Raw genomic sequence first — 72,089 nt, forward strand, 5'->3', positions numbered from 1 at the left:
ATGCAAGCCTTAGCTAAACATTTTCCCCATGGAATAAGACTGTTTGAATAATAGGCATTAACCAATCTGGAGGGATTGATAACATTTCAGAAAAAACTGTTATAAATCTAGGGATAGTTTGCTAGAACCTGAAAATCAATGCGTTGAATGTCCAGCTGTTTTGAATGAGGAGGTAGTGCAGGCAACAGACACTTACAACCCATCCCCATTCCTGTTTCAGTCCTGAGCTCAGGCTTGGGCTTAATGTGAGAGATAGAAATAGGGCAATTGATAACTGAGATTCAGAAATGAGGTAGAGCCAGAAATGTCTGTTGTACATTAATTAATTTTAAAAAGCCAATAGGTAAGATGTATTTTTACCTTTTGAAACCACTACTTCTTGACTTGTCTGGAAAGCCTGAGATTAAGAATTACACTTTGGAAGTAAGGGGCTACATTAGTCTGTTCTTATACTCCTACAAAGAACTTCCTGAGACAGGGTAATTTATAAAGAAAAGAGGTTAATCGGCTCATGATTCTGCAGGCTCTATAGGAAGCATCATTGCAGAGGCTTCAGGAAACTTGCAAGCATGGTGGAAAAGGAAGCGGGCACACATTGCATGGCTAGAATAGGGGGAAGAGAGAGAAGGGGGTGGTGTTACACACTTTTAAACAACCAGACCTTGTGAGAACTCACTATTATGAGAACAGCAAGGGGGCAGTTCACCCCGAAGATCCAATCACCTCCCACCAGACCCCTCTTCCAACATTGGGGATTACAATTTGACATGAAATTTGAGTAGGGTCACAAATCCAAACCATATCAGGGGACAAGTGATTGAAGACTCATCATTCTATCCTGAATAAATTTTATGACCAATTTGCTGTGTAGAGGGAGACATTTGCCAAAGTTCATTCATGATGGGTTCTGCATACAGAACAGCTCGGGTTCCAGTTAGCCATTGTTATTGTATGAGCTTGAGATGAGTCACTTAAATAATTTGCGGCTCGATGTACTCATCTGTGAAATGGAGATATTAATAGTGGCATGTTTGTATCCTTTTGTGAGGATTAAATGAGATTACTTTGTAAAGTGCTTAGACTGGTGTTTGGCATTGAGCATGCTCAGGGAATATTAGTCACTTTTTAAAATATATATTTTATTGCATTTTAGGTTTTGGGGTACATGTGAAGAACATGCAAGAGTGTTGCATAGGCACGTACATGGCAATGTGGTTTGCTGCCTTCCTCCCTATCACCTATATTGACATTTCTCCCCATGTTATCCCTCCCCAACTCCCTACCCCTTGCTGTCCCTCCCCTAGATCCCCCCCACAGACCCCAGTGTGTGATGCTCCCCTCCCTGTGTCCATGTGTTCTTATTGTTCAACACCCGCCTATGAGTGAGAACATGTGGTGTTTGATTTTCTGTTCTTGTGTCAGTTTGCTGAGAATGATGGTTTCCAGGATCATTCATGCCCGTACAAAGGACACGAACTCATTGCTTTTTGTGGCTGCATAATATTCCATGGTGTATATGTGCCTCATTTTCACTGTCCAGTTTATCATCGATGGGCATTTGGGCTGGTTCCAGGTCTTTGCTATTATAAACAGTGCCACAGTGAACAATCATGTGCATGTGTCCTTATAATAGAATGCTTTATAATCCTTTGGATATATACCCAGTAATGGGATTGCTGGGTCAAATGGAATTTCTGTTTCTAGGTCCTTGAGGAATCACTGCATTGTCTTCCACAATGGTTGAACTAATTTACACTCCCACCAACAGTGTAAAAGTGTTCCTATTTCTCCACATCCTCTCCAGCATCTGTTGTCTCCAGAGTTTTTAATGATTGCCATTCTAACTGGCGTGAGATGGTATCTCAATGTAGTTTTGATTTGCATTCCTCTGATGACCAGTGATGATGAGCATTTTTTCATATGTTTGTTGGCCTCATGTGTGTCTTCTTTTGTAAAGTGTCTGTTCATATCCTTTGCCCACTTTTGAATGGGCTTGTTTATTTCTTGTAAATCTGTTTTAGTTCTTCGTAGATTCTGGATATTAGCCCTTTGTCAGATGGGTAGATTGCAAAAATTTTTTCCCATTCTCTTGGTTGCCAATTCACTCTAATGACTGTTTCTTTTGCTGTGCAGAAGCTGTGGAGTTTGATTAGGTCCCATTTGTCTATTTTGGCTTTTGTTGCCAATGCTTTTGGTCATGAAGTCCTTGCCTATGCCTATGCCCTGAATAGTTTTGCCTAGGTTTTCTTCTAGAGTTTTTATAGTGTTAGGTCTTATGTTTAAGTCTTTAATCCGTCTGGAGTTAATTTTAGTGTCACTTTTAAGAGTTACCATCTCAGAAAGAGAAATGAGATTTAGCTTAAGTCTTCTAAAATTCCCTGTTGATAGTTGTACTTATCTGCTTTCTGCTTCCCTGAAAGAGTTTTAAAATGAAAAGGTGTGAATTGTGAAGACATCTTGTTTTTAAGTCAGCAACGAGGTGGGTGGAAGCTGAACACAGACTTTAGAGGCTGAGACCTCATAGCAGGAGGAATGGGATGGCAACCACATTGAGAAAGTAGACCTGGGCCAAGGAGATGGGCCTGGGGGCCCTTCAAGGTAAAAAGTGACCTCATACAATTTAGAGTGGAATCTCAGAGAATGCGTCAAGTCTAATATCTTCCCCTTCTAATGTGTGAAGAACCACTTGAAACATTCCCGGCAAGTGGAATTTCAGCCTCTTATTTACTTATTTAAATAAACTTTTATTTTAGAATAGTGTTAGATTTGCAGAAAAGTTACAAAGACAGTACAGAAATTCCTGTACACCTTGCACTCTGTTTCCTTCTATTAACATTTTACTTCAGGATATAGCTCTATTGCAACTAATGGGCCAATACTGAGATGTTATCATTAGCTAAACTTCGTAATTCATTTCGATTTCATTAGTCTTTCTTTAATGTCCTGTTTCTGTTCTGAGATCTCATTCAGGATACTGCATAACACCAAGTCAATACATATCCTAACGTTCCTCTGAGCTGTGACTGCTTTCTCAGGCTTCCCTTGTTTTCTTTCTTTCTTTCTTTTTTTTTTATTATACTTTAAGTTCTGGGGTACATGTGCAGAACATGCAGGATTGTTACATAGGTATACACATGCCATGGTAGTTTGCTGCATCCATCCCCCATCATCTACATTAGGTATTTCTCCTAATGTTATCCCTCCCCTTGACAGTTTTGAGAAATACTGGCCAGGTATTTTGTAGAATGTCCTTCTTCTGGGATTCGCCTGATGGTTTGCTCATGGTTAGACTAGAGTTAGGGATTTGGGAGAGGACGACCACTGAGATAAAGTGCTCTTCGCATCATACCACAGTGAGGGTACAGACTGTTGGGATGACTTATCCCTGCTGTGGACCTTGATCACCTAGCTGAAGTGACGTTAGGCTTCTTCATTGTAAAGTTACTCATTTTCCTGCTTCTCCACACTGTACTCTTTGGAAAGAGTCACTCACTAAGTGCAGCCCATGCTTAAGGGATTGGGGAAACACCTTTGGCAATAGATAGCAAGAAGATCAACAATATTGATAAACATGTGTTATGGGCTTATTCTATGCCAAAGTCTACATGACTCTTCTTACACACTAAGCATTTCGTCCTCAGCAAAGCCCTAAGGAGAAACCCAGGCTCAGAGAAGTGACCTTCCCCATGGCACCCCACTGGTGCCAGCAAGGGCTGAATTTTAAATGCAGGGCTCTTTGCTTGTGTACCTCCCTCATCAGTGGGGTTTCTAAATGCTCTGCTTTGAGCTGTACAGTCTGGTGTTTGTTTTCTACTTGATAAATTGGAGTCTCTGATTATCTCAAAACTGGATATTCTTGCTAGGTTCCTGTGTGAGTTCAGTGTGAATGTCATCATCTGCTCCCCCGCCGGGCCTGTGGCGCCGGCAACGTGGCCTCTTGGACGTGCCAGGGTGAACTTTGCTCCTGACACATACTGGGCCCCTGGATATGTCTCAGAGTTCAGCATGGTCTTGCCCCCAAGCCAGGCTGTTCCTCTCCTAAATACACAATTTGTAACAGTGTCAACTTTTATCTTAAATCTCTGGTGTTCATTTGCAGTAAGAAATACTTGGTAGCTTTATTCTTTTTTAAAAAAAGGCTGCTTGACTTTCATCAAGAATGCTTTATTCTATTTTGTTCTGAAATCCCTTGAGGAAAAGGAAGTTTTTTTCTCTATGAAAATGCTGCCATGAACATTCCTTGGAGACAAATCTTTATATGCTATTAATGACTCTCTGGTTATCTTGTGTTTTTAGTCTGTTCCCCTGTATTTAAATGGGTAACTGAGAAACAGCAACATCTTCAACAGAGGTAAAGATAATCCCTCATTGAAGAATAATAATTCGGGCTGTGGCAGGGACCTACGGCAGGTTCATAATCTTTCAGAACCTCACGTGACACATAAGGCCAAAAATCCTTGATGTGTTTGTATTACAGAATATGAATTTGTGATGATAATAGAGACTACCTGGTACAAAGTGAATAAAGAAAATGGCCCGGTCTTGGAACTGGATACCTATTCTTGGTGCAGCCCTTGGCTCAGTTTATGACTTTGCGAAGTCACCTGTCTGTCCCTGCACCCGTCAGGTGTGACACCTTGTCCCTTCCTGAACAGAGACGACTGCTGTGAATAAAACCACATTTCTAAGCCATTATGTGGCCTTCTTGAGTGTAAACACTACAGACATGAGAGTATCAGACTCTGCTGCACTCCACACTTTTGATTATGGTACAGAGAGGCGAAAAACAAAAAGCACACTCCTGGAGATAAGAAGATGCTTTGTTTGAGGGCAAAAAGGTGGGCTTAATCAATAACTATAGCTTCCTCTTGACAATTAGTTTGTTTCTTACTAGAATTAGGTTTACAGGTCTGACCTGGGTTATTGCATTCAGGCAGGGTTTATCTTGTATTTCCCAGAAAAATGACAAGCCTTGTAAATGAGCAAAGCTCTCTGTGCCACAGTTGAGGAAACGCCACAGAGCTCTTAGTCTTTCTGGGAAGTCAGAGCTGCCCAGCCAAAACTGTCCTTAATTGCTACAGCTACAAGAAGTGAAAGCTCCAGTTTCTAGGGAAATTAATGTTTAATGATAAGCTGAGTACTTGAAAGAGTAGTTCAGGATGCAATGAATACTCCACTGAAGCAAGATTTTTACTCACCTGGCTTTTGCTTCTATTTCAGAAGGATCCGTTGAAGCCAGATGAAATGTGTGTTTTGTGTGTGTGTTTCTCCCCAGAGGCTTCTTTCATTTCTAAACTTTGTAATCATTGGTGGAACAGAGAGGGTTCTGACTTAGGTATCCTTGGTTGGTTATTCTGCTATGATTTCAGTTTGGGCCAGATTATGTATTTGCGTGTGAATGTGCTGCTGTTGACTGCTCATATATAATAACAGCTGCTCCATATACTGGTGGCTTCACACTTGAACAGTGCACATGCTTCACGTGACTCAATGTTGACTGCATAAGCATCCCAATAGTCTCGAAAGAAAATATACAGAGTAAAGAGCAGAGCTGTAGAGTTAGGAGGGAAAAGGAAAGGAGGAGGAGAAATTGCTTTGAAATACAGGGACTCCATGTTCAATCACAGTCCCCTGAATACCTTAAATCATATCTTGTAATTTCGTTGTTTTACACAGGCTGTTTAACCAGGTAGCAGTCTCATATGCTTGTGCAAAGTCCACTTGTTATAAATGGAAACTTCAGAGAAGAAATGACATGCCCAAGGTCTGATAACAGGTCATCAGATCCTGAAACAGAAAACCATGGTTTCCAGAATGAACTGTGCTGAGTGAGCCACCTCTCCCCTGCAGCTGTGTTGCAAGCCCAGTAAATTAAACTATATCCTTGTCCTGTGACAGGAATGCTCCCAGAGATGCATGTCCAATGCAAGGATCACAGGTGTAAGAATGAAAAAGATTTGCATTCAGATCCTAGCTGTGCTACCTCCTAGCAGGAACCCTGACGTGTTGCCTCAGTTCTCTGAATCTTTGGTGGATAATAAGGCCAACTTTGCAGGGACACTCTATATGGGCCACAATCAATTGTGATTTACAGAGAAAATTACATAGATGAACTATTGGATTTCTGCTTTGGTGAATGGAGTATGTGATCTGTAGGGGATTACCTGGATTGCTTGGGCAAGCACAATGGACATTTTAGAGGTTATAGGGAGAAAAACCTGAGAGGAGAGACCCAGCAACAGGGCAACCACATGGAGAAAATTTTGAGAGAGGACTGAAATGTTTAATGATGGGATGACTTTAAGTTTTATTGTTTGGAATAGCACTCTCCTCTGTGCTTTAGTAAAAATCCATTAATTGCTAATGCTCTTGAAATTGTGTGTGATGAGTGTAACTGAGTGTAATGTAAGGGAAGCAATGATGTTCTGAGACAGGACAGGGCTCCAAGCAAGCATGGGGGAAGACGATCAGGACACAAAGTCTGTTCACGGCGTATGTAATATGTGCAAAGTCCCTGCATATAGCAAGCATTCAGTAGATGTTAGCTAATATTACTGTTAAACTCAAAACCCCTTGAAATACTTGGTACTACTCAGAAAGAACAATATATATTCCTGAACTAAAAACTATTCAGTGACAGCAACCATTTCATGGTTATCTTTTTAACCGATTTATGCAACAATTAAGTAACTATTTATTCAAGTTGACTATATGCTTGATACTGTTGGGTACAATCGTAGAGATAAGTAAACATCGACTTCTGCATCTCTGTAGCCACATGCTCACACACATACCAGAATTGCCCCCAAAGTATTGATGGTCAAGATGTCTTATCTAGTTTTGGGGTAGTGTCAAAGAATACTTACAATTCTCTAAAAAGGTTAAGACATTTCTCCCTATTTCAGCTGTATAGAGCACGAAGCTGTGTTTTCTCCATATACTTCAACTAAAACAATAAATTGCAATGGAACAAATGCAGAAGTAGATATGAGAATCCGGCTGTCTTCTCTTAAGAAAGACATTCAAAAGATTTGCTAAAATATAAAGCAATAATGCTCTTCTCATTTTTTTGTTTTGTAAAGTATAGTTGTAGTTGGGTGGCATTCTTTCTGAGGCCTCTGTTCTGTTCCATTGGTCTATATCTCTGTTTTGGTACCAGTATCATGTTGTTTTGATTACAGGAGCCTTGTAATATACTTTGAAGTCAGGTAGCGTGATGCCTCCAGCTTTTTTTCTTTTTTTGCTTAGGATTGTCTTGTCTATGCAGGCTGTTTTCTGGTTCCATATGAAGTTTAAGTGGCTTGTTCCCAATACTGTGAAGAAGGTCAATGATAGCCTTATGGGGATAGCATTGAACCTACAAATTACTTTGGGCAGTGTGGCCATTTTCACAATATTGATTCTTCCTAATGAAAGGATTGTATTAACATGGAATGTTTTTCTATCTGTTTTTGTCCTCTCTTATTTTCCTGAGCAATGGTTTGTAGTTCTCCTTGAAGAGGCCCTTCACATCCCTTGTTAGTTGTATTCCTAGGTATTTTATTCTCTTTGTAGCAATTGTGAATGAGAGTACACTCACGATTTGGCTCTCTGTTTGTCTATTATTTGTGTATAGGAATGCTTGTGATTTTTGCACATTGATTTTGTATCCTGAGACTTTGCTGAAGTTGCTTATCAGCTTAAGGTGATTTTGGGCTGAGACGATGGGGTCTTCTAAATATACAGTGAAGTCATCTGCAAAGAGAGACAATTTGATGTCCTCTCTTCCTATTTGAATATGCTTTATTTCTTTCCTTTGCCTGATAGTGCTAGCCAGAACTTCCAACACCATGTTGAATGGAAGTGGTGAGAGAGGGCATCCTTGTCTTGTGCCAGTTTTCAGGGGGAATGCTTCCAGTTTTTGCCCATTCAGTATGATAATGGCTGTGGGTTTGTCATCAATAGCTCTTATTATTTTGAGATACGATCCATCGATACCTAGCTTATTGAGAGTTTTTAGCATAAAGGGCTGTTGAATTTTGTTGAAGGACTTCTCTGCATCTATTGAGATAATCATGTGGTTTTTGTCTTTGGTTCTGTTTATGTGATGGATTACATTTATAGATTTGCAGATGTAGAACCAGCCTTGGTATCCCTAGGATGAAGCCAACTTAATAGTAATGGATAAGCTTTTTGATGTGCTACTGGATTCGGTTTGCCAATATTTTATTGAAGATTTTTGCATCAATGTTCATCATGGATATTGGCCTGAAATTTCCTATTTTCATTGCATCTCTGCCAGGTTTTGGTATCAAGATGATGTTGGTCTCATAAAATGAGTTAGGGACGATTCCCTCTTTTTGTATTTTTTGGAATAGTTTCAGAAGGAACGGTACCAGTTCCTCTTGTACCTCTGATAGAATTCGGCTATGAACCTGTCTGGTCCTGGACTTTTTTTGGTAGATAGGCTATTAATTGCTGCCTCAACTTCAGACCTTGTTATTGGTCTATTCAGGAATTCAACATCTTCCTGGTTTAGTCTTTGGAGGGTGTAAGTGTCCAGGAATTTGTCCATTTCTTCTAGATTTACTGGTTTATTTGCATAGAGGTATTTGTAGTAATCTCTGATGGTAGTTTGTATTTCTGTGGGATTGGTGGTGATATCCCCTTTTTTTTTTTTGAGACAGAGTTTCACTATGTTACCCAGGCTGGAGTGCAATGGCGCGATCTCGGCTCACCACAACCTCCGCCTCCTGGGTTCAGGCAATTCTCCTGCCTCAGCCTCCTGAGTACCTGGGATTACAGGCACGCACCACCATGCCCAGCTAATTTTTTGTATTTTTGGTGGAGACGGGGTTTCACCATGTTGACCAGGGTGGTCTCGATCTCTTGACCTCGTGATCCACCCGCCTTGGCCTCCCAAAGTGCTGGGATTACAGGCGTGAGCCACCGCGCCCGGCCTATCATTTTTATTGCGTCTTTTTGAATCTTCTCTCTTTTCTTTTTTATTAGTCTGGCTAGTGGTCTATCTATTTTGTTGATCTTTTCAAAAGAAAATCTCCCGGATTTATTGATTTTTTTTGAAGGTTATTTTTTGTCTCTATCTCCTTCAGTTCTGCTTTGATCTTAGTTATTTCTTGCCTTCTGCTAGCTTTTGAATTTGTTTGACCTTGGTCCTCTAGTTCTTTTAATTGTTATTGATTTTATATCTTTTCTCGCTTCTCTGATGGGCGTTTAGTGCTATAAGTTTCCCTTTAGACACTGCTTTAAATGTGTCCCAGAGATTCTGGTACATTGTGTCTTTGTTTTCATTGGTTTTGAAGAACCTATTTATTTCTACCTTCATTTCATTGTTTATCCAGTAGTCATTCAGGAGCAGGTTGTGTAGTTTCCATGTAGTTGTGTGGTTTTGAGTGAGTTTCTTAAAAAAGAATATTCTTTATAGGAAAAAAGAGTATAGTTATTTTCATGAAAATGTTATTTATATTTAAGGGGAAGTTTCATGAAATAATACTCTTACTATCTGTGATATACTGTGATATTTTCTATTCTGTTTTATTTATGTCTTTTTTAAAAGTGTTGCCTATGACCCACTAATGGGTTACAAACCACAGACTTAGAACCATTGTTGGACGGTATTAGGCACTCAGTACTAGATGCTGCAGTTCCGTAAAATTGGTTATACACTATGAATTCTGAGTAAAGAAACCATTCTTCAATGAAAAGAAGTATGGCTGATGGATGACAAGGGGTGAGGACAGTAGGTACCCCAAATCTGATTAGTGCAAAGGAGTCTTTTAGAGAGGAAGTCCCCAACCCTCAGACCATGGACTAAAGCCAGTGTGTGGCCTGTTAGGAACCAGGCCACATGACAGGAAGTGGGTGAGTGACACTTCATTTGTATTAACAGCCACTCCCTATTGCTCCCGTTATCACCTGAGCTCCACCTCCTGCCAGACCAGCAATATTAGATTCTCATAGGAGCAAGAACTCTATTGTGAACTGTGCATGTGAGGATCTAGGTTTCGCATACCTCATGATAATCTAATGCCTGATGATCTGTCACTGTCTCCCATTACCTCCCATGGCACTGCCTAGTTGCAGGGAAACAAGCTCAGGGCTCCCACTGATTCTACATTATGTTGAGTTGTATAATTATTTAATTATATATTACAATATAATGACAGAAATAAAGTACGCAATAAATATAATACACTCGAATCATCCTGAAGCCACCCTTTCCCCAGTCCGTGGAAAAATTCTTTCACAAAACCAGTCTCTGGTGCCAAAAATGCTGGGGACTGCCGTTTTAGAGGAAGTCCCAGATTTTTTTAAAAAGTAACTTGAAAGGAGATTGTTGAATGCCACACATTAAGATAACTCATTTATTAATTGCCAAATTGGTATAGCTGGTTTCTGCATAAATGACTTAAATTCAAAAATCTTTTGAGGATTTGCAAAAAAAATTTGAGGATCTTTATTTCTTATGCCTTTATTACTTGTTCCAAAATCATGGTAGAAATCTTCATAAAATAGCCCTTTACTAAAATAATGCTGTTTTTGTTCCAAATACTAAAGAACAAACAAAGAGAAAAGAAAATTTTTGGAGGAAGGCACTTATTATAAGCTTAATTTACTAAAGTGATTAATGTGGATGCAGTGCTTGCTAATTCTATAACTTAATCATGGTACCATATCAAATCAATTTTTAACTATTCTCTATTATAAGAAAAACTAATATCCTCATGAGAAAAAGGAAAGAAACAATAGCACATTAATTATTTATATTATAAGATTTATTCTACTTTCAGATATATTTAAGTACCCTAATATGAAGGAGATATGATAATTAACATTTATTGAGCAGGTGGCAGGTAATATGAGAAATGCTTTATATGCATTAATCCCTTTCTAATATGAGACAAATAACTGATTAGGAATGCTCTAGCTACAAACATTAGGTTTTGTCACATTAAACTACTATTTTTGTAAGTTTAAAATATTAATTATTGACAAATTCATATGGTTCTGATCTAATCATAAAAGAACACTTGACCTTGGTATTCTAAAATAGTTAATTTTTCTCACAAAAAGAAATTAAGAGATAAATGGCCATTGATAGTGTCAATAATTAAGCATTTTTAACTTTACAAAGCCACATAAAGCCAGTTCTATAGGCAAAAATTCTTAATTATTGACAGCTTAATGTGATTCCACCTAATAAAAGAACACCTGACCTTAGTATTCTAAATAGAGTTTATTTTTCTCACAAAAGAAGACATTGGTAGTTCACTATCAGGATTAGCATCTCAGTGAGTATCTTGGTCTTAGTCTTATGCTAATCTCCTAAAGACAGCTGTAGCTCCTGGCATCACATCTTCATTTAATTCAAGAAGAAAGAAGGAAGAGGGTAGTCATTTTTGAGGGGGTTGAGGAAAGGGAAAGTTTACCCAGAATCCCCCAACAGATTTCTACTTTTACCCCACTGTCCAGAAATGTAACTTCATTTCCCATAGCTAATCCTAGCTGCAAGAAAAACTAAGAAAGAAACTAACCTTTTTCTTTTTTTTGTCTCAAATATGAGCAAGGAGCAAAGAGTTTTGAAATGTAAGTTATATTGGACCACCAACTTGCCCATCACGGTAAATACTATTTTCATAACCTCCATTTTGCAGATGAAGGAAGCGAACCCTTGGAATGTATTACTTGTCGGCAGTCTCATGTGCAGTATGGCAGGGCAGGCATTTGAACTGGGTGCATTTTGCCTCCAGGGTTGGAGCTGTCAATTACTGTGTTATGCTATACAATTTTATCAATTATTAACATTTATATACAATTTTAAGTCATAAAACCTTAATATAAGTTGTGTAGTCATTTCTACCTTAAATATAGATTGTTAAGGAAAAATGTACCTCTTTGCTGATTGTGTCTTCACCTCTCCTGTCATTCATTAATGAGCTTGAAAGTTGTGACTTATTCAAAGGTATACAGAGAAACCAAACCATAATCATATTTGGAGGGAGGGAAGAAGAATGTGTCAGAAGAAGGAAAAAAGAAAAGGACGGAGAAAGGAAGGAAGAGAAGAAAGGGAAAGGAAAGGCAGGAAGGCAAGCCTTTATGGGCAGTTACTAGTTGAATGAGATCTCTGCTTGTCAGGGATAATTTGCAAGCAGAAAGCCAAGAACTTTAGATTCTCCTTTAAAAAAAAAATAGTGAGTACCAACCCTGCTGCATGGTCTTTTTTTTTTCCCTCCACAGAGACTGCCATGAGGCAGTGGCTAAGCGGGCAGGGCATCTCACCTTAAAGCTCAGTTATGTCTGTGACAAGAACAGCACTAAGTTGCTGATATTTGCTACAAACCTGGGGACTGCTTCAGAAGAATTTTTTCCAATGTCCATAGATTGTCTGAAAGTTAGCACCTTACCCAGGATTAGAAATCATAATGAAGAATGAAAAGAACACTGGAGTAAGATCCAATGCTGCTTCAGTCCCAGCTCCGTCACTGTGACTAAAAACACAGAAAAAACCTCTTTCTCTCTCTGGGCCCCAGTTTTCTCCTCTGTAAAGTAGTGGAATTAGATGATACTGAAGATGATTCTAGTACTCATTTTCTATCAGTTGGGATTTGTTTTCAGGCAACAGAAACCAATAGAAAGCTCAAAGAATTGAAGAGAAAGCTGAAGAAACCAGTCCTTAGAAAGGACAAGAGTCACAGAGCTTTGGGGATCTGGGGGCAGTAATGAATGTGCATTTAATTCAACAGGCTTGCTTTCAGGCTTTTGGTTACCATCTAGAAAGGAAGCATCCAATTGACCTTGCCTGGGACTTCAAGCCCTCTCTGCAGGGGAATAACAAGTACCTCACTGGCATCCCTCCAAAATCATACAACTGGGAAGGAGTCATTCTCCAAAATAAAACTAGCAAGTAATTAGCAGCAATAGAAGGAATAAGCCCTGGGCAGATAAACGCAATGGACAATTGGCCATATGGTCTGAGTCTGGTCCTGGTTGGTCATCTTTGATTCATTAAGGAAAACAAAAGTTTTCATTTATTGAGCACCTACTATATGCCAGAAATGTTGCAGAATACACTAAATCTATTTTTCTTTAATCTTCACAAGTTAGGTATATGCCATCTACATTTTTGGAGGTGCTAATGAGGTTAATTTATATGCAGATGTCTATGAAGAATCAATCAGCAAGTCATTTATTGGCAGCTCTGAACACTCCACTGCCTCCCATGTCCCCAGCCTTCTTCCAATAAAGCCCTCCCTTTAACTGTGTAAGTGCTTTCCTTTGGTGTTGTACAATTAGAATGTCAGGATGGCATTTCTTGGGAAAACTGATGACATTATTTTCTCAAAAGAATAGAGTCACTGACACAAATTCTAATCTCTCTTTGTTCTTCCACCTTTTCCTAAAAAATAAAAAAACCCTCAGTGTCTGTATTTGTACAGACATATTGCCATTCCAATTTCCATACCATGTAATTCAATAAAGGCAACAATAATAGCAGCTCTGCCAGGGAGAGAATAACTAGAAATTTTATTTTGTCCTGAAGTAAAGATCTATTAACACTGATATCCAGTCAATTGACATTCAAATGCAATAAGTTAGCACAGCATTTTAACAATTCACACAAAGTCCTTAGGTGCTTTGTCCATGAGAATAATTAACATCCCCTGCATCTGTGCACTTGGCAATCTTCTCCCCAAGCCTTCTGATTTGAATTGTGAAAATACATTTCCATGTGCTTCTTGCCAACACAGGGCTGTAAAATGCATCAGTAGGATTCCAAGCCTTGGGCTAATATTAGCATCAGCCTCTGTGGATCATCCTTACGCCTTTCACAGATCACAATGGTAGTGTTCTGAGTTATTTCCATGGGTCTCAGGAAAGAACGTATGGCTTTATCCCAAGACTGTCCTGTCTCCATTACTTTCCATTTCCTGTAGAATATTGAGAAAATAAAAAAGAATGTAATTGAATTTTGAACTCATCAGTGATATGGACTCAATGATCTGTCCCAGCTAAACAAAAGCTCTTGCCAAACTGAATGACTTACTATTCCCATGTACCTCTTTCCAGCCTTGGTCTTTTCTCAAAATTTTCCTATGCCTGTGACAAGATATGCCTTCCCCTTTGTTTTTGAAGAGCTGATTAAAACACTGATTCCTGGGCCCCGGCCCAAGAAATTCTGATTCAGTGGGTTTAAGGAAGGGCTCAAGAATTTGCATTTCTAATAAGCTGCCAGGTGATGCTAATGCTGCTGGTCCAAGATCATAATTTGAGTATGGCTCTTGCATATATTATGACAAGAGTTGAAGTGCTTGTAGCAATCAATTCTGGGTTATGGCTTTATGATTAGGATTTTTAAATGAGATGTAATTTCTGAAGGTATGAATGAAAATGTATGCACACATGCAAACATGCAATATATTGCTTTATATGCTGGAGTAATTTAAAATAAACTACAAGTCATATGATAGTAGGAAACTGCAGAGAGGAAAAATGAAGGTAAACAGGAATAATGCCAGCAGGGATCGCCAGAAAAATCGTGATGCTGAGCTTCCATTTTTAAGCTTGCACAAGGGACAGGTGATAAAGTCTACAACCCTTAAAAGGTTGGGAATCAAATAGGAGATCTCCACTCTTGGGATCCCCAAAGGGATATACCTTCAAACTAAGGGGAAGTAATAAATCCACTCAGTGTTCCCAGATGAAACAGTGCTGAATGAAGAGGAAAAATAGAATGTATAAACATTTTCTTGAGATTTCCATAACTTAAAATTAGTTTTTATGTGGGTTTGTGGCCAAATTTATATTGCTTGTAGGGTATAAAACATCTCTGAAGAAGAATTTGTTAAAAAGAGGTCTCCTAAAATGGTACTATACTATAGTATTATACAGGTAATATACTCAGAGAGGAAATGCATTTTTTCTCTAAAGGAATGCAACCTCAAGTCAAACCCTTCTGAAATTTCTACAGATAAATTTGGAAAGAACGTGAACTCACAAACACATGAACATGCATATGCACACATACCTCTACATACACGAAATGCACATGGGAATAGGGCAGCATGGAAAACAACAGGCAGTCACATGATTTTGGAATTATTAGTAAGGCAAGTAAAACAAAAATTGTAACATGTTTAAAGGAAAGGTCATTTAATGTATCATCTTTGTATTTCCCAAATACTTGCATATAGTGATTACTCAAGCCATATTAGTTTGCTGAATAAAATATCCAAATAACTGCTTCTTTAATAGAGAGCATCAAAATAGTTAATTACCTTCTCCCAGCAGCAATCAGTTGGCATCAAGGAGCATATTACTCCTGAAAGTTATTCAGTTAGTAATCTTATACCCTCTTCGAGCCTGGTAGAGCAGGTCTTCCCACTAAAAGGATTATTCCTTCACAAAGTTAAACATTGAAGGGAAGTTCTGGAGGAGCTGGTCTCTTTGTTATTCCGCGCCATGCATCTATTAATCTGAAAGACTTCCTCTAGAACTTTGACATAAGCTGCTAAGTCACTTGGTAGCAGAAGAGCAAGAATGGATGGCTGCCCAGGCATACAAGAAATCCAAAAGTTCATTATTGTTAGAAATAATACATCTTTTTCCCTAAAATTGAATTTAGAAATAGACCAAACTTGGGATCCATAGACATGTAGGGGAGCCATTACTGGGCTTCAGGGGCCTGTGTACTTATGAAACATACAAATTTACACATTTTGGGAGAGAAGACTCTGAAATTTTTTTAGATTTGCAAAGGTTCCTGAGTTCATGATCCCAGAAAAGGTTACAGAAAGATTTCTTTCTATATTTGTCCCTTACAAAAAAAAAAAAAAAAAAAACCAGGAAAACTGAGGGCCAGAGAACTAAAAAGATTTGTCCAATATCTCAAGTTCACTCATGCATGTTTGTGCTTGGAATGCCAGTCATGCCCCAGGAGAAAAATTTATTTATTCAAAAATTTTGTCTTCAGTTAAGGCATCAAAGAGTGGGTTATGAGTATTTCCTGCTGTGACAGCTCTCCTGAGAACATCTCTGAAGATTCTCAACTTCCTCAATAATTTGCTATTTTAAAACATATTCATAAAGAGCGCATTAATTTCCTTATACTTGGCAAGGATGCCACTGTACAAATGCAGGGTTTCTCCATGATTCTTGGAGTGTTCTACTTCAGGCATCCAAACCAGCACCCGGGACAGATCCTAAATCTTTATCCCCCAGCAAATACATACGTCTTTTGTCAATGTTTGCACAGAAAACCAAAACCAGGGTTTGGCTTTGACAATTTTTCAGAGTTGATCAGAAATCTCTAAAGCTCATATCAAGGGTATTGAGAATAAAGGGTTGTCTTCCCCAGAAAGGTATAATCAATTAGCATTACAGATACCTTACAAGGTAAGTTTTCCACAGATCTTTTTGCAAGTGTGGTTTGGTAGAAAGACCACAAACTGTATTTGCCACTTACTAGCACTGGGGCCTCAGAAGGTCACTTAAGCTCTCTCAGCCTCAGTTTCTCATTTGTTAAATGAAATTGAATCACATTTTAAAAGTACATTGGGTATGATTTTATGTAAACCTAAGCATTAGAAAAGATTCCTATTTCATTGAATATCTGCTGAAATACTGCCTTGCCATTAGAGATTATGCGCTATGAAAAATATGTGTTTCATATGTGGTTTTCCCACTAAGTACTTGAAATTATAAAAATCAAACAGGCATAATCTACGATGCAGGTAATGGCACTGCTTATCTCACTGGGTTGTTGTAAGGAGTGAATAGGTTATAATGACTGAGCCTACTCTAAGGCTGGGACTGAGTTCTAGTTTTCTTCATATCCAGGCTCTACAAATTACCCCTTGTGTGATATCGGCTAATTTATTAAACTTTTATAGCCATCTCTTTTGTGGTCCGTAAAATAAAAATAGTAATAATAGTAATCTTACAGAGTTGTGATAATTAAATCATTAAATGGCATGTACTTAGAACACTGGCAAGTTTTTAATAAATATTATTATTATTGAGATAGAGTTTCACTCTTGTTGCCCAGGTTGGCGTGCAATGGCGCTATCTGGGCTCACCACAACCTCTGCCTCCTGGGTTCAAGTGATTCTCCTGCCTCAGCTTCCTAAGTAGCGGGGATCACAGACATGTACCACCACACCTGGCTAATTTTTTGGTAGAGATGGGGTTTCTCCATGTTGGTCAGGCTGGTCTGGAACTCCTGACCTCAGGTGATCCACTTTATTTTTATCATGACCATCATTGCTCATGCATAATGCCTATTATCAGGCTTGATATGTGTAGATGAGCAATGGTATTTTTAACTTAATAATTATTTAACAGCCAGGTTGGAACACAATAGGTGCCCAGTAAACTCATTTTGAATGAGTGAATGAACTAATTCAGTTTGTCACATGGTAGGTGTTCAAAAACCATAGATGGGTTTGCTAATGGCCCTACCTTCTCCCTCCCCTATCTTTGCTGTCTAATCCTCCCTTAGAGGAGCCAGTGAAAGATGAGGCTCCTGAAAATCCCAGGCCAACTCTTCTCTCAGTCCTGCCCTAATCAGTGAGAAAACTTTTGGCAAAATGAAAGGGCACAGCTGCTGGAAATAGAGAAGGAGGACATGATACCTGACTCCAAAGATGAAAGGGAATATATTCTTTGGTGTTGGCAGCTGCAATCCTGGAATGACAAATACTGGCCAATTTCCATCCTCAAGCATAGGCAGACCTCTTTGGACTCCCTAGGTTCATTTTGGTGAGCTAAAGATGGAAGGGCTCTTCCTAAACCTCACCCTCCCAGACAGTCTCATGAGTGGGAGAAGGGAACTTAACGATTCCCTGATTACCTGCAGCCTCCTTGGTAGCTGGGTAAACTCTGGCAGACTACTTCAATATCTGTGTGCCTCATTCATCTCTAAATAGGGAATCAAAGTAGTGCCGACCTTAGCATTGTTGTGATAAAATGCATTAACACACGTAATGTGCTGAGAACAGTGCTTGAGATATAAGTATCTGGTAATACTAGGAGCAATGAATGCTGGTTGTTATGAATTACTGTTCTGCTCAGGACACAGGATCTTTGAGCATAGTGTGGGAACAGATGGGAATCCACAGTTTCTTACCATGGAATGCTGGGAACTTGGAGTTAAAAGTCTCAGGCTCGATATCTGGCTGTTCTACTTACCAATGAATTAACTTTGATCAAATGGATACCTTGTCTGAGTTTCACTTTCATCATCCTACATTGAATAAACCACTGACTTCCCTTCCTCACAGGACTCCTGTGAGTACAAAATAAGACAGGATATGAAAAGTTGTTTCTAAGCTGGGAAGGGCTAGCTATTGCTGTTCCCTCAAACACTTGAACTTCTTCCAAATACTTCTCATTCAGTGGAGATGCTCTGATGGTGATGCAGAGAAGGAGGACCTCAAGTGTTCCTCACAACCCTGTGATTCTAAGAAGGATTAATTCAGCTTTGGGCTGGGTATCTTGGCCTTTGTGCAGTATGCAAGCAGTATTAGCCTGGCTTTGGAAAGGCAGTGTCACTTCTCTTAAAGGATTTTCTTAGCTAGTTTTGGAGTTATAACTTCTTAGATGTGCTCATAGAAGTGAGTCTCATTAGCAAAGTAAAAGATCTTTTAAACTTTTCTAGTTTGAAACAATAATATCTTATTTATTCAGCACCTGCTGTGTGTCAGGCCCTAGGTACCAAGGATTCATTAAGCCCTGCATTCATGAGGTCAGCTTCTTTTTAGAAACCCTTCATCTCAAAGGTGAAGAAACTGAGGCCAGGGCTTCACAGGCAAAGGGGCTTTGTGCACATTATGTCTTGATTTTGCAGCTGAGCTGTATCCACAGCCCAGGTTCTCAATAGCAGTCCAGACTAAGCAAATCAATTCTCTTTTTCCTTCCTCTGATGTTACCTGTCAACCTCCAGCCTCAAAAGAATGTGGTATGCAATGACTATAAAGAACCATGAGCCTTTAGGAGAATGGAATAATTATTTTTCATTGGGCTCACTGTTCTCTGCATTTTGCTGACAGTGTTATTTTTGCCACACAGCTTTTTAACCAAAAAAGATGCTTGGGGCACAGCAGATAAGATTACTAAAAACTTGCTCAGCATTAGGAGTGACCCCACTGCCTCTTGGGTCTCCACCTTTGCTATTTTCGGCTGCGTCCTTTTCTCTGGCTTGTTGCCATGCTTTAGAAAATTGCTAAACATTCAAGGGCTTCGGTAATGAGGAATGGTTCTGGGTTTGGACGTGCTCCTGCACTAAGGGAAATGAGGTTCCCCAATATAGATACTGGTGGCTCCTTACCACCCCTCCTTAGCTTCAGCAGAGAATAGAACTACAGGTATTGATTGACTTACCACCTATGCAACTTACAACTATTCAACTTTAGGACCACAATTGCTAGCTACAGCTGCGCCGCGTCTGGCAGCACAAACGTTGCCCAGCTGGGCGTATGACAGTGCGGACCAGCTTCAGGCAGCACTAACATCTCCACGTGCACCATTTCAACTGTACATATAGCCTACTCAACTTACGACCAAATCATGTTACGACCGGTCTGTGGTTCCGACCGTGGTCATAAGCCGAGCACTAGCTGTAACAGAAAAACATAAACTCACATTGAACATTTTACTCTTTCAGTTTAAGTACTTAACCTTTGAATGTTCATTTACTAGGCACTTGCTTGCATTTAGATATCTCTGTTGGAACCATCCCTGTATGAAAGCCATTTACTGCAGGACCAGCTACCACCATTGAGGGTTTCTGCCATCCAGTATGGTGCCCAGTGGTTTACCTGCATTAACTCATTGAATGCTCACAAACCCCAAAGACACAGATAAGCATAATAGATAAGGATAAAGATTTTGCAGGTAAGGAAATGGAGGCCCAGAGAGGGCAAACCCTTGTTCAAGATTGTACATTCAGTAAGTGTCAGGTCAGGGACTGGTACTCAAGTCTGCCTGACTCCCAAATCTGAATTCTTAACCAGTTACTGGGGCTGCCACATTATGGACTTCTCACTGGAGGCATTCAACAAAAAGAAACAGCATGGCACACCAGGGAAGGCCGGGTCCTCCCAGTGTCTGTCATTATGCCAACACATTCGTGGAGTTCCTATTCTGTTTTGTTTCTTGAGTTCAGTTATTTTTAATGGGATGAATATTTACTGCAGGGAAACTTCATTATCTTAAATTATTTCATGAGAAGCCCAGGTCATATTAGGGAAATACAGTCTAAATATGAGACTATTATAAAAAGAATTAAGACAATGTCTCAGACTTCTCTTTTTCTTCCAGTTTCAAGAGGGTAATTGAATACATATGTGATTTTCCTATATACTTCAGAGAACACACAGCCATTGACAGCGAAAAGCTCCAAGTGGCTTCACTCTGAGTCACTAGCTTTGGAGTTAAGGACAAGTGTTTTGCAGGCAGGTGAAAGTGAATTTGAATTATGGCTTGCCCATATGCAAGTGTGAACCTTCAGCAAGCTACTTCACTTTTCTAAGCTTCAGATTTCTTCATATTTAAAATGGGCATAGCAATACCCATTTCAAGGATTATTTGAAGGATCAATAAATAATGTAGTGACATTTTAGAATTCTTAGTATTATGCTTCCAGGGAATAAATACTCATTAAGCCTTGGCTGTTGAGCTACTATTCGCTTGACACCATCCATATCACATGCAAATTTCAATATTCTATTAATACCAACTATTCTATAGTGCCACATGCCATCCCCACTATTTAGTATAATTGTATATGCTTCATAGTAATTATTTTATAATGTAAATTCACAAAGTTTCAGTTTTAGAATAACAACAATAATAAAAGAATGGATTACACATTGAACATTTGCAAAGATCCAATACCTGAGCTAAATCTGTAATTTCAGAAAACAAACTGCAGATTCCAAAGTGTGAGATATTATAATCATCATAACGACTAACGTAGACTGAGCCTCTGTTTTGCATGAGGTGCTTTATTAAGAGTTATAAACATTATAGTTCATCAGTCCTCATGATAAACCTACCAACTAGCCATTATTTTCCCACTGATGAGAAAAAAAATCTCAAACTCAATTAGGTTATGTAACTTGCTTAAGGTTGCACAACCAGTGAATTGCCAAACCAAACCTATCAGATGTTAAAGCTACTGCACTACCGATTGCCCTAATGTGGCTCTGGTAATCTCTTGGGGGAACTAACTTTTTATTACCAAGGGGAGGTGGCCTTAAATACTAAGTTAAAGAAGGGGTGGAATAAGTTACTGGTTAGAGTAAGTTGTGTGGTAGTCTCTAAAGGCAAGAAGAATTTTGACTACTGTCTTCTTATTGTTATGTATTTTTGTGTATGTTTAAAGTATACCAACATGATATTTTGGTTACTATAGTCAAGCATAATAAATTGGTTACTATAGTCAAGCAAATTAACATATTATCTCACGTAGTTACCATTTTGGATGTGTGGCAAGAGCACCCAAAATCTACTCTGTTAGCAAAAATTCTGAAGGTAACACAATATTATTAACACTAGTCCTCATGTTGTCCATTAAATCACTAGGCTTATTCATCTTAGTATCTGCAACCTTGTATACTTTGACCTAATTCTTTTCATCTCCTCCCCACTTTCCACCCCTGGTAACCACTGTTTTGTTTTGTTTTTATGCATTTGGCTTTCTTTTATGAATGGAGATTATACATAAAAGTGAGACCATGCAGTATTTCTCTTTTTGTGTCTGGCTTATGTCATGTAGCATAATGTCTTCCGGGTTCATCCATGTGTGGCAATGGCAGGATCTCATTTTTTAAGGCTGAATATTTCATTTTATGTATGAGTGAACTTCAAAAAGTACATGGAAACTGGAATTAAAACTAAAAAATATATAAACATTACTTCTCAACAAAAGCTACATCAAGTTCAAGACGCTTTTGGAAACAATGATACCATTCAGTCCATCCCTAAAGAACTGAGGATCCTGGGAATTTAATCATGGCAACGTAATCTCTTTTACATTATTCACTGAAGAAAAATGGGAACCATTTAAAGACTTTTTTTTAAGATTGGAAAAACAAAAAGAAGTCAGGGGGAAACAAATCATGAGTGTAAGGAGGATGCCTAATGAATCCCCATCAAAACTCTTGCCAAAATCATTATTCGATAAAAGGAATGAGCAGGAGAATTGTTGTGGAGAAGGAATCTCTGCTGAAGCTTTCCCAGGCATTTTTTCTGCTACAGCTTTTGATTTTCTCAAAACACCCTAATAATAAGCAAATGTTATGGTCTCTTTGCCATTCAGAAAGTCAACAAGCAAAATGCCTTGAGCATCTCAAAACACTATTGTTATGACCTCTGCTCTTGACCAGTCTGCTTTTGCTTTGACTGGACCATTTCTACTTCTTAGTAGACACTGGTTTCATTTGTGCTTTGTCTTCAGGATCATACTGATAAAGCCATTTTAATCTCCTGGCACAATTCTCTGGGAAAATGTTTCAAGCTCTTGATCCCACTTGTTTAAAATTTTCTGTTGAAAACTGTTCTTGGCTGGGTACAGTGGCTTATGCCTATAATCCCAGCACTTTGGGAAGCCAAGGTAGAAGGATTGCTTGAGCCCAGGAGTTTGAGTGCAGCCTGGGCAACTTAGTGAGACCCCATCTTTGCCAGTCAGAGTGACAATCATTAAAAAATCTCTAGACAACCGATGTTGGAGAGGATGTGGAGAAATAGGAAGACTTTTACTCTGTTGGTGGGAGTGTAAATTAGTTCGACCATTGTGGAAGACTGGTGGTTCCTCACAGATCTAGAAATAGAAACACCATTTGACCCAGCAATCCCATTATTGGATATAAACCCAAACGATTGCAAATCATTCTACTATAAAGACACATGCACCTGTATGTTCACTACGGCACTATTTGCAGTAGCAAAGACTTGGAACCAACCCAAATGCTCATCAATGATAGACTGGATAAAGAAAATGTGGCACATATACACCATGGAATACTATGCAGCCATAAAAAAGGATGAGTTCATGTCCTTTGCAGGGACATGATGAAGCTGGAAACCATCATTCTCAGCAAACTGACACAAGAACAGAAAACCAAATGCTACATGTTCTCACTTGTAAGTGGATGTTGAACAATGAGAACACATGGACACAGGGAGGGGAACATCACACACCGGGTCCTGTTGGGGAGTATACCTATGTAACAATCCTGCAGGATCTGCACTTGTACCCCAGAACTTATAATAAAAAAGAAATTTAAAAATAAATAAATAAATTAGCAAGGCATGGTGGCATGTATCTGTAATCCCAGCTACTTGAGAAGCCAAGGTGGGAAGAACACTTGAGCCTGGGAGGTTGAGGCTGCAATGAGCTGTGATCATGCAAACTTACCTCAGCCTGGGTGACACAGCAAGACCCTGTCTTGAAAAAAGAAAGCAAGCAAACTCTTTTATCTGAAGCTAAGCTGGGTGCAATGGTTTGGGTACCCATCAAGTGGAAAGTGTGCTCAACTTTAATTGTGTAAGCTGAATCAATTGAGATATCTCTGGTGTTGGCTGCTGTTCCTGTTGTTGTCAGTCCTCTTCAATTAGAATGAACAGAATTGATTTTTGCAAATTGATGTGGACAGTCTGGTGCTATGGGCTTTGACTTTAACATAATCTCATCCCTTCCTAAATGTAGTTAACCTTTTGTAAACTGCTGATTTCTATGGGGCATTATCTCCATAAACTTTTCATAAAGCATCAGTAATTTCATCATTCTTCCACCCAAGTGTCACCAAAAATTTGATGTTTGTTCTTGCTTCAATTTTAGCAGAATTCATGTTGTCCTCTAGGGCCTGTTTTCAAACTAATATCTTATCTCTTTGAGTGCCTCAAACTAGATCTTGTTCAAACATGTTATAACCAGTTAGTACAAGTTAATTTTTGTTGCAAAAAAAAAAAAATGAAATCCACTCATAGTTTTTTTCCTAATATGCATTTCCATGAACTTTCTGAAGATGCCATTACAGACACACACACACACACACACTCACACACACACACACACACACACACACACAATTTATTTATCTAATTATCTGTCAATGGATGCGTAGGTTGTTTCCATATCTTGTCTATCGTGAACAACGCTGCAATGAGTATGGGCGTTCACATATCCATACAAAGTATTGATTTCATTTCCTCTTGGTAGATAAATAGTAGTGGGATTGCTGGTTCATATGGGAGTTCTATTTTTAATTTTTTAAGGAGACTCCATATTGGTTTTCATAATGGCTGCCCCAGTTTATATTCCCACCAACAGTGTACAAGGGTTCCATTTTCTCCATATTTTTACCAGCACTTATTATCTCTTGTTTTTTTCATAACAGTCCCCCTTCATTATAGTTTTGATTTGCACTTCCCTAATAATCAATGATGTTATTAAGCACCTTTTCATATATCCGTTGGAAATTTGTGTATCTTCTTTGGAAAAAAATGTCTGTTTCGGTCCTTTGTCCATTTTTAAATCAGGTTATTTGTTTGTTTTTTTCTGTTGAGTTGTCGGAGTCATTTATGTATCCTGGATATTTGCAAATATTTTCTCCCAATACTCAGGCTGCCTTTTCATTTGGTTAATCCTCTCCTTATTTTAAAAAGCTTTTACAGTCTGTTCTATACACAATTCATTTTCTTTTCAGTAGCATTCCAGTTAACCCTTGTTTTGTAAATTAAGGCAATTCTATGATACAGTTTTTTTCTTTTATCTATTTTTAAATGAGTTATCAATAATGGAATATTCTTACCATCTTCAAAGTATCAGAAACATTTTTCCTTGTGTTTAAACTGTCTGGAACATTGACAAATGTACCCATTATGCCTTCTTATCTCAATCTTCTCCAACGGAAGAAACAAACTGTTGGAGATGGCAGTTGAAAGCTAATCTCAGCTCTTATTCTCAGCGTGTGGGTGCTAGGCTTGTTTTCTTCATAGAAGCAGAGACCGGATTTGTGAAGATGAGGAGAAGAACCCACAAACTGCTAAAGTATTAGCAATTGTGGTCCAACCCTAAAGCACAGAGAGGCAGAGAAATAGCACTAATGGCTGGCTCAGAGCCATTTTGCTTATCAGAGAAGACCGAACATATCAACACATGCATCATCTACATAATTAAGAATCTATCAAAACAGTTCTGTTTTTAATTCGTCTCTTGGTGATACCATGTAGGTTCTTTCAAGAAACAAAGCACATGCATTCTATGCAACAGGATAAAATCCTGCCATATCTTGTCTCCATCACTTCCTAATCATTTCGTTTTAATAATTTTAGCCATCAAGGTTGCTGTGGGTATTTAAAAAGAGAATATATAGAAAGTGCTTGGATCATAGGCATAATCATTATTGAGTATTAAATGCTGTTATCATCATTGCTATTTTAAATGTTTTAAATGCTATTATCATTGCTATTATTATAATTATAAAAAAATGATGTGAAGCAGCAGATCAAATTATTGAATTATACATGTCCTCACTCCATTTTTTGTTATAATCTAAGAAAGAAGGAAAATAAAAACCATTAAAACTAGAAAAATGCCATTGTTTGGGTAGCTTTGAACTTCTAAAATATATCACGTTACTCCCCCTTATCAGCAGTTAAATTCTTCTTTGCTGAAGCACTTCTGTATTCATGTTTAGGCTCACTGAGACTAAATTTGTTTTCACTGTGAATAGACTAAAATGACATGTGAAAATTCTCTCATCTCTATTTTTCCTTATTAGTTATGTAATGTGACATTTTAAAAGAGTGATGGCTGAGATTTTTTAAAAATTTTATTCTGTGAATCTCAAAATTAAACAGAATGAAAATTTATACCTCAATGATAAAAGCTTTAATTGCTCAGAGTATGTAAGAAATATTGGGAGCGTATCATTTGCTCCTCAAAAGGATTGTAAGTTTCACAAAGAAAGGTATGGGATTGTCTCTCTTCCTTTTATCTAGAGGCTGTCTCCATTTTCTGCATTCAGAAGAGGCTTGATAATTGTATAAATATAGATTTTTAGCTGAATGTGGAATAAATAATTCATTTCAATACTTAATAATAAAGTATTCATGCCTAGTAAATAGAGCTAAAAAATTTCATGCTTACTATGATTCATTGTAAGGGGTAGCCAGTACAGGAGCATATTTATTCCTTAAAGTTCTTGTTAGTCACAAACAAAAAACAGTTGCTACCATATTGGAGCCCCTACTGCATACCAGGTCTTATGGTAGAAGTATTATATACATTATTTCATTTAGGCTGCTTCTAGATGGTGAGATTGTGATTATTGTAGCCATTTTACAGGTGGTAAAACTAAGGCTCAAAGAGAATTGGCCTCAGTGGTTACTAGTTAGTAAGTGCTAGGGCTGGAATTCTAAACTGGGTTTGTTTGGCTTTGAAATCCACATCCTTTTCAGGAATACCACAGCTCTTCTGTTTATGCTAGTTGGACCTATTCTGCACCAGGGTTGAATTCAGAACTGAAACATTGCTAGAAATGCACAAAGGCTAAAAAATGCCCAACCTTTTCTACTGTTTGACCTGCATGAGGGCTGCCTTCAGGAGTCTCTGCTAGTAGTGAGTGCCAGAAAATACAATTAAAACTCCATCAGTCACCTGGAACAGGCATATTTGATCGTTGAACAGATCTGAATGGAAAGGCATTTAATTTGCAAGCCCAGGTCAAGTTGCAAGAGATAAAAAAAAAAGGGAGTTCCCTGGTGAATTTCAAGATGCATTAAATGCACATGGAGCCGAGTCTAGCTCCCTTCCCTCTGTCTTGCTTTTTTGGGTCAAAAATCAGTTTTGCACAGACGTATTTTGGAAACTCAGTTGGAAAGCATAATTTATATGTAAGTTGTATGTGTGACCCACAGAGCCTTCCATAGTTTAATTTGTAAGTTTGGAGCTAATGACCATTATTTTTTCTGCTGTGCTCTTCTTGCTTAAAGCTAATTAAGTTTGCTATTCTCTAGATGCTCAGCTCTCAGTGCCCCAGTGTAGGGAAGCTGTCTGTGTATGAAGGTCCCAGAGCTGGCAGAAGTCATCAGGTTGCTGTCCATCTGCAGGATGCCTGGCTTCCTAAGACCTTGCCAGTGTCCCCACACCTTATTGCCTCTAACGGCCCAGGGTACAGAGACAGTAATTCTCTATGCTGGTCTTCTACAGAATTTGACAGAACAATGATGAGGTGCTCTCTCTACATTTTACCAGGGAGCTATAATAGCTATGGCACAAGTAATAAAGCTAACATGTACTGAGCATTTATTCCATGCCAAGCAGACTTTGATCTGTGAAATGGCTCATAACATTATCTCATTTTATCCTTTCAACACTCTATCGTCATCCCCATTTTATACTTGATAAAATATAGCTCAGAGAGGTTAGTATCCTGCCCATAGTCACATAGCTAGTAAGATACATGCCCATTGGCCCAACCATCTGACCATCAACATTCTGAACTATATTACAAGCACACTAGGTTATCTCCTCCTCCACTAGTGGCCCATCCAAAGTTAAGAGAGAAACCCAAAAAAGCAAACCAAAAAGGATACTTTTGCAATATACCTTGAAATCACTTAATTATTTAGCAAAGACTTACTGAGCACCTCCTATGTGGCAGAACATTAGAGCATTGCTGTTCAAATGAAATAACTGTGTCATTTAATAAATTACATAATAGCCTCATTAAAAATAAGAATAGGCCGGGCGCGGTGGCTCAAGCCTGTAATCCCAGCACTTTGGGAGGCCAAGGCGGGTGGATCACGAGGTCAAGAGATCGAGACCATCCTGGTCAACATGGTGAAACCCCGTCTCTACCAAAAATACAAAAAATTAGCTGGGCATGGTGGTGCGTGCCTGTAATCCCAGCTACTCAGGAGGCTGAGGCAGGAGAATTGCCTGAACCCAGGAGGCGGAGGTTGTGGTGAGCCGAGATCGCGCCATTGCACTCCAGCCTGGGTAACATGAGTGAAACTCTGTCTCAAAAAAAAAAAAAAAAAAAAAGAATAAACAGGCCAAATTAATTTTAATAACATTTTATTTAAATCAGTAGATTCAAAATATCATTTTGGCATGTATTCAATATGACAAATTATTAATTACATATTTTACATCCTTTTGTCATATTGTATTCAAAATCCAGCTCATTTTAAATTTTTAAACTTACTTATATTTAAATTTTGACTAGCCACATTTCAAGTAATCAGTAGACATATGAGCTAGTAGCTACCATATTAGAAAGCACAGCTCTGGATAGTTTCTGAGAGGTATAAATAAAGGCAGTTTCCACCTCAAGGAACTAAGGCAGACAACACAAGGCAGTGATTGTACAAGTGTAAAAAGCACGATGATAGGGAACTACATAGAGCGTGTTTGGATGACACAAGGGGCCCATAATTCAGCCTATCACAAGGGGGAAAAATAGAGGAGAAAAAGTAGAGAGGAGCTCTGGTGGTCTGGCCTACCAACATGTAATAATCAGAAACCAATGTAAGACCCTCATATAGCCACTGAAAATATAAAAAGCAAAGGGCATGCATAAACAGCCAATGAAGACAACATTTAGAAGAAGAATTAGCTCAGTAAACAAAATAAAAATCTCAAAATTTTTTTTTTCCTTTTCAACTTTTAGGTTCTGGGGGTACATGTGCAGGCACTCCCTTGTTACATGGGTAAATTACATTTCACTGATGTTTGCTGTACAGATTACTTTGTCACACAGGTACTATACATAGTACCCGATAGGTTAGTTTTTTGACCCTCAACCTCTGCCCTCAAGTAGGCCCCAATGTCTATTGTTCTCACCTTTGTGTCCATGAATACTCAATGTTTAGTGTCCACTTATGAGAACATGCCGTATTTGGTTTTCTGCTCTTGCATTAATTCACTTAGGATAATGGCCTCCAGCTCCATCTACATTGCTGCAAAGAACATAATTTCATTCTTATGGCTGCAAGGTATTCAATGATGTACATGTACCACATTTTCTTTATCCAGTCTATTGTTTGTAGGCATCTAGGTTGATTCCATGTCTTTGCTATTGTGAATAGTGCTCCAGTTGAACATATTAGTACATGTGTCTTTTTGTAGAATGATTTATAATCCTTTGGGTACATACCAACTAATGGGATTGCTGGATCAAATGATAGTTCTTTTTTAATATTTTTAAGAAATCTCCAAACGGCTGTCCACAGTGGCTGAACTAATTTACATTTCCATCAGGAGTGATAAACAATCTCTTTTCTCTGCAAACTTGCCAGCATCTGTTATTTTTGAATTTTTAAATAATAGCCATTCTGACCAACATAAGATGGTATCTCATTGTGGTTTTGATTTGCATTTCTCTAATGATCAGTGATGCTGAGCATTTTTTATATGCTTATTGGCTGCGAGTATGTCTTCTTTTTAGACGTGTTTGTTCATGTCCTTTGCCCAGTTTTCGGTGGGGCTGCTTGGTTTTTACTTGTTGATTTGAGTTCTTTATAGGTTCATATATTAGACTTTTGTTTATATGTAGTTGGTGAATATTTTCTCCCATTGTGTAGGTTGTTTATTCTGTTGATGGTTTCTTTTGCTGTACAGAAGCTCTTTAGTTTAATAAGGTTCTACTTATCAATTTTTGTTTTTGTTGCAATTGCTTTTGGAGAATTCATCATGAAATCTTCACCAAGGCCTATGTCCCGAATGGAATTGTCTAGGTTTCCTTATAGGGCTTTAAAAAAGTTTCAGGTTTCATATTTAAGTCTTCAATCCATTTTGAGTTGATTTTTGTATATGATAAAAGGAATAGGTCTGGTTTCAATCTTCTGTATATGGCTAGCCAGTTATCCCACCGCCCTTTGTTGAATAGAAAGTCCTTTCCCCATTGCTTGTTTCTGTCCCTTTGTCAAAGATTGGATGGCTGTAGGTATACAGCTTGATTTCTCGGTTCTCTAACCTGTTCCCTTCATCTATGTGTTTGTTTTTATACCAGTATCATGCTGTTTTGGCTACTGTAGTCCTGTAGTAAAGTTTGACATTGGGTAGTGTGGTGCCTCCAGCTCTTTTTTTTTTTTTTTTTCCTTAGAATTACTTTAGCCATTTGGGCTCTAACATGAGAAAATTTTAGAAATAACCTCCTCTGTATATTTAAAAATACAAAATTCAAAATAAATAAAGAGGGTGAAAAGAGATCAAAGAAGAGACAAGAGAAAGAGATAAAAGTGAGTTAGCAGAGCTGAGAAAAGAAGATGAAGACAAAACTATTCCAAAATTGAGACCCCTATTAGCAAAAGCATGAAATTGTATAGATGCTGCTGAAAAAAAACAGTCACCTGAAGGACAAGCTATTTTTAAAAAAACAATAATATGAAGAGTAAAAGTGTGTTGAGAAAAAATGCTAGATTTAGAAGATGAGCAAGGGAAACAAATACATGGCCAGTAGTTACTGTAGAAGTACAGAGTACAAAAGGCATCCAAAGGCATGAGGGGAAACAAAGTAAAATAAATTATCTCTGGAATAGAGGAAGATATAACTTTGTATATTAAGAAGATGCATCATATTCCTGGAAAAAAATGGATAGAAAATGGCCAGTGCCTAGGACATGAACTAGTAAGCTAGCTGAATGTCAAAGAAGAAATCTTTTGCACATCTTGAGTCATTCTTATTCAGAGCTCTGATCAGCTCCAGATGAAAGTTGAATAATGTGTGCAAAGTTCTGAGAGGAGGAATAGAAAAGAGCTATCCGGGAATTTTAAATGAGCTAAAATTACCATTTATATATTGCCCAACAGGAAAATATTTTTAAACATGCATGACCATGGGCAATGCCGCTCTGTTATTAGTTGGGTTGTATCTCCCCAACGCCCACCAAATTCATACATTGAAATCCTAACCCCCATGTCCCAGAATGTGACCTTACTGGAAATAGAGCCACTGAAGATATAATTAATTGAGATAATGTTATACTGGAGTAGGGTGGGACCCTAATCCAATAAGATTGGCGTCTTCATAGAAAGAGAAAATTTGAACATAGAGACAGACATGCATAAAGGAAAGATGATGCAAAGACACCCAAGGAGATGATGAGCATACTCAAGATGAAGAGAGAGGCCTGTAGTAGATTATTCCTCCACTTTCCTCAGAAGCAATCAACCCTGCTGACACCTTGATTTCAGACTTTTAGCTTCCAAAATTGTGAGATGATAAATTATTGTTCTTTAAGCCACCCACTTTGTGGTATAGTCATGTATCACTTAATGACAGGGATACATTCTGAGAAATAAGTTAGGTGATTTCATTGTTGCATAAACCTCAGAAAGCGCTTACACAATCCTGGCTAGAATAACCCACTACACTCCGAAGCTATATGGTAGAGCCTATTGCTCCCAGGCCACACACTTAGGCAGTGTGTTATGGTACTGAATGCTCTGGATAACTGTAACACAGTGGTAAGTATTTGTGCATCCTAATATTCCAAAATATTTTAAAGGCACAGTAAAAATATGGTACAATAGATAAAAAACAGCACACCTATAGAGGCACTTACCATGAATGAAACTTCAGGGCTAGAAGTCGTTCTGGGTGAGTCAGTGAGTGGGTGCTGAGTGAATGTGAAGACCTAGGACATTACTGTGCACTGCTGTAGACTTTATAAACACTGTGCACTTAGGCTACACTAAATTTATAAACATATTTTTCTTCAGTAATAAATTAATCTTGGCTTAGTATCACTTTTTACTTTATACACTTTTTAAAAAACTTTTTGACTCTTGTAGTAACACATCTTAGAGCATAAGCTCATTTACAGCGGTACAAAAATATTTTCTTTATATTCTTATTCTGTAAGCTTTTGCGTATTTCTAAAATGTTTTATTTATTCATTTAGTTTTCACTTTTTGAACTTTTTTGTTAAAAACTAGCACACAAACACACATTGGTCTAGGCCTACACAAGATTAGGATCATCAGTATCACTTGTCTTCCTCCTCCACATCTTGTCCCATTAGAAGGTGTTCAGGACCAGTGGCACACATAGCACTGTCATCTCCTAGGATAACAATGCCTTCTTCAGGAATACCTCCTGAAGGACCTGCCTAAGGCTGCCTTACAGTTAACTTTAAAAAAAAATAAATACAAAGAGTGCACTCTAAAATAATGATAAAAATAATAGTACAGTGAATATGTAAACGAGTAACACATTGTTCATTGTCATTATCAAGTATTATATACCACATGCAATTTTCTGTGCTATACTTTTATAGACTCAAAGCACAGTAGGTTTGTTTATATCAGCATCCTCACAAGCATATGAGTAATGCATGACATTTTGATAGCTGTGATGTCACTAGGTGATAGGAATTTTTCAGCGCCATTGTAATCTTATGGGACCACTGTCGTATATGTAGTTCATCGTTGATCAGAATGTCATTATGCAAGTGCATGACTGTTCTTTTTATGGCAGCCTTAGTAAACAATTAATATAAACTTTCATGAGCCTGTCTTGCAAAAACTCCATTACAGAATCCAGCCAGTAGAGAGATGAATTTAAAATACAGATCTGTAAAGACAGCAAATACTAAATCCTATGGCTAAACAACTGTGAAGGCTAAAGTTTCAGAATAAAAAGCAATCATTTAAAATACCAATAATGTAAAATTAATAAGAAAATAAATTGGCATGAAAGAGAAAAATAGAAATGGAAATCTATCAGTGTCCTCACCTTTCAGTCATACCTCAGTAGATAAATGTCTAAAGTTAATACAATGAAGAAATATTTAAATGGCTAGGCTTAATCATTTTGACTAAAATAAGGAACAAAACAAAAAAGCTCACTATAGTGGTTAACACCATTATCAATGTGTTTGTTGGTATAGTTAGATATGACACAGAAATTATGTTTATAAATGTTGGAAAATACCCTCTGGCACAAGACAAGATTGCTGTCATAAAATAGTAAGTATTCGGATAAATATATAACACCCAAAATGTTTCATGTTAGAAATAAACAAAAAATAAAAAATCCCAAATAAAATTGTTAAAGCAACACAAAATGAGGGATAACTTTAGAAATAGTACAGACTATGTGTGAATAAAGCTACATTACCTGTTTAAAGACATAAAGAATGAATTAAGTAGAGTAATATACCATGTACTATGGAAGACTGAATCCTGTAATATTGCAGTCTTTTCAAGTACATGTATATGTTGAATGTGGTTTCTATTTTAAAAAGCTGGGATTGGGGCCAAGATGGCCAAACAGGAACAACTCTGGTCTGCAGTTCCCAGTGAGACCAATGCAGAAGGCAGGTGATTTCTGCATTTCCAGCAGAGTCACCCAGTTCATCTCATTGGGACTGGCTAGGCAGTGGGTGAAACCCACAAAGGGGGAGCAGAAGTAAGGTGGGGCATTGCTTCGCCCAGCAAGTACTAGGAGCCAGAAGGATCTCCCGCCCCCAGCCAAGGGAAACTGTGAGGGATGGTGCTATCCAGACCGGATACTACATTTTTCCCATGTTTTTTGCAGTCAGCAGATTAGGAGATTGCTTCATGTGCCTACACCACCAGTGCCCTGGGTTTTAAGCACAAAACCAGCAGCTGTTTGGACAGACACTGAGCTAGCTGCAGGAGTTTTTTTCATAACCCAGTGGCAACTGGAACCTCAGTGAGAAAGAACAGGTCACTCCCCTAGAAAGGGGGCTAAAGCCAGGGAGCAAAGTGGTCTCGTTCAGTGGGTTTCACTCCCATGGAGCCCAGCAAGCTAAGAACCACTGGCTTGAAATTCTTGCTGCCAGCACAGCAGCCTGAAGTTGATGTGGGATAATTGAGCTTGGTGCGGGGAGGGGCATTCGCTATTACTGAGGCTTTAGTAGGCAGATTTCCGCTGACAGTGCTAAGGAGGCTGGGAGGTGTGGACTGGGCAGAACTCATCACAGCACGGCAAGGCGGCTATGGCCAGACTGCTTCTCTGGATTCTGCCTCACTGGGCAGGGCATGTCTGAAGGAAAGGTAACAGCCCCAGTCAGGGGCTTACAGATAAATTTGTATGTCCCTGGGACACAGCACCTGAGAGATGGGGTGGCTGTGGGGCACAGCTTCAGCCAATTTAACCTCTCTTGCCTGCCATCTCTGAAAAGAGCAGCTGATCCTGACAAGAGAGATTCTCCTAGCACAGCACATCAGCTCTGCCAAGGGACAGACTGTCTCCTCGAGTGAGTCCCTGACCCCAGTGCCTCCTGACTGGGAGAGACCTCCCAACAGGGACTGACAGATAGCTCATATAGTAGAGCTCCAGCTGGCATCAGGCTGGTGCCCCTCTGTGATGAAGCTTCCAGGGGAAGGAGTAGACAGCAATCTTTGCTGTTCTGCAGCCTCTACTGGTGATACCCAGGTGAACAGGGTCTGAAGTATACCTCCAGCAAACTGCAGCAGACCTGCAAAAGAGGGGCCTGACTGTTAGAAGAAAAAACAAACAGAAAGCAAAAATATCGACATCAACGAAAAGGATCCCCATGAAAAACCCTATCCAAAGGTCACCAGCCTCAAAGATCAAAGGTAGATAAATCCTCAAAGATGAAGGAAAAACAGAACTAAAATGCTGAAAACTTCAAAAACCAGAATGCTTCTTCTTCTCTAAATGACTGCAACTCCTCTCCAGCAAGGGCACAAAACTGGATGAAGAATGAGATTGATGAACTGATAGAAGTAGGCTTCAGAATATGCATAATAACAAACTCTTCTGAGCTAAAGGAGAATGTTCTAACCCAATGCAAGAAAGCTAAGAAGCTTGACAAAATGTTACAGGAATTTCTAACCAGAATATTCAGTTTAGATAGGAACACAAATGATCGGACGGAGCTGAGAAGCACAGCACGAGAACTTCATGAAACATACACAAGTATCAACAGCTGAATCAATCAAGCAGAAGGAAGGATAACAGAGATTGAAGATCAGCTTACTGAAATAAGATGTGAAGACTAGATTAGAAAGAAATGAATGAAAAGGGATGAACAAAGTCTCCAAGAGATATGGGACTATGTGAAAAGACCAAACCTATGGTTGATTGTCACCTAAAAGAAGAGTGCAACCAAGTTGGAAAACACTTCAGAATATTATCCGGGAGAACTTCCTCAACCTAGCAAGACAGGCTAACATTCAAATTCAGGAAATACGGAGAGCACCATTAAGATACTCCTCAAGAAGAACAACCCCAAGACACATAATCATCAGATTCTCCAATGTTAAAACAAAGAAAAAAGTGTTAAGGGCAGCTAGAGAAAGGTCAGGTCACCTGCAAAGGGAAACCCATCAGACTAACAGCAGATCTCTCTGCAGAAACCCTACAAGCCAGAAGAGAGTAGAGGCCAATATTTAACAATATTTAACATTCTTAAAGAAAAGAATATTCAACCCTTCATATCAAGCCAAATTAAGTTTCATAAGTGCAGGAGAAATAAAATCCTTCAAAGACAAGCAAATGCTGAAAGATTTTGTTACCACCAGGCCTGCATTACAAGAGCTCCTGAAGGAAGCACTAAATATGGAAAGGAAAAACTGATATCAGCCACTGTAAAAACACACCAAAATATAAAGACCAATGACACTATAAAGAAACTGCTTCAACAATGTGCAAAATAACCAGCTAGCATCAGGATAACAGGATCAAATTCACACATAACAATATTAGCCTTAAATGTAAATGGGCTAAATGCCCCAAATAAAGGACACAAACTAGCAAATTGGATAAAGAGTCAAGACCCATTACTGTGCTGTATTCTGCAGATCCTTCTCACATGCAAAGAACAGATGCATAAATAATAACAGACCAATAATCAGTAGTGAGAACAGACCAATAATCAGTAGTGAGATTAAATCAGTAACAAAAACTCTCTCAACAAAGAGAAGCTCAAGACTGGATGGATACACAGGTAAATTTTACAAAACATAAAAATAACTAATAGCAATTCTTCTGAAAGTATTCCAAAATATTGAAAAGGACAGAATTCTCTCTAACCCATTCATTCTACAAGGCCAGGATCACCCCAATAGCAATACCAGACAATGATATGGCAAAAGAGGAAAACTGTAGACCAGTATCCTGGATGAATATAGATGAAAAAATCCTCAACAAAATACTAGCAAAGTGAATCCAACAGCACATCAAAAAGATAATGTACCATGATGAAGTAGGATTTCAACATATGCAAGTCAATAAATGTGACATGCCACATTAACAGAATGAAGGGCAAAAATGATGTTTATTTTCATAGATACTGAAAAAGCATTTGATAAACTTCAACATCCATTCATGATAAAAAGCTCTCAGCAAACTAGGCATCAAATAAAGATATCTCAAAATAATAAAAACTGTATAGAAAAACCCACAGCTACCATTATACTGAATAGGGAAGAGTTGGAGTACTTTTCTCTAAAATCTGAAATAAGACAAAGATGCTCACTTTCACCACTCTTATTCAACATAATACTGGAAGTCCTAGCAAAAGCAATCAGGAAAGACTGATGATTGGAAAAGAGAAAGTCAAATTATCCCTCTTTGCTGAGGATATAATCTTATATCTAAAGTAACTTAAAGCTTTCACCAAAAATCTCTTAGATTTGATAAACGTATTCAGTAAAGTTGCAGGGTACAAAATAAATGCTCAAAAATCAGTGGTGTTTCTATACACCAAGAATGACCTAGATGAAGAAGAGATCAAGAAGACAATCCCATTTACAATAGCTACAGAAAATGCCTAGGAATAAATGTAACTAAGGGTTAAAGTATCTGCAAGAAAAACTATAAAATACTGATAAAAGAAATTGAAGATGATACAAACAAGCGGAAAAACATCCCATGTTCATGGTTAGGAAGAATTAATATTTTTTAAATGACCATATTGCCAAAAACAATCTACACATTCAGTGCAATGCCTATCAAAACACCAGTGCCATTCTACACAGAATTAGGGGAAAAATCCTAAAATTTATATGAAGTTTTTAAAAAGTCCAAATAGCCAAAGCAGTCCTAAGCAGAAAGAACAAGGCTGGAAGCATCACATTATCTGACTTCAAAACATATTACAAGGCTATAGGAACCAAGAAAGTATGGCATTGGTGTCAAAATATACACATAGATCAATGGAATCGCATAGAACACCAAGAAAAAAAGCCACATATTTACAGCCATTTCATTTTCAGCAAAGCCTACAAGAATTTACACTGGGGAAAGGATACCCTCTTCACGAATGGTGCAGAGAAAATAGGATCACTACATTCAGAAGAATGAAACTGTGTCCCTATCTCTCATCATACACAAAAATTTACTCAAAATGGATTAAAGGCTTAAAAGCAAGTCCTCAAAGTATAAACATACTAGAAGAAAACCTAGGGAAAACTCTCCTGGATATTGGTCTAGACAAATCTATGACTAAGACCTCAAAAGTGCATTAAACCAAAAGAAAAATAGATAAATGGACTTAATTACACTGAAAACATTCTGCACAGCAAATGAAATAATCAACAGAGTGGAGAGACAACCTGTTCTATGGGAGAAACTATTTGCAAACTATTCATCCAACAGGGGACTAATATTTATGATACACAAGGATCTCAGATAACTCAACAGGATAACAAATAATCCCAGTAAAAAGTGAGCAAAATATATCAATAGACATTTCTTGAAATAAAACATACAAATGGTCATATAAATAGGTATATAAACATAAAAATAGGTATACTAAAAATGCTCAATGTCACTAATCATCAGAGGAGTGTAAATCAAAGCCACAATGAGAGATCATCCTAGCCTAGTCAGAATGGCAATTATTAAAAAGAAAAAAAAGTAACAAATGTCTGTGAGAATGCAAAGAAAAGAGAACTTTTATACACTGTCGTTGGGAATGTAAGCAAGTACAGCCACTACAGAAAACAGCATGGAGGTTTTTCAAAAAACTAAAGGCAGGATTACTAGTGGTTCCAGCCATTCCACTACTGGGTATCTACCCAAAGGAAAATAAATTAATATATCAAAGGGATTTCAACATTTATATATTTATTGCAGCACTATTCACAATAGCAAAAATATGGAATCAACCTATTTCCATCAATGAATGAATGGATAAAGAAAGTGTGATATATACAAAATAGAATACTCTTTAGCCCATAACAAACTATAAAATCATGTCATTTGCAGCAACTTGTATGGAACTAGAGGTCATTGTTTTAAGTGAAATAAACCAGGTCCAAAAAGACAAATACTACATGTTCTCACTTATATGTGGGTGCTAAAAGATTTGAACAGGTAGAAGTAGAGAGTGGAAAGACTGATAACAGAGGCAGGAGGATGAAAGTAAGTGGATTAGAGAGTACAAACATACAGTTACATAGAAGGGATAAATTCAATGTTTGATTAATTCAATGGTAAGATAAATATAGTTAACAAAAATGTCTGGTATTCAGGTGATGGGCACCTTAAATACTCTGACTTGATTACAATGTATTACATACACTTACATTTCATATGTGCCCTATAAATTTGTACAAATAAAAAATAAATTATTTTAGCAGAAAATTAAACTACAGAACACTGCTGAGCAAAATTATTTAAGGCTTTAATGTTGATAGATTTGAAGATTCCATATTGTTAAAATGTCACTTATCTCCAAATTGACCAATAGATAAATGTAATCCCAGTTATAATCATTGCATATATTTTTGAGAAAATTGGTAAGATATTCTAAAATTTATACAGAAAACAAAGGACTTAATTCAAATTAATCTTGAAAAAGAAGAACAATATAAAAATACTTGCATTACTGGACTTCATGGCTTATATAATAAAGGAGACAGTTTAATACTAATGGAAGGATTGACAAATAGATCAGTAGAACAGAATGCAGACCCTAGAATGAAATCCTCATGCACACTCACTTTTTTTCAAATGTAAACAGTAAAAATAAATGCATAAATAAAGGAGAAAGAAAAGTCTTTCCACCAACCAAGTGGAAATAACAATAACCATTTAAAAAAATAAAATTCAACTCCTGTATAAACCATATAAAACTTCAGAGTAAAGCATAGCGGTATATCTTCTTAATTCAGGGGTACTGTAAAACTCTTTCAGTTTTGCTGTGTGTGTGAAAGTTGTTATAACATTGACACACAAAGCTTGAGATTTCTATTAGTAGGTTTAAGCATATTCATGGCATTACCTGTCTTGGTCATCATTGTGTTGTGTGACCTTGAGCAACTCACTATTCTGTGCCTCAGGTTTTGTAATGTGAAACAGAATAGTAATTTGTAGCTGAGCATGGATTGGAAAGAAGTGACTATGTGTGACACCCAAGAATCTGCTGTAGACACAATATATGAGTCCTGTGCTTCATTCCTTAAAACCATTCAGTAAATTTTCTCTTAAATCAGAAAATTACAGGTTGTGGTGAGATAATTACTATAGCTCCTTTAAGACTCCCTTCCTTTGATTACTTTTCTCTCAGTCAAGGATAACAACATATACTCTACCTATATTATGGACTCTTTGTAAAAGTCAAGTGTGTCTGGGTAAAAAGAAATTGTGAAATACAGCCTATTGTTAGAGTCATGTTTGTTTGGATGAACAAGGATGGGAGAGTTCAAGTTTCCTTAATTCTCTGTCTCATAGACTTATGTATATATACACAACAAAAGGGCACTACCGCCCGAGCACAGAGGCTCATGCCTGTAATCCCAGCACTTTGAGAGACTGAGGTGGGCAGATCACTTGAGGTCAGGAGTTGAAGGCTAGCCTGGCTAATATGGGGAAATGCTGTCTCTACTAAAAACACAAAAATTAGCTGGACATGGTGGTGCATGCCTGTAATCCCAGCTACTTGGGAGGCTGAGGCAGGAAAGTTGCTTGAACCAGGAGGCAGAGGTCATAGTGAGCCAAGATTGCACCACTGTATTCCAGCCTAGGTTATAGAGCAAGACTCTGTCTCAAAAAAAAAAAAAAAAAAAAAAAAAAAAAAAAAAAAAAAAAAAAAAAAGGCACTAGCAAGTGTATCCTATGGCTTGCTTCTTCCAGAGGAGAAAAATAATTTAAGTATCTAGAGTCATAATTTTGCAAAATTATGCTGGTCAGGAAGGTCAGGTTCTACACAAATCCTCTTTCCTTTAGGTAGCCGGCAACTCTACTATGTAGGAAGGAGTTGAGAAGGGAATAATATTTCCCTCCTGCATTTTCAAGGGAGACATAGTCCCTCTGATTAACAGCAATCTTTACCAATCTTTAATCCAAGATTTACTCCTATTTACTCTTCCCACAGTAATGTCAGTACAGCCAGACAGCTCTAATAAGGAAGGCTAATGCAACCTCCTTCTTGTTTGAAAATACTAAAATCCACACTATTGCCAAAGAAACCATTTGCATTAAAATTAGTGTCCATTCCATTAAGCACATCCATTATTCAACAGTCACACCCATGCAGATTTTCCTTGTAACAGATCTTTTTTGAGAAACACTTATTTGCAAGTTGTTAATCAGTTCATTACATTGGATATAAAATAACATGGCAGCAGATACTTAAGCTTCATGGATTTGCCATCAAGTGAAGAATTCCAAAGTGTACTAAGGCTGTTTCATTCAAGGGTGGCCTATTTGACCAATGAAGAAGAGAAGAAGAGATGCATCACTGTTTAAAAGGCTAAAAAGTTTGCTCCTCTAAATGATGTTATCTTAAAGCACAAATTGTACTGAGTTAACTTTACAGGTGCTTATTTAATTTATTTATCTGTTTTAATTCAAGTATCTCAAAGGAATATTACTTGTAACCGTAACACCCAACAGTGATATTTTTTCTGTCATTGCTGTTTCAAGCACTGCAGATGACAATCACATATATGACTTTTGAAAAAATTAGTTACTTTTAGGTTTAAAAGTCACGCCAACATCTATGCCTAATGTCCACTCTCAGACCAAAAGTGGACTGACAACAAGTTTCAGTGATTCATTTGATTCATGAAGTCTTTTCATATGTCAAGGATTCAAGGAAGAGGGCACAGTGAAGTTACTGATATAAATAATACTGACTTTTTCAGATTTTTTTCAAAATGGGTTGATTTGCTTCATGATAATAAACGTCATTTTAATTTCTGCTCTTAATTATTGAGTTTACAAACTCTTTCATTCATCTATCCATTGAGCTATTCATTTTGCCAACGTTAATGAGTGCTGCATATATTAAGGTACTGTGTTAAGAAATGGGTATTTAAAAATTCATAAGGCATAACCCCTGTCCCCAAGAAACTCATATTCTAAGTGGGAAGATGACAAATAAATAGTTCACTACATTACAATATGATATTTATAAATTTCATGTGACATTTTTAATTTTTCTAAATGTTATGAGGCAGCGAAGGAAGGAATTATTAGTCTCATTTTATAAATGTATAGCACACTGAGGCCCACGGGTGTGACTTCTCCAAAGTCACACAGCTAGTTACAAGCTAAAACTGGCAGAACTCAGGCCTTTTCTTTGCTAACCCAGGCCTTTTTCTGTCAAAGCCCACTGTCTATATTTAGTGATTATGCCTACCGCTTTAGTTAACTTTGAATATCTACTTTGTGCTTAAAAAAGAATCCAAATCACTTTTGCTTCAAGAAAAAAGCTGACTTTCCTAATTGCAAGTTTAACCAAGTACTAGAGTACATATGCCTTGTGCATAGATCATTACCAATTAAAGTTTGTAGAAGCAGCTGATGTAGCTAATCTTGTAGAGAGTAATATGGTAAAATTGAAGCTACACTGCTCACGTACGTGCCTAAAAAGTAGCCAGTTTGTCTTGAAGGAGCAGATTCCACAGGGCGTATACAGCATTAAATTTTAGACAGAATTTCTCATATTCTCAATAGGGTGAAAATGTTCTTGGTCCAACCTCTAGAACAAAGATTGGCAAGCTAAATCCTTCAGTGCAAATTCAGCCCACCTCAACTTTTATAAATAAACTCTGTTTATACACCATGACCATTCTTTTACAAATTTCCTATGACTGCTTTCACACTTCAATAACAGTGTTGACTAGTTGTAATAGAAACTGGCCTGCAAAACCTAAAATATTTACTGTCTGGTCTATTATAGAAAATCTTTTTCAAGCCTCTCTCTAAAATAAAGTTTTTTTCAGCCTTTCACACTACACAAATGAGAACAAACTATTGCATACTTTCGAGAAAGAAACATGAACATCTGTATTTAGAAAGTTTAACAAAAATGCGGTCATATTCCTTAATGTAGTAATTCCTCTTCTGTACAACATGGCACTAGTTGACCAGCGATGGAGTGGATTAAATTATTGCTGAGCTCTTACTACATACAAGTGGTACTGAACACTTTACAGATGTAATCTCATTGTAGTATCACAACACTGTAAAATAGTATAATTATTATTTCCATATTACCAAAGCAGAAACTATTTTAAGGAGTTTAATTTCCCCAAATCACACCACTAGTAAATTATGGACTACTTTGATACCCTGATTCTAAAGCCAAATCATCTGAAATACTATGTTGTGCTGTTGATGACGATAAAGAGGAAGTGTAATGGTTAGTGGTTATCTATAGCTGTGTAACAGACAACCCTAAATTTAATGGTTTAAACAATCATTTTATTTTGTTCACAATTTTATAGTTTAGGAATTTGAGCAGAGCATATTAGAAATGGTTCAACTATGCTCCACAAAGACTCAGGCTTTCAAAGATTCAGCTGGGTTGTCTCTAATAGCTGGAGATGTCTGGGAAAGCTTCATTGACAAAGTATGTCTGGGGTCTTGGTTCTGGCCTTTGGCTTGGTTCTTTGGTTTTAATCCGTTTGTTTGTGTTGAGGCTAAAGTGTCCAAGATGGCGTCAATCACGCGTCTAATACCTGAGCTGTGGTTGCTGGGACAACTGGGGCTGGCTGAGCATCTTCCTCTTTCCACACAGCCTCTCCACATGGTTATCTTGAGCTAATGTGGCAGTTGCAAGGTATTCAGATTTCTTACATGGTTTCTGGGTTCCCTCAAAGGGAGTGTTTAAAGTGACAGTAAGTGGAATCTGCCACGTTTTTAAAGTCTGTGTCCAGACACAATCTTATTGGTACAGCATTACTTCCGCAGTAGTCTGCTGATCAAAGCAGTCATAGAGCCCACTTAGATTCGGGGCATATGGGGAGCAGAGCTGACGAATTAGCAATCATCTTTATTCTGCAATAGGGTTTTCCAGAGCAAGTAAGTTTTGGAAACATTGATTCGATGATTGCCACTAGATTCACAATATACACTTACCTATTAAAGACTAATTCCCAGGATGAACAGAGCTGTTTTTCAAGTACATTTAACCATATGACCTTAGTTTTGCATTACGACTGTTAATGTCTCTCAGCACTGACTTTATGAAATATTTTTCTAAGGAAAATATTTTTTAAATTTTCTAAGAAAAAATATTTCTTTAGAAATGAGATACAGTTTTATACACAGAGGTCTTCTTTGCACTGTTATTTGTAATATGGTAATGTAGCACACATCTCAGTGTTGAATATCCAATATTAGAAAAATCATTAGGTAAATAATGTTTCAATAATAGGATATTACATAGGCATTAAAATTATGTTTACAGACAATGTTCCCAGGTAAAATTATATTTACATGGTAAAATGCTTATCCTATATTTTGATTTCATTTTGCTTTTGTCTTAGCTTTTTATTTTGAAATAGATGTAGGTTCACATGCATTGTAAGAAATACTACAGAGTTTCTATACATGCTTTACCCAGTTCCCTCCACGGCAACAACCTGTAAAACTATACTATAATATTACAACCAATAAATTGACATTGATGCAATCCACTGACATTCAGATTTCCCCAGTTTTACATGTACTCACTGTGTGTGTTTATTTTCATGTAGTTTTATAACATGTATCTATATTCATGTAAAGACCAGCGCAGTCAAGGTACAGAACAGTTTCATCATAAATATCCCTCCTGCTACCCTTTTATAGAAACAGCACCTCCTTATCCCACATCTCCTGGCAGCCAGTGATGTGCTTTACATTTCTATAATTTATTTAATGAATACTATATAAAAACATACAATAGGTAATCTTTTAAGATTGGCTTTTGTAAGTTAGCATGATACTCTAGATTAATCCAAGTTTTTGCATGCATAATAATTCTTCCTTTTTTATTACTGAATGGTGTTCTATGGAATCATTTGTTTGACTTTTCGTAATTGAAAGGCACTGGGACTGTTTAAAGCTTTGGCCTATTACAAATAAATTTCCTGTGAACATTCATGTAAAGGCTTTTATTTAAATTTAAGTTTTCATTTCTCTGAGATATATATCCGTGACTGGAATTGCTGATTTGCGTGGCTGTAATTTTAAGGGAAACAAAATGACAGAATTTTATATGAAAACTGTATAAAAATACATAACTAAATACTGGAAGCAAGTATATTCTGAATGTTAGCAGGGGTTACTGCTTGCTGATAGAATTATGAATAATTTAAAAATCTCTTTATATTCCCCTGAATTTCCAAATTTTTCCTAAAGACTCAATAAGGTGTCCAAAAAAAAAAAAAAAAAAAAAAGAAATGCATGTAAGAATGACAGAAAAAATACTGAAATAAAATAATTTACTATTTCTGAGTAATGAGATTATTTTATTTATTATTTATTATTTTTTGAGACAGAGTCTGACCCTGTCACCCAGGCTGGAGTGCAGAGTTGCGATGTTTGCTCACTACAACCTCTACCTCCAGAGTTGAAGCGATTCTCCTGCCTCGGCCTTCTGAGTAGCTTACATTACAGATGCCTGCCACCATGCCCAGCTAATATTTGTATTTTTGGTAGAGACAGGGTTTCCCCATGTTGGCTAGGCTGGTCTCAAAGTCCTGACCTCAAGTGATCCTCCCGCCTCAACTTCCCAAAGTGCTGGGATTACAAGCCTGAGCCACCATGCCCACCCTTAATCTTCTTGAAACCTTTAAGGATTTTCCAAAATGTTTTCAATGAAAATTTATTACTCTGAAAATTAGGATAATATGTTATCTGTTTTAAATGTTGAAATTGTTCTTGTGTAACATATTTATATACTAGTGTCCATTTTTCTATAAGATTATATCTGTTTGCAGCAATTTTCAGAATCTCATACATTGACAAATGGTTCTTTTATTTTCTGTTGTATACTGAAGACCATTTCTGTACAAAATCCACTACCACATTTTTCTGTTTCAGTAGACATCACCTAGTGGTATCCATTACTCTTCTCCTAAATTCACCGCATCAAGCCAGCAGTAATCTTTGGCAGTCTTGAAAATTAATTAAAGTTGTTGCGTCTAAGCCTTCACACTTAACATTGATTAACAATTTTGAATCTTTCCAAAAGGACAGTGGCAAACAATATTTCAACAGAGTGATGCCCTGTGTCTTATGGAGTATATTAAACTAAAAAATAAATTTAGCAGCCAATAACATTGCTTTGAGACTTTTTCAGTGTAATTCCCACTTCTCCTCTGTTTCTTTTTGTTATCACATAAAAAGGTCAGCCTTTTCACACAGTAATCTATAACCAAACCATCTAGTGACTCATACCAATTTGATAGTTGCCTTAAAATAAAAATTTATAAAGTTTTGATGTCTCCCTAGCTATGTTTCTATAGTTGAGTATTTGTTTGTATGTTTTTTGAGAAGTAGTCTCAGTCTGTTGCCCAGGCTGGAAAGCAATGGTGCAATCTCTGCTCACTGCAACCTCCGCCTCCTGGGTTAAAGTAATTCTCCTGCCTCAGCCTCCTGAGTAGCTGGGATTATAGGTACCCACCAGCATGCCAGGGTAATTTTTGTATTTTTTAGTAGAGACAAGGTTTCACCATGTTGACCAGGTCGGTCTTGAACTCCTGACTTCAGGTGATCCACCTGTCTCGGCCTCCCAAAGTGCTAGGATTACAGGCAGGAGCCACTGGTACTGGCCTACAGTTGAGTTTTTATCATACAGATAGGATATTACCTACCAGTGACATTAAATTCTAAAACATGTCTTTGCTGACTCTTCAACAATGTGGCTTCTCTCAGCTTCTAACTTCCTGAGTAGACAGAATTAATTCAAGTTAATTTTAAATAAAAAGTATATTGAACATGAGCAATTTTCCTTCTAAGGAAAAAAAAAGTTGAGCTTATAAGAATTTAGTCTTGGAAGGAATTTACTGGTATTGATTCATTAATCCTTGTCAGAGGAGCCTAGGCTCACCCCTCCTTTGTAGCTAATGGAAGAGATGAGCAGTACAGTGAAGGGCTAAGGAGAATTAAGTGGCTTTGACAGAACATAAGAAAATCAATCATTCCAAATTTACAATTTCTAATTCCCATGTTGTCTTAGTCTGTTTTGTGCTGCTGTAGCAGAACACCACTGGGGAATTTATAAGGAACAGCGGTTTATTTGGTTCACAGTTCTAATGTCCACGATCCAGGGTCTCCATCTGGTGAGGGCCTTCTTGCTACATCACATGGCAGAAAGCAGAAGGGTAAGGAAGTACATGAGAGAGAGAGAGAGGTGGAAAAACTCACTCTTTTATCAGGAACCCACTCCCACAATAACTAACCCACTTCCTTCTATAATATCATTAATTTATTCATGAGGGCAGTCATAACTTAATCACCTCTTAAAATTCCCATATCTTTTTTTTATTGCATTTTAGGTTTTGGGGTACATGTGAAGAACATGCAAGATTGTTGCATAGGTACACACATGGCAGTGTGATTTGCTGCCTTCCTCCCCATCATCTATATCTGGCATTTCTCCTGGTGCTATCTCTCCCCAACTCCCCACCCCCTGCTGTCCCTCCCCTATTTTCCCCCCAACAGACCCAGTGTGTAGTGCTCCCCTTCCTGTGTCCATGTGTTCTCATTGTTCAACACCCACCTATGAGTGAGAACATGTGGTGTTTGATTTTCTGCTCTTGTGTCAGTTTGCTGAGAATGATGGTTTCCAGGTTCATCCATGTCCCTACAAAGGACATGAACTCATTGTTTTTTATGGCTGCATAGTATTCCATGGTGTGTATGTGCCACATTTTCCGTGTCCAGTCTATCATTGATGGGCATTTGGGTTGGTTTCAGGTGTTTGCTATTGTAAACAGTGCTGCAATGAACATTTATATGCATGTGTCCTTATAGTAGAACGATTTATAATCCTTTGGATATATACCTAGTAATGGGATTGCTGGGTCAAATGGAATTTCTATGTCTAGGTTCTTGAGGAATCGCCACACTGTGTTCCACAATGGTTGAACTAATTTACACTCCCACCAACAGTGTAAAAGTGTCCCTATTTCTCCACATCCTCTCCAGCACCTGTTGTCTCCAGATTTTTTAATGATCGCCATTCTAACTGGTGTGAGATGGTATTTCAATGTAGTTTTGATTTGCATTTCTCTAATGACCAGTGATGATGAGCATTTTTTCATATGTTTGTTGGCCTCATGTATAAAATTCCCATATCTTAATGCTGTTAAAATGACAATTAAATTTCAGCAGTTTTGGAGGGGGCAGTCAAACTATAGCACATATTCATGTTCAGATAACCTGGACTTTGAAGGAAAGTGAGAAAAGAATGACCTCCTATCATATTTATGACATATGCTTAGAAGAAGCAACAGTGAAGTGGGGTTAGTTTCAGTTTTTACTCTGTCATTAACCCCTGTGCAAAGAGGCCATTACTACCATTAAATACTAATTGGGCCAAAGTGTAGTAGAGTTGAAAGGGAAGGTAAATTACCTCTTTAAGTCTCTGTTAAATCAGTTCTCTAGCTGATTCTGTAAATGGCAATTTAAAATTCTTTCAAAAATGGGCTGTATCTCTTCCATCTTATGGCTCCAGGGCTCAATGTATAATTCCAGGGGCCGAAAGCTAAGAATTTTGCCATATTCAGACATGAATTATTTCTTCCCTGGTGTTTTTACCAAGAAACATTGCAAGTGAGGAAGCAAACAGCTAATGCTTATGTAAAACTTCTAGTCGGCACAGGCTAAAGCTAATCACACTAATCAGTAGCTTTATATTCCCAAATTCCAAATCCCATTTCAAATACGCATTCCCAAGGAAGATCGGGTTGGTTTATGCATGCAAAACTGTTAGGAAGGTCAAATCAGTGGTTCCACCAGCATAGTGAATACTTTTCTTCCTCCCTCCCTTTAGCACCCTGTCAGTATGTGTGATACACTACACTCAGTGTTGTGGCCAAGATGATAGGTAAACACATTATCTAAAGGGAGAGTCATATTTCACATCTGCTGCTTCCATGAACCCAGTATATAGTTCACTTCCTGATTCCAGATTGGATATTCCTCTGGGAGTGACTCCTTTTCTATTTTTGGACCTGTGCTTTGTTTTTACTCCACACCCAGTCCTGGGATGGAGCATGTGGCCTAGACCTAAACCAATCAGTGTATGCCACTACTTTGGGCCCTGATGGATTCAGTAATAGACACAAGCTTCAATCAGAGCCCATGAGAAGCCAGGAGATTCTCATGGGATCTTGAGAAAGATACTTTTCTTTTTCCACTAGAAGTGAACAAGAGACAAAGGCAGGAGCCGTAACACATGTCTTGTAAGCAGCAGAACTGAGAATGAAATAAATGTTGAGGATGTAGTCAAAGAAATGGAGGACAAAATCCCATTGCGTTGACATCATGTGGAACTTGGATCAAACCATTTCTAATGGAGAACTAGCCTGGATTGTTCAGTTTTGTCAGCTGATAGTTCTTGTTTAGTTGAGTTTTTATTTCTCCCCAATCCTTGTTTATTTAGGATTTCTATCATTTATATAAGAATCTTGGGTAATACAAATAAGAACAAAGAGGCCATATGGCAAGTGCCGTGACAGACATAGAGGCTAAGTAAAGCAAAACTTCAGAGGCGAGAAGGATTTCCTCCCCCTAGGACTTGGGGAAGAACGGGCAGTGACTAAGAAGACAGGATGATATCAGTCCCTTATGGGTCTGCCACCCCTGCATTAATCTAAACTTCAAAACTGTGTTGATTTCAAGCAAATAATGTCCACATTTTAAGGATCTAGTCACAGAGTGTCAATCAGTCAGAAGGAAAAACATTTCTGATGCATAAAATTCCATCCATCTCAAAATTTACCGTAAGTACCTGCTATGTTTTTTATTTATGTTTTTTACACTGTGTTTAGAGCTAAGATTGTAACAGAAGAAAGAAAAGCAAGATCTCTCTAGAGGCCTTTTTCCCCAACCAAAAGCTATTCTTCTTATTCTAGAATTTCTTCTGGGAAGGTTTTTCCTCCCCTTCACCGGGCTCCAGTGATTAGATGGGGCTGACTACATGCCCATTAGGTCTGGGGTGGGCACATAACTGAGGCTGCCTACCCTGAGACATACGTAGGAGTGGCTAGGAAAAGGCCGTGTATTTTCTTTCTTTTTTTTTTTTTTTTTTTGAGACGGAGTTTCGCTCTTGTTACCTAGGCTGGAGTGCAATGGCGCGATCTCAGCTCCCCGCAACCTCCGCCTCCTGGGTTCAGGCAATTCTCCTGTCTCAGCCTCCTGAGTAGCTGGGATTACAGGCACGTGCCACCATGCCCAGCTAATTTTTTGTATTTTTAGTAGGGACGGAGTTTCACCATGTTGACCAGGATGGTCTCGATCTCTTGACCTCGTGATCTACCTGCCTCAGCCTCCCAAAGCGCTGGGATTACAGGCTTGAGCCACTGCGCCCGGCCAAGGCCATGTATTTTCTACTGCATTTGTTGCTGTGAGAAGGTGAGCACAGCCCCCTAACACAAGGTATAAGCCTACCTGGAAACAGCAGAGGGAAGCAGATCTGAGAGAGGGAGACTGAACCCTGATGGCAAAGTGTAAGCCCCCAGACACAGTTATTCTGTCCCTGACCTATCCCTGGAATTCAGGTTACATAAGCAAATAAATAACTTTATAGGGCTCAGATTCTTGACTTATTCAACACCACCTTCATATGTCAATATTTGTAGAATGCCTATTATGTTTATGGTATTAAAGTCTCCCTACAGGTAGCTTATTAATCGGGGAAATAAGTTTCACAAACATGGAAGAATTAGAGAATATGATGGCTGTTTCAGAGAAGGCAGACATCAGTGTGGGCCAAAGGCTTTTGAAAGGAAGGGGAACTTGAGTTGAAAATATGAATTTATGTATAACCCACACTTCATTTTTTCATGAAATATGTCAGCAGAGCATATTGGGACCTTTTATTCACAGCAAAACTGACACACATCTGCTCAAATAAATTGATGTTCCAATCTCAAGTGACTCATTTGGCAGGAAAAACAATTTCATTTCTTGTTATAAATAGAAGGAGTAAAAGAACACACAAGAAAATGAGGATGTGGCAAAGACATTTTAAAAGCATATTAAGATGGATAGTAATAGCATAGTTGTGATTGCCATGGTGGTATGGTGGTAGTTGGAAGAGGAGGAGGAGAAGTAATGGTAATAGGATGATGGTCATAGTAATAATACTGGTAGTAATATGGTGGTATTGATAGTGGTGACAGTAGTAATTATAATGTCGTCCTCATTATTTCATTCTCACTATCTGGTGGCTTTGCTAAGTGATATATAGACATTTTCTTACATAACCCTCAGAACAGCCCTAGGAAGTGAATTTCACTACTATCTTCATTCAGGATAGAAGGCCCAAGACTGAGATGCTGGGGTTTAATCTCAAAACTTGTGTATTTCACCACTATACTATTCTGTCCCATTTCTAACTCTAAAAAGTTACCATCTAGTGTATGCATAGAGAGTTATAAAGGTGCAAAAATATTTCAGACCTCAACTTGGATATGGCTTCTAAAGGCTGCATCAGAGGCAGTGACTGGACCAGCTTTCATTTAGGGCCCCACAGTCACTGTGAGTGGCCCTGTGCTGGGCGGGGGGCGGGGGGTTACACTAGTAAGAAACAGGTCAGTATCCTCTGCAAAATCAGTTTTCAATAATATTCCATGAGAATTGTTTATGCAAAAGAATTTTGAGTAACAAATGCTAGAGAAATGATGTATTACTGTTTTTGTTTGTTTGTTTGTTGTCCTTAAATTTGAATGCTTTCTGGTGTACAGCTTATGTGTTTTACTTGGGTAGGAAAATGATGTTTTGAAAACACCTCTCACCAAACCATGTTTATCAAATATAATCGAATCAAGTCTATTTGACTTTATTTTGGACCTCCTGCTTATTCAGATTCTTCAATTTAACAGTGATTTTTAGATTCTGAATCCAGTTCTGGTATGTGACAAATAAAATTAGAGAGTGTTTATTAAGTTGGATTTGTAATTATTCAACTATCCCAGTGGTCATCTCTGGAAATCAGTTTTAATATTAAATGTCAGTAATGAGACTTGGGTCTAGGAATCTGTTTTACTCTATTTTCTCCCTAGACTGGTGATGGCTGAATTTTTCATGCTGACTAACACTCCCTATCAGCCACCCCCCCTATATATTTATATCACCTCCACAATGTGGAAAACCTATTTCTAAATTAGACAGCCTATTTCTAAGCCAAGATATCAGAGGAATCCAATAGGAGAGACCATTAAAGGAGATGAAAACAGTCTGATCAGAGGCAGGAGTGAGAAAGTTTTTGGCTCTGTGGCTCCCTGGTTATTGGCTGTATATGACGTTGAGTAACATAGCTAGCCTCTCTAAGCCTCAGCTTTCATTTCTGCAGGATGGGAAGTGGAGCTCTGAGGGTTGCTATGAGGAGTAAATAAAATTATGCCTGGCACACCTTAAGTGATTAGTGAAGGCTACTTGCCATCATCATCATCATCATCATCATCATTTTAATTTCAGGAACACAGAGATGGGAATAGTTCCCACCACCAGCTAAGACAAAGATGCTGCCCTTTGCTTCTGCTGAGGCACCTGAAAGCCAGAGCCAGCTGATGACTCAGTCACTGTGCCCTGCAACAAAATCCTAAGTGAGCAGAGAAGAGAGTGACTGGAGAAATCACAAATATTAGCTATAGGGGAAGAGGCCCACATTTGCATGAATAACAGTAACAACAGGGCAATGAAAACGACAGGAAAATGACCCTGCTCTTTGATAGGTGTGATCTCCTATGTTCTTGCCAGTGTTTCCTGGGAGGATTTTAAACTCCCAGCAGACACCATATATGCTTTTTTGAAAGCAGACCAAGATAAGTAATAAATAAATAAATAAATAGTCTTTTGGGTACAGTGCCCATCAAACAAGTGTTATGCCAATATCTTTTCATTTTTTTTAAAGACTATTGCTGATTAAATGGAATGGAAAAGGAGAACATCTTAAATTAATTAGGAAGGTGCTTTTGACTGAATGGTGCCCCTCCAGAATTCATACATTGAAGTCCTAACCCCCAAGGTTATGATGTTTAGCAATATGACCTTTGGGAGATCATTAGATCGAGAAGATAGGACCTTCATGATGGAGTTAATACCATTATAAAAAGAGACAGCAGAGAGCTTGCTTCCCAGACCTGTCAAGTGAGCATAGAGCAAGAAGGTGGCCTTACCAGGAACTGACCATGCTGGCACCTTGAGCTTGGACTCTAGATAGCTTCCAGAACTGTGATAAAATAAATTTCTGTTGTTTCAATCACTCAGTCTATGATATTTTGTTATGGCAGCCCGGGCTAAGTCAGAGGGTTCTCTGCAGTCTCTGATAATAGACACATTCCCTTAGGTGGGACAACGGAAAATGGATCCTGAGACCAAGATGGTGGCCAGAGCCAGAGCAGTGGACTCCAACTGGGCCCTACAACAACACAGCTGAAAAGTCCAGCCCCGTTGCATCAGGATTACCCAGGATGGGCGCAAAGACTCCAGATTTAAAACATGTTTCCCAGTTGTTTCTGACAAGTAGCGGTGTGTGAGACCCAAGGGTCAAGTGGAACGAGTCATTCACCTTTGGATTGAAACTGACCCAGATTTTACAAACTGACATTGCCAGGCATGAAGGCTCAGTTCATCCACTTTCTCCAAGAGACTTTATTTCTTCATATTGTAGAAAAGAGATAATAGTGATGCTATCATTTGTTGAGGCCTGGCATCTTCGAAGTACTGTGCGTCTATCACGCATTATTTCATTTAATTCTCACACCAAATTTTGGTTTTTAAATGAGGAAAATAAGACAGAGCAAATCTAAATGCTTTCTGAAAATTCCACAGCTGCTAAATGGCAGAGTTAGATGCAAATGCAGGCTTATTAGATTCCAGAGCTGCAGTTTCTGTAAGGGTTAGTTGGGTGGATTTTCAAGCGCTAAGCATGGTACCTGGTGTATAGCACTTGTTCAATAAATTGTTGTAGTTGTTGTTACTGCTGTTAACTATGAATTATCTTCTTCATTGTTATTTAGGACAGACCTGGGGTTAGTGTGTATTTCACTGCAGGCTCTCCTGGATTGGTTGTGTGGCCTTACACCATGGCCAAGGGCTTTCCAGAAAAACAGGTGTTTCAACTTGTCCCCAGATGGAAGCTAACCCTCATAAAAAATAACAGAGCAGTAAATTAAGCTATCTGATTTTGGAATCCAAAGGCCTGGGTTCAAATCTTGACTCTACCAGCCACTAGCTGTGTGATCTGGTCAAGTGGCTTAACTCCTCTATGCCTGTTTTTTTCATCTAAAAAGTAGGCTTAATAAGAATTCCTCCCTCAGAACGTGGCTTTAGGAATTAAATAAGATAATTCTGGTAAAACAGCTAGATGGGTGCCTGATAAGTACTCAATATGCGGCAGTTACCACTAATATTTTTTATTATCTTTCAGGAAACGTCTTTGACCTCTGTTACAAAGTGGCTGACCCTGTGGCACAGGTGAGAACATTTTAGGCTATAAGCCATCCAACTCTGCCTTCGATTCTATTCTAGAATAGGAGAAAGTCTGAAACACAATTCACATGACCTTAGGTTATGCACCATAGCCCCCTAAACTCAGGCAGCATGGCACCAAAGGAAGGCCAAAGCATGTGCTCTGCTCCCTCACCCAGAGAGCTGTTTCAACATGGAAGATCCAATTAGGGCCTGTCTCTTCCACAGCAAATCTACACTCACTGTTCAGCTGGCATTGAATCCAATTCTTGCCATATTTGTGAATAATGAACGAACTTCAAATACTACGTAATGGTCTCCTACACATAGGCACATCTCACTGAACAGAAATGTACTCTGGAGAATTTGAAGCTGCAGCAGTCTATGAATTGACCCAGAAAAATAAGAGCTGAAACCCCACAGAAGCCCTGAGCTGCCATCATCTGGGGTTCCAGGTTTTTCCATCTTTAACTTTTATAGCCTGAAACATAAAGCTATTGATTAATAACATATTAATAATTGCCACCATTTACTGGGAATTTACTGTGTAGCAGGCAGCTGCTAAGTCCTACATACACACAGCTATTTCATTTAATCATTACTCTATGAGTAAGTACTCCTATTGTCTCCACTGAAGAGACCAGGAAACAGACTCAGAGGGTAAATAATTTATATTAATACTAGGTTGCACAGCAGAATATGTGACAGAGCAAGAAATGGAATCAGGCATTTTGATTCCAGAACTATGAAACATTAATTATAGTTTTTTTCAGAAATTTTTCAAATACTTGATTTTGAAAGTATACTTTTTTCTAAAGTTTGATTTCTTATATTCAGAGACTCATTTCCTCATGTTTTGTGTTTATCATGAAAGCCAGTGAATTGATCAGAGTCACTTTAAAATTTTGCTTTTAGACAAACTTTGCCCAAACACATCCATTCCTTCAAGAGAGGGCTACCTGGAGTGCTGATATCTAAGAAAAGATCATTTCTCTACATGGGCAGACGAATGGGGAGAGCTGACCAATTACCTTGAAAATACAATCGATGCCAGCAGGCGATAAGAATAATTTAAACCAATAAGCTCTTTCCTCCCAACTGCTGGGTTCATTGTAGGGTTTTCTTTTTCTGTCTTTTTGTTTTGCTTTCCATTGGTTGTGCTTTCCAAATAATTGTTCCATCTGTCCACTTCACTTTGCCTGAGTAATCACAGCCAGAGGACACTTAGAAGTCAAACGTCAGACATGCAGGGAAAACTAATGCGTGGGAGGCTGTGGGAAGAGAAATCGTTGTCTGTTCTCTTTCCCTGCAGCTGGGCCAGGGATCTGAAAGTAAATTATAAGCACCAGTTGCCCCAGGGAAGAAGCTACTGTTTGGGAATGGAAATGGAAGAGGGATTTGTTGGACTCCACTGTCAAGAGCCTTGGCTCCCAGGATCAAATGTACTTAGCAATGGGATTAAGTAAAGAGATCACAGCCAAGCCAGAGATTAAAAGTGTGGAGACAGGAAATGAAAACCAGAATCCTGGAACAGCTTTTTCCTGTGCCATTAACTCTGAAGTAGGCCCCCTGCTGGTCACTGTATGTGCTTTAACTAGTTTGATCCTCCCTGCAGTTCTACTATTTCACAGATAAAGAAACCAAGGCTCAGAGACATCAGGTAACTTGCCCAGGACCACACAGCTAGTAAATGAAAGAACCAAAATTTGAACCCAAGTGTATCTTGATCCCATGCTCTTGCTCTTATCTGCTACACCTGGCTACTCTAAACCAGGGATGATGACCGAGGGCGAAACAGAGTCCTAGAAAGGACAAAGGTGAACCCAGATTATAAAAACATAGATAATATGTATTACATATCAAGACATTTTACATGCATTAGAGGCAAAATGCTTAGATTTAAAATCAATATAGAACTTCAATTTACAGAAGCACAGAAAAGTTTAGTAACTCACCTGAGGCCACAAAGCCAGTAAAAAGGTTAGTGGAGAATTAAACCCATGTCTTTGAACCTGATCAAAGACTACACGCTTCAGCATATGAGGCAACTTCCTTCCTTTCATACTATTAACTTCCAGGTAGAGAGAGTTAGTTCAGCCTCTTATAAATTATCTTCTAGAGAATGGCAAGTTTCTAAAGATATTGAGTGAGAAATAAAAATAGGTTTGTAAAAATGTTATATTAAACAAGGTTAAGCAGAGTTCTAAAATCTGAGGCTTCTCCCTGTGTCTATCTGCTAATGTCCATTGTAAATATCCAAGAGAAAGATGATAAGAAAGATGATAATGTTCCCAACTTAGTTGACCATGGAACCATTTTTATTGTTTTGTTTTATGATAAAGGCTGGCCAGTGTGTCAACCCTGGATGATGACTTGAATCCCGTGTCTTTGCCTCTAAATAGCAAGACGGAGGTTTTTTAAAAACACCAGCAATCACACCGTTTACTTCCTAATACCTATATCTTATGTAGGTTTGGCTACCAACTGGGGAAACGGGGAGGTCTACCTTGTTGCTCTCACACTGCCCTTTCAGGACTCCACTCCTGACTTTTATTCTAAATGCCTTTATGTGAACCATCTTTCCCAGGTATAGCTAGTCACATAGAGATTATTCCGTTTTGAATAAATATTAACAGAAAGTAATGGCTTCATTTGTTAACCCATTTTATTGACGAGCTCATGAAAAGGGAAAGTCAATGCAGAGAAATACCTTTTTGTGCTGGACTCTTAAACATGAGATCAACTTGTGCCTTGGGAAATGGATAGTAGAGTTTTCCTTGTGCTAAGGGATAGAGCACAATTTACTCTGACTACAGGTAAAGCTAGCACAAGGATGAGAGAGTTTCAGAGTATGATGTTGGGGGTGCAAATTGTAGAGCTAGGATGCTCTGGTGAGTTCAGTGAGATCACAAAGGAACCCTAGAACAAATTTTCAAGTAGACCTGTATGGAAAATTTAAGATTAGGCAGCCATAGTGGCATAAAATTCAGGAAATTAATCTACAATATTGTGAAGAAAATGTATTTTTTTCATATTCTCCTAAACTTTGTTACAGTAAAATAATGTCAGCATTTAGGAACCTTGAATGGAAGGTCTGACCTGGACCAAAGGGAAAGAGGAGGCATTGATGACAGGGGCATCTCCATTGGTCATGCCATCGGTGGGACTCATACTTGATCAAGATGGGCTGTGGAAGCAGTTGGTCCAGTTCTGTATGGAGTTGCTGGGAAGCCTCACATCTTCACTCTTTCATTCAGTCTTCCATTCGCTGGTCACTGACTGTCTACTTTGTCAGGCACTGTGCTTGGTGCTAGGAATACGCAGAGAGTAATAGAAACAGCCACTGCTCTCAAGAAGCTGCACTCCACTGTGAAAGATGAATGTTAATAAAATTCAGACATCCTATTAAGTGAGAAAGCTTTTGCACAGAAACCTGGCACAGAGTAAGGGGTCACAGCAGGTCAGGGTGATGATACATAACACCTAGTTCATATCTAGTGGACGCCTAAAACATAACACAAACGAAACACCTTCTAACCTGCCTGTCCACATCTCAGTAAATAGCCCCATTCTTGCAGTCACATAAGCCAACAAATCTTGGCATCATTCTTCACGACTGCCTTTGTTGTGTACCAAATATCCAACACTCTTCACTGTCTCCACTGCTACCATTCTGGTCCATTTCTCGCATGGATTAGTGCAGTAGCCTCCTAGTGACTTTTTTCTTGTTTTCACTCTTGTTTCTTTTCCGCACAGAAGCCAGAGTGATTTCTTTGCTTAAAACTCCCCAGTGGCTTCTCATCTTATTCAGAGAATAAGGCAGAAATTGTTATAATGTATGCTTTGCTTGCCACTGTAGCCTTTCTGTCTTTGTCTCCTACTGCTCCCCTCCTGCCCCTTTGCAGCTACTCCGGCCTCCTTAATGTTCCTGGGGCATAAGCACATACCAGCCTTATGATTTCACACTGATTGCTCCCTCTCTCTGGGATATCTTCTCCTAGCTGTCTGGCTCACTCACACCCTTCTTTAAGGCCTCTACCCAAATGTTGCTTATTCAGAGGGGACTTATCTGACTTTCTTATGAAAATGTGTTTCCCTATAGCACTTTATTCCTCTTAGTTTCTTTTGGCCTCATAGGACTTACCACTACTTAACAACTCATATATATGTTTATTTCATCATTGTCTACCTGCTTATCTCCTAGAATGTAAGTCTCGTAAAAACAACCACCTTGCTTGTCTTATCCTCGCAGCCTTGAATGTAGTTGGCCCTCAATAAATATTTGAACAATGTATTAGACAATAAATGATGCAGTAAGAAAAAGTACCACATCAGCCCAAAAGCTTGGAGAAATCGGCACAATTCCGATGATATTCAGCCCGATTCATCTCTCCTGCTGTTGTTACTCTCCTTCCTACTATCTGTCATTCACACATCTTACTTTGCACAAAACTGTAGGAGACGGAAAGCAGCTTACACCCTGCACATTGGCATTTTCCCTAGAAGCCCCTATCCCTGCTGATTCTCCTGAATCTGGTTCACTGGGGCTGGTTCACTGGGGCTAGTTCAAAGCATCTATCAAGCCAGGTGTGGCTAGTCATGTTGCTGCTTTCCCCACACCTGGTTGTTTCAGAAGACATTTTTTCCAGTAACCAGGGCTTCAACCAATAAAGAGGTTTACCCCTTTCTTGGAATTGTGTGGCCGGAAAGAACAAACATGTGAGGGAAGAAATTCAGGTCATTGAAACATGGGCTACTAGCATTTTCTCCACAATGCCCCTCTTGATGACCACCTCTTGTACTTAGCATGTATGTAGAGTTCAGAAGAAATCTGAATGTACTTATTTGCCATTATTAATGAATGCTTCATTTGTCAAAATATCCCCGAGATTTCTTTTAACCAGCAGCTTTCCCTTGTACATGTAGGACAGAATTTGGGTCATAGATGCTCCATCTGCTGTTTGGCAGGGGCACTTGATGAAGAGGTCATGAGGAAGGCCTGGCTTTAGACAGTTACACCTGAATTTTTTTTTTCTGTCTTGTATTCTTTTTTATTTTTTTAACCTTTTATTTTAGGTTCAGGAGTATATGTGGAGGTTCGTTACATAGGTAGATTCATGTCATGGGAATTTGTTGTACAGATTATTTCATCACCCAGGTTCTAAGCCTAATACCCAATAGTTATTTTTTTCTGCTCCTGTCTTTTTTCCCATCCTCCACCCTCAAGTAGGCCTCAGTCAGAGCTGAATTCTGATTCCAGCTTGGCCACGCGTAGCCACAGGCAAGCCCCTGAACCTCTCTGTTCTTTAGTTTCTTTGCTTATAAACACCTAAGCCATGGGGCTGTTATGAGGACTATTTGAGTTGTGCTTATCTCAGTGCCCAGCACAGAGCATGCCCTCAACAGATAGTAGCTTCAGAGCTGGAAAACATGTCTTATGTGTAAAGGCAATTCAGCAGTCTTGTTCATATGTTTTTGTATGCAAGTTCTTAATCTGTGTTACCTCTGTGTGTATATACATCATGGGGATTTGTAGCTTCATTTTATAAGAAGCTAATATTGGTCATGCTTACCTACTATTCTTGGGTGGCTGCCAGAGCTGCTTTGGAGTATATTTGAAATGGCCATCTCTTGCAGCATTTTCCATGCCTACAGATTCTGAGTTTTCATCTTCTGCTTCCGTTTGCTGTCAGAGCATTATTTTAGGTTCTAACTTTGCAGTTTCTAATCGTATCTTCGTTTTTCCACCACAAGGAAAGACTACTGAGAATGAGGGTGAAGGACAGAGATAACAAGTAAAGCTATACCTGCTTTGCTGCTGGATTTCCTTCCCTCTTATTTTGATGTGGCACTGTTTGATTTCACTGTTTGCAAATTGCTTCTTGCTTTCCATCTTGCCAAATTTTTGATTATTTTCTTCTTTCAGAAAGAAAAAAAATCCACCAACCACCAAACTTCATTTTCCATATAGTTTAATTGAATTGGTGGCTGCTGTCAAAATAAAATAAAAACCTCACAAATAAGAAGACTGCAAATCCTAGGATTAAGCTACTTCTGAAGTTTTAAAATTTCTTCCAGGCATTTATTTGCAAATTGAATCCATTTGCATATTTTATAAGCATAATACAAAAATGTATTATTTATCAGGTGGTCTAGGCATGCTTGTGGAAAATGAATGGTTGCAAACTCAATCTTCATTTTAAAATCCTCATTGTAAATCATCCCTCTAATTTGCAGGAAAAGTGGGTTTTTCACCCCTACTTTTTCTGATCTACTTAAAATACTCTAGACTCCACACCATGAGCAACTTTTCTTAAGTGTATGGGTCTATAATTTGAAGAGAATGGCTGCCAATAGGTAAAATAACAAAATTTGAAATAATTTACAGTGTCAAAACTGCCTGGTCTCACTGGCCTCATTTTATCTGGTCGTCCCAGTGACACCCATCTCAAATATATTCTTGCAAGTTTTCAGGCAGAAGTATGATTTACACTTAGGCAATTTGAGTTGTCAATGACTCAGGACTTGGGAGTTTCATGCCTCGATAACTTGTCTAACCTTTATGTATAGGCAAGAGAAGAAATCTGATTTGAGCTTTTGCTGGTTCCTGTTGATTTTAGACTCCATGAGCCAGAAAATACCATATCCCCAGACCTGAGGCAATTGATGAGTGAATAATCATTACTGTAGAAAACAAAATTAAATGAGCATACCATTGTTTGGCTTTTTGCTGCTTGTATTTTATGATTCAGTATCCATTTTAAGTGAGGCATTTTTAAATGAAACACTTTAAAGTATCCATTTTAAGTAAGTATGATAACTATATTTTAATATGATTGCCCTCTTTGGAGAAATGTAACTATAGGCAGAAAATGCTGCAAATGGAGGAGGATTTGCTAAAGCATCTATCAAGGCTTCTTTTTGTAAGGTAGTTTTCTTCAGGCACCCAGGGGTCACTTTTGTCCCTGTAGAGCCACATGATGTTTTCTGTGCTATAGGGAGCCAGACACTGTTACAATGACAAAGTGCTGGTCCTCTTTCCTGGCTCCCTTCTGCTTGCCTGTCATATCACATATCTGAACAATGGTTTGTATCCTGTGGACACAGCCTGTACTATGGGATTAAAGAGGTTCTTCTCCTCCTATTGTAATTCAAATAACAATAACTGCCTGATCTTCTAATAGGTGCTAGGATATGTGTTCAGTTCTAAAGGCTTGAAGATAAATAAAACACATACCTTGCCCTCAAGGATTTCAGAGTCCATAAACAGAAATATAAATATATTGTACATGAATTCTAGCATAGCGCTATTTGTGCTTTGATATTTGAAATTTTGGTTAAAGATTGAAAATGGTGAGACAGAAGATGAGGAAAATGGATTGTTCTAAATGGAGTTACCTTTTTAAAACCTAAAACTGACTGTTTAGTTTTTTATATTGTGAAAGAAATAAAAATCATTGTTTAATTATACACAGATAATATCCCCTTTCTCCATTTCATATGGGGTATTGGATTCAGCTGTAGCTGACTATGCAATGGCTTCAACAAGTGAGGTGTGGTTGTTGCTGTTTCTTTGTCATATGAAAAACTAGAGGGAGGCAGTTGCTGTATTTGCTCGGTGGCTTAAAGACACCAGGGCTGAGGTCTCTGTGATCCTTTCTGGATTGCCAGAAGACTCCCCAGCATCATAAAGATGGAAAGAAGAGAAATGGAAATATACTATTGTAAAGTTTTTGTACTGTATATGAAGTAGTATAAAATCACTAGAAGACAGACTGATAATTTAAAGATAAACACTATAAAACGCATAGCAACCATTAAAACAACAACACTAAGAATTGTAGCTCAATACTCAGAAAAGCGGGTAAAATGAAGTCATAAAAAACCTAATATTCCAAAAGAATTCAGTAAAAGGAAAAAAAAGCAGGTGGCACAGTAAATAAATGAGAAGATTAAATCTAACTATATCAATAAGTACAACAAATGTGAATAGCATAAACTCTTCAATTAAAAGGCAAAGATATTGATCAGATTAAAAAAAAAAATTCAAAGACACAACATACCAGAATCTCTGGGACACATTTAAAGCAGTGTCTAGAGGAAAATATATAGCAATAAATGCCCACATGAGAAACAAGGAAAGATCTAATATCAACACCCTATCATCCAAATTGAAAGAGCTAGAGGAGCAAGATCAAAAAAACTCAAAACCTAGCAGAAGACAAGAAATAACTAAGATCAGAGCAGAAATGAAGGAGATAAAGACACAAGAAACCCTTCAAAAAATCAATAAATCCAGGAGCTGGTTCTTCGAAAAGGTCAAGAAAATAGACAGACCACTAGCCAGATTAATAAAAGAAAAGAGAGAATAATCAAAGAGATGCAATAAAAAACAATAAAAGGGATAACACCACAGATTCCACAGAAATACAAACTATCATTAGAGATTATTACAAACAACTCTATGCACATAAACTAGTAAACCTGGAAGAAATGGATAAATTCCTGGACACTTGCATCCTCCCAAGTGTAAACCAGGAAGAAGTCGAAACCCTGAATAGACCAATACGAAGGTCTGACGTTGAGGCAGGAATTAATAGCCTACCACTCAAAAAAAAACCAGGTCCAGATGGGTTCACAACCAAATTCTACCAGACATACAAAGAGGAGATGGTACCATTTTTTCTGAAACTATTCCAAACAATCCAAAAAGAGGGAATCCATCCCAAATCATTTTATGAGACCAACATCATCCTGATACCAAAACCCAGCAGAGACTCACCAAGAAAAGAAAACTTCAGGCCAATATCCATGATGAACATAGATGCAAAAATCTTCAATAAAATATTGGCAAACCAATTGCAACAGCATATCAAAAAGCTTATCCACCATGATCACGTAGGCTTTATCACAGGGATGCAAGGTGGTTCAACATACACAAGTCGATAAACCTAATTCACCACATAAACAGAACCAAAGACAAAAACCACACGATTATCTCAATTGATGCAGAGAAGACCTTTGACAAAATACAACATCCCTTTATGCTAAAAACCCTCAATAAACTAGGTATTGATGGAATGTATCTCAACCCAATAAAAGTTATTTATGACAAACCAACAGCCAATATCATACTGAATGGGCAAAAACTGGAAGCATTCCCTTTGAAATCTGGCACTAGACAAGGATGCCCTCTCTCACCACTCCTATTCAATATAGACTGGAAGTTCTAGCCAGAGCAATCAGGCAAGAAAAAGAAATAAAGTGTATTCCATTAGGAAAGGAGGAAGTCAAATGGTCACTATTTGCAGATGACATAATTGTATATTTAGAAGACCTCATCATCTCAGCCCAAAATCTCCTGAAACTGAAAAGCAACTTCAGCAAAGTCTCAGGATACAAAATCAATGTGCAAAAGTCACAAGCATTCCTATACACCAATAACAGACTTAAAGAGAGCCAAGTCAAGAATGAACTGCCATTCATAATTGCTACAAAGAAAATAAAATACCTAGGAATACAACTAACACAGAACGTAAAGGACCTCTTCAAGGAGAACTACAAACCACTGCTCAACGAAATTAGAGAGGACACAAACAGATGAAGAAAGATTCCATGCTCATGGTTAGGAAGAATCAGTACTGTGAAAATGGCTGTATTGCCCAAAGAAATTTACAGATTCAATGCTATCCCCATCAAGCTACCAATGACCTTCTTCACAGAACTAGAAAAAACTACCTTAAACCTCATATGAAACCAAAAGAGAGCCTGCATAACCAAGTCAATTCTAAGCAAAAAGAGAAAAGCTGGAGGCATCACACTACCGGACTTCAAACTATGCTACAAGGCTACAGAAATCAAAACAACATGGTACTGGTACCAAAACAGAGATATAGACTAATGGAACAGAACAGAGGCCTCGGAGGCAACACCACACATCTACAACCATCTGATCTTTGACAAACCTGACAAAAACAAGCAATGGGGAAAGGATTCCCTGTTTAATAAATGATGTTGGGAAAACTGGCCAGCCATGTGAAGAAAGTGGAAACTGGACCCCTTCCTGACACTTTACACTAAAATTAACTCCAGATGGATTAAAGACTTAAACATAAGACCCACACCATAAAAACCCTAGAAGAAAATCTAGGCAAAACCATTCAGGACATAGGCATAGGCAAGGACTTCATGACCAAAACACCAAAAGCAATGTCAACAAAAGCCAAAAAAGACAAGTGGGACCTAATCTAAATGCCACAGCTTCTGCACAGCCAAAGAAATAGTCATTAGAGTGAATTAGCAACCAACAGAATGGGAAAATTTTTTTGCAATCTACCCATCTGACAAAGGGCTGATATCCAGAATCTACAAAGAACTAAAACAGATTTACAGGAAAAAAACAAGCCCATTCAAAAGTGGGCAAAGGATATGAACAGACACTTTAAAAAGAAGACATACATGGGGCCAACAAACGTATGAAAAAATGCTCATCATCACTGGTCATTAGAGAAATGCATATCAAAACTACATTGAGATACCATCTCACACCAGTTAGAACGGCGATCATTAAAAAATCTGGAGACAACAGGTGCTGGAGAGGATGTGGAGAAATAGGAACACTTTTTTTTTTTTTTTTTTTTTTTTAATTAGCTGGGATTGGTGGTGGGTGCCTATAGTCCCAGCTACCAGGGGGGCTGAGTTAGGTTAGAAGTGTCATTTCTTTTTTTTTTTATTAAAAAAAAAAAGAAAGAAAAAAAAAGAATGAAGGAGAGGAAGAAAGAGAAAGAGGAAGAGGGAGAGAGAATGGGGGTGTTGCTTTATTGCCTGGGCTAGAATGCAATCTAAAAATGGGTATGCCTATAATTGTGCTTAATAATAGAGACATGAAAAAAAATGAGGGAAGAAAATAACAAATAAGCAGCCAACCAATATTTCATTTAAACCTGTAAATAGATGTGATGTGGTACTGATAAGAGTGTATATTTTCTGTATTTAAAGTGGAGAGTTCTATAAATGTTAATTAAGTTTACCTGTTCTGGATCTGAGTTCAAATCCTGGATATCGTTGTTAATTTTCTGTCTCATTGACCTGTCTAATATTGATGTTGAAGTCTCTCACTATTAGTGTGTGGGAGTCTAAGTCTCTTTATAAGTCTTATATATCTGGGTATTCCTGTATTGGGTGCGTATATATTTAGGATCTTTAGGTCTTCTTGTTGCATTGATCCTTTTATCATTATGTAATATCCTTCTTTGCTTCTTTTGATCTTTGTTGCTTTAAAGCAACTCCTGCTTTTTATTTATTTATTTATTTTTGCTCTCCATTTGGTTGGTAAATCTTTCTCCATCCCTTTGTTTTGAGTCTTTGTGTATCCTTGCATGTGAGATGGGTCTGGATGCAGCATACCGATGGGTTTTGGCTTTTTTTGGCCTGTCTGTGTCTTTGGATTGGGGGATTTAGTCGATTTAAATTTAGAATTAATAACAACATATGTGAGTTTAATACTGCCATTTAGTGTTAGCTGGCTGTTTTGCCTATTGGTTGATGTAACTTCTTGATTATGTTGATGCTCTTTATGTTTTGGTATTTTTTAAAAAGGCTGATATTTGTTGTTCCTTTCTATGTGTAGTGGTTCTTTCAGAAGCTCTTGTAAAGCAGGCCTGGTTGTGATGAAATCTCTGAGTGCTTGCTTGTTCACAAAAGATTTTATTTTTCCTTCACTTATGAAGCTTTGTTTGGCTGGATGTAAAATTCTGGGTTGAAAGTTCTTTTTTTTAAGGATGTTGAATATTGGCCCCCACTCTCTTTTAGCTTGTAGGGTTTCTGCTGAGAGATCTGCTGAGTCTGATAGGCTCCCCTTTATGGGTAACCTGGCCTTTCTGGCTGCCCTCAGTATTTTCTCCTTCATTTCAACCCTGGTGAATCTGGCGATTATGTGCCTTGAAGTTGGTCGTCTTGAGGAATATCTTTGTGGTGTTCTCTGTATTACCTGGAGTTGAACATTGTCCTGCCTTGCTAGGTTGGGAAAGTTCCCAAAGGAACACTTTTACACTGTTCGTGGGAGTATAAATTAGTTCAACAATTGTGGAAGACATTGTGGCAATTCCTTAAGGACCTAGAAATAGAAATTCCATTTGACCCAGCAATCCCATTATTGGGTATATATCCAAAGGAGTATAAATAGTTCTACTACAAGGACACATGCACACAAATGTTCATTGCATCACTGTTTACAATAGCAAACACTTGGAACAACCCAAATGCCCATCGATGATAGACTGGACAGGGAAAATGTGGCACATATACACCATGGAATACTATGTAGCCAGAAAAAACTATGAGTTCATGTTCTTTGTAGGGACATGGATGAACCTGGAAACCATCATTCTCAGCAAACTGACACAAGAGCAGAAAATCAAACACCACATGTTCTCACTCATAGGTGGGTGTTGAACAATGAGAACACATGGACACAGGGAGGGGAGCATCACACACTGGGGTCTGTCGAGGGGAAATAGGGGAGGGACAGTGGGGGCTGGGGAGTTGGGGAGAGGTAGCATGGGGAGAAATGCCAGATATAGGTGTAGGGGAGGAAGGCAGCAAACACACTGCCATGTGTGTACTTATGCAACAATCTTGCATGTTCTTCACATGTACCCCAAAACCTAAAATGCAATAAAAAAAATCAAACAGAAGACAAAATGAAACCCAAAGTAAGCAGAAGAACTAAAATAATAATGATCTGAGAGAAAATAAATGAGATAGAAAATAGAAAGGCAAATAGAGAAAATCAATCAAACTAAAGTCTTATTTCTTGGGAAGATGTAGCAAGACTGACCAGAAAGAAAAGATAAAAGACACAAAATACCAATGTTGGGAATCAAAGAGGTACATTTTTTCAGATTCTTCAGATATTAAAAGTATAAGAGTATTATGAAGAACATTATAACAGTAAATTTAAAAACATAGATGAATTACAGAAGTTCATTGAAAAGACAAAAATTACCAAGGCCACTCAAGAAAATAAATAGATTACCTGATTAATATTATGTCTATTAAGGAAATTAAATTTATAATTAACAACCACATCAAAAAAAATCAAGCCTAGATGACTCACTGGTGAATTCTATTATATATTTAAGGTAGAAATAGTACCAATTATATACAAACTTTCCAGAAAAATTGAAGAGGGGCAAATAATTCCCAACTTATTATATGGGGTTAGCATTCCTTGATACCTATTACTTTCAAGAGTATAAATGCAACAATTCTAAATAAAATTTTAACAAAAAGAACCCAATAATATAGAAAAGGATAATATACCATAACCCAATGCAAGATTGCTTTAACATTGAAAGTTTACTTCATGTGATTCACTGCATAAACACATTCTTAAAGGAAAAAAATATGAGCACCTCACTAGATGCAGGAAAAAGATCTAACAAAATCAAACAAGTATTATTGAAAAAACCCTCAATAGATTAGAAGTAGAATGAAACTTCTTAAGTCGGTAAACAGATAAACCCATCTGTGAAAAATCTGCAATTAACATCATACTTAATGTTAAAAAACTGAATGCTTTTATCCTCAAATCAGAAACAAAATAAGGATACCTAATTGCTCTGCTTCTATTAAAATTTTTACAGGAGGTTTTAGACACTAAAACAAGGCGAGAAGGAGAGGAAATATAGATGGAAAATAAGCATAAAATGATAGTTATTTAGGGGAATTAATATTTAAAACATAGTAATATACCACACACTCCTCGTACAGTGGAAAATATTAAAAATTTTGACCATATAGTGTTGGTGAGGATATTGGGATACTGGAACTCTCATACATGCTAGTGACGCAATCACTTTGAAAAACAGTTTGCTTCAGGATAAAAAAAGTTTCAGGACACAAAATCAGTGTACAAAAATTGGTAGCATTTCTATACAGCAATAACTTTCAAGCTGAGAGGCAAATCATGAACATAATTCCATTTATAATAGCCACAAAAAGAATAAAATACCTAGGAATACGGCTAACCAGGGAGGTGAAAGATCTCTACAATGAAAGAAATCAGAGACAACACACACAGATGACAAACATTCCTTGCTCATGGATAGGAAGAATCAATATTGTTAAAATGGCCATTCTGCCCAAAGCAATTTACAGATTTGATGCTATTCCCATCAGACTACCAATAACATTTTTCACAAAATTAGAAAAAACTATTCTAAAATTCATATAGAACCAAAAAAGAGCCCAAATAGTCAAAGCAATCCTAAGCAAAAAGAAAAAAGCTGGAGGCATCATATTACTCAACTTCAAACTGTAACTACGAAGACATATTAACCAAAGTAGCATGATACTGGTATAAAAACAGACATGTAGACCAACGGAACAGGCTAGAGAACTCAGAAATAAATCTGCACACCTACGACCATCTGATCTTTGACAAAGTAGACAAAAACAAGCAATGGGGAAAGGATTCTCTATTTAATAAATGGTGCTGGGAGAGCTGGCTAGCCATATGCAGAAGAATGAAACTAGACCACTTCTTTTCACATATACAAAAATCAATTCAAGATGGATTCAGGATTGAAATATAAAACCTAAAACTATAAAAACACTAGAATAAAACCATTATACATAAGCCTTGGTAAAGATTTCATGATGAAGTCACCAAAAGCAATTGCAACAAAAACAACTAGACTAAGTGGAACCTAATTAAAGAGCTTCTGCACAGCAAAAGAAACCATTGAGTAAACAGAAAATCTGCAGAATGGGAGAAAATATACAAAAATTATGCATCCGACACAGGTCTAATATCCAGAATCTATAAGGAACTTAACAAGCAAAAAACAACCCCATTTAAAAATTGGCAAAGGACATGAACAGACATTTCTCAGAAGAAGACATACACGTGGCCAACAAGCATATGAAAAAAGCTCAATATCACTAATCATTAGAGAATGCAAATCAAAACCACAGTGAGATACCATCTCACACCAGTTAGAATAGCTGTTGTTAAAAAGTCAACAAATAACAGATGCTGGCAAGGTTGCAGAGAAAAAGGAATGCTTATAGGCAGTTGATGGGAATGTCAATTACTTCAGCCACTGTGGAAAGAAAGCAATTTGGAGGTGTCTCAAAGAATTTAAAACAAAATTACCATTTGACCCAGCAATCCCATTACTGGATAAATACCCAAAGGAATATTAATTGTTTTAACCAAAAGGTATGTGCACCTGTTCATTGTAGCACTATTCACAATAGCAAAGACATGGAACCAACCTAGATGTCAATCAACAGTGGATTGAATAAAGAAAATGTGGTATATATACATGTTATGGAATACTGCTCAGCCATAAAAACCAAATTAAGTTCTTTGCAGCAACATGAGTGGAGCTAGAGACAATTATCCTATGTGAATTAACACAGGAACAAAAAACCGAATACCACATATTCTCACTTACAAGTGGGAGTTAAACACTGAGTACACATGGACACAATGGTGGGCACAGTAGACAATGGGGCCTACTTGAAGTTAGAAGCTGGGAGAAATGTGAAGTTTCAAAAACTACCTATTGGGTACTATGCACACTACATGGGTAATGAAATCATTTGTACACTAAACCCCAGTGACATGAAATTCACCCATGTAACAAACCTGCACATGTACCCCATGAACCAAAAATAAGTTGGAAGAAACAAAACAAAGCAGGATGGCATTTCTTAAAATGTTAAATATATGCTTATCATATGACCTGGCCATCCTACTATTATTTTCCCAGGAAAAGTGAAAGCACACACAAATGTTTCTAGTAGTTTTATTTGTAATAGCCAAAAATTGGAAACAACCTAAATTAAGGTAAATTAATAAACAAACTCTGGTATATCCATATAACGGAATGCAAATCAACAATAAAAAGAAGTGAACAATTGATGCATGCAAAAACAATAATTGATCTCAAAATAATGCTGATCGAAGGAAGCAAGAAGAAAGAGCACATACCATAGGATTGTATTTGTATAACATTACAGAAAGTACAGACTTATGTATAGATATAGAGCAAATCAGAGGTGCCTGAGATTATGGAAAAGGAGAAGTGTGGGCAAGACAAAGGGCTGGAAAATATTACAAAGGGGGCTTGGTGTGGTGGCTCATGCCTGTAATCCCAACACTTTGGGAGGGTGAGGTAGGTGGATCAGTTGAGGTTAGAAGTGTGAGACCAGCCCAGCCAACATGGTGAAACCCTGCCTCTACTAAAAATACAAAACTTAACCAGACGTGGTGGTGTGTGGCTGTCATCCCATCTACTTGTGGGGCTGAGGTGGTAGAATCACTTGAACCCAGAAGGCAGAAGTGACAGTGAGCCGAGATTGTACCATTGCACTTTGCCTAGGTGACAGGATGAGACTCCATCTCAAAAAAAGAAAAAAAAAAGAGAGAGAAAAGAAAAGGCATGAGGAATCTTTTGGTAGTTGGGTATGTTTATTTCATTGCTTGGAATGATGGCTTCAAGGTGACAGTATACATGTCATAACTTGTCAAATTCTGCACCTTAAATATCTCCCGTTTATTAAATGTCTATTATACTCCCAAAAGATTTTTAAAAAGAAAGGGTGGAAAGGACTGTATTAACTATTTATTAAAATCTTCCTATAAATACTAGAACACTATCACAAAACAATTATTGTATATATGGAGAAGAGTAAAATACAATCTTTCGGTCCTGGCTACTTTTAAATTACATTCAAAAATGGCCTGCTAGGATGCATTAGGCAAGAAATAATAGGTCTTCTCATTTTCTCAGTATCTACTCTACAAATATTACATGGATGTATTTGAGGATGTTAGGCACATTCATTTCCTTTGATTCATAAAATAGGGTGAGATTTCTAATGAGACATTTTGCAGCATCATTATTTTTGAGAGTATAAAAGCTTTCTTTTGTTCAGCAAATTATTAGGATATAGGATCAAGAGGTCAATAAAGAATGAGTAGTTCCAATGTCTCACCAACAGTCCAAAATTTCTTCACCTCTTTCCTTTCTCACTCGGATTGCAAATCACCACAAATCCCTAACTGATTCTACCTCCTTAATAGTCTGCCAAATGCAGCCACTTCCTTCCACCTCGCTTCCCTTTCTTCCAGTAAATGAATTGTTGTGATGGTCAGTTTAGTCAATTAACAATTTTTCTGACTGCCAGTTGAAATCCTCCAGTAAACTATACCCGGCAAAATGATCCAGTGATGGTTTTACCATTCTGTTTCTAATGGTGGATTTAATCCTGTGCAAAGGAAACATTTGACTTTAAAACCTGATGTGCTTACTATCTCTGCTTGTTCCTGTTCTGTATGAGCTCTTTAGCAAACTGGGGACACACAAGTGGACTTTCTTTACTAAACACAGTGGCAATTGCTAAAAAATCAAACAATGTACAGGATACACAGGTGGCGAGTGAAAAATGAAAGCCTCTCTTTTTCACTGAAGTCTGAAGTCCTGATTTTTAACTGTCTCTGGAGTACCTAGGTCTCTCCTTTTAGAAATTCAGCTTCCTAGATAGAAAGATTTCCAAATTGGGGCTGATGTGTCAGCAAGACATTCATTGATATTTCACACTAAGTGCCTTCCCTAAGTTATTGTAGTATCCTCATAACAACAGAAAGGTTTGCACCATTACAGGCTCTTTCCATATAGCGAATATACATTTATAGCATATAACACAACCAATTTCAAATTAGATTTTTCTCAGAGAAAATTTTTCTGTGCAAGGATTGATCTCTCTCTCTCTCTCTCTCCCCATCTCCCTCTCCCTCTCTCCCTCCCCCTCTCTGCACAGAGAAGCACACTACTAGCACAAAGCCCCTGAAAATAACTCTTTACAATCACCTCCCAATCAATAAGGAGCTTTATTTGCTGCATGTCACACCCTCTGTTCATTGTATTCACAAAGCTGAGTTGGCACAAAAGAGGCAGCACAAAGGCCAGCCTCAACTCTGAAGGGCCCTGTGCAGGACCTCAGAGCCTTGGGCTGGCTCCAAGTCTGCTGTTAACTCACTGTGTGGCCATGCCCCTTTTGGGCTTCAGTGTCCTCTGCTTTTAAACGAGACAGTTGGACCAAGTGATCTCCAAGGGATGACCAGATTCAGAAATTGTCTGTCTATTCCATGATCCTAGAGATAAGATAGGTGCATGCCATCTGTGGGCTGAGCTTCCAACCATT

The sequence above is a fragment of the Sapajus apella genome, unplaced genomic scaffold (assembly GCF_009761245.1).
Source record: "Sapajus apella isolate SASKATOON/1434 unplaced genomic scaffold, GSC_monkey_1.0 scaffold71, whole genome shotgun sequence".
In the NCBI taxonomy this organism is placed as follows: domain Eukaryota; kingdom Metazoa; phylum Chordata; class Mammalia; order Primates; family Cebidae; genus Sapajus; species Sapajus apella.